The sequence below is a fragment of the Eurosta solidaginis genome, chromosome 1 (genome assembly GCF_040869045.1).
Source record: "Eurosta solidaginis isolate ZX-2024a chromosome 1, ASM4086904v1, whole genome shotgun sequence".
Lineage (NCBI taxonomy): Eukaryota > Metazoa > Arthropoda > Insecta > Diptera > Tephritidae > Eurosta > Eurosta solidaginis.
In genome coordinates this window covers 185652455-185724543 of record NC_090319.1, presented here as the reverse complement: position 1 = coordinate 185724543, position 72089 = coordinate 185652455, and the positions used below count along the sequence as shown (strand labels likewise).

Sequence of the window (72089 nt, the reverse complement as noted above, 5' to 3'; positions counted from 1 at the left end):
CTCCTTCCCTCTTTTCTCTTCTCTAAAATTCTTCTCATTCTTCCTCATCCCTTATTGCTAGACCCAGAGGGTGGTATCTATTTTGTTCCAGTCCCAGCCCGACTCCAAATCTCAGTCCCAGCCCTAGTTCTAATCTCAGTCCCAGTCCGTCTCTGGTCTACTAATATGGGCAAATTTATATACCAAATTTCAGGCAAATCGAATAGTACGTATATAAATAGGTATGTGGGTATTATTAATTTATGTATTTATGTCGGCTTCGCATGCATATTTATCAGTATTGCCAGGTTGATACGACTAAATCGAATATCACAATGAAAATTACTTTAAAACTCTCAGCAACAGCTTTCATTTCATATCCATATTACGCACATATTTTAGGGGTATCCGGGTCCACGTTTTGGCCTATATCTCGAGACCATAGTCACCAATAGGTATTGAAACTACCCTGTACTAAAGCACACATAAACAGCTTCAATTTGATACCCATAATGTAAAAACACATCCTAGTGTTACCCTGATCCACGTTTTGGCCCATATCCCGAGACCCTAGTCACCAATAGGTATGAAAACTACCCTGTACTAAAGCACTCATCAACAGCTTCAATTTGATGTTCATAATGAAAAAACACATCCTAGTGTTACCCTGATCCACGTTTTGGCATATATCTCGAACCATAGTCACAAATAGGTATGAAAACTAGCCTTTACTAAAGCAGTCATGAACAGCTTTCATTTGATATCCATATTGTACAAACTCTCTCTAGGGGTACACGGCCACGTTTTGGCGTATATCTCGAGACCCTAGTCACCCAGGGGTATGCAAATTATCCTCTACTAAAGCACTCATCAACAGCTTTCATTTGTTATCCATATTGTATAAGCACATTCTAGGGGTAACCGGATCCACGTTTTGGCCTATATCTCGAGACCCTAGTCACCAAGAGGTATGAAAACTACAATTTACTAAAGCACTCATCAACAGCTTTCATTTGATAACCATATTGTATACTCTCTGTCTTGGGGTACTCGGGCCCACGTTTTGGCCTATATCTCGAGGCCCTAGTAACCCAGTGGTATGCAACTTAGCCTCTACCAAAGCACTCCCCAACAGCTTTCATTATTTCAATATTAGCATATACATGCAAAAATACCAAAAAATAAAACTTTTGTTTAAGAATTTTAAGCAAATGTTCAATATTTTTCACGAAAGAGAGCATTAACTTCAGAACAACCATATATATAAACTTCTATATTAATACCTTCCTATCTTCCTAATGTGCAAATTTTCTGTCAATCATTATTTGCCTTAAATGTGCAAATGTATGTTCTGCGCATGCGCGGGCTTTGTTAGTGTGAGTGAATTGTAGTAGCATGGGTAAAAAAGTATTAAAGGGGTACAGCGGGTCACTATCCCCTTTACCCAACTTCTGCATACTAATTGTTATAAAATCTCACTTTAGTCGATTAAACAACGATAAGGCCAACAAATACAATACAAGGCTTGATGTGTTTATTATTTAAACATGGACTGCAGCCATACAAAGTACATTATTTACATAAATAGTAAAAAAAAAAAACGAGGCGAAGAATTCATATTTTTGAAATGAAAAAAATTTAAATATACATGTATAAAAATATACTTATACATACATCCCAACAAGCATATCTTTAAACGTTTTTAAAAATAATTTAAAATGAATTAGCTTGAATAAACGATATATAAACGTTTTCAAAATTTTACTTATTTTGAGTTTTTTAATGAAGTAAATTTTTGATGAAGTAAACAAAATATGAGTACTGGGCTGGCTGCTATTGGAGTTGAAATAATATCAATTTTGTAAATTTTTTTCTAACCTACTCTTTTTCGTCCGTGCTTTTTTCGTTTCAAAAAACAAACGAATATCCAAATAAAAAGTTATTACTTCCTTACACAGCTGTGTCCGGTGATTATTAAAAGTGTCATTGCTAAATAAATTTTCGATGGCTATGTGATCGTCCATAATACTACAGGAGAATGCATCACTTATATTTTGAAAAATTTTATTTATTAAACTTAATTTTGCATTTCCAATTGGTCATGCCTTGAGAACTTGTCTTAAAGCTTTCTCTGACACTATACAAATATTACATACGTCCACAAATGGTGCCGCACAAACGGACCTTTATTTTTGTGCGCTGAAAGTAAAGGCACTTCTTCACCTATCAATTGCCCTTGACATGTGGAACATTTTATTTTCTTTTGTACCTTCCAAGCAACATAGCCAGCAATATAACGAACAACATTGTCCACATATACTAGGATACTAGTAGGCGCTGATGATGCCTTAGAATGGATTCGCCGTCAAAATATAATATTCAGATATATTTTTGCTTTGTAAAAAAAGTGAAAATGTATGTTTTTTTTATTCGAAAACGTAAATTTTTTGTGGCTGAAAAACTTCACAAAAGTTGAAACTGTACATGTGGTCCCACTCTATAGTTTTTCCAATATTAAAAACTAAAACGTCAAATGACACTATAGCGGAGACAGTGCAGGTTAAAATATGAGATTTAATAAATCTTATCAGTTAAATCCCTATCTGGAGATATGCTATAAATATCGAAACGCAGAAGATTTAAGTTAAATCTTCAATAATTTGTTCAATCATTAGAACATTTCAGGTATGGAAACCTACAATTCATATGCCATATAGTTTTTGATACGAATATATTTCAAGGTAGGAGCAGTTTTAAATTTATGCATGAAATGTGTTTTTTCAAGATTTTCAAGTTTGGCTTTTTAGTATACATTTGTAGAAAATCAGTCATATATATAAATACATATATCTTATACAATCGATTTTTCGGATATTATAAAAGGCATACGATTATCACCAGCTCCATTCATGAAGGGTATGAGGTCTTCGGCACAGCCGCCCTTAGTTGTTGTCACCAATTTTAGTGAAGCCTATGGCAAATGCTTAGTGCACTAGAAGCTAATTGTATTACGCCCGGGCCAACTAGAGATCTGAAGAAAACATTTTAATGCCACAGTTAGAGTGCTGAGGGAAGAACCAGATAAACCGCTTCCACTTACTCTTTGATAAAGAAGGTACGATGAAGTTGATAAGGAGGAATAATATCGACAACTTCAAATGGTTAAAGGGATTTTATCCAAACTTCCAAAGAAAAGGCTTTTCAATTATCCGTACACAAAAAAGAGCCAGCATTGTATCCTCCAAATAAAAACTGAGGTGAAAGAAATGTTGTACTAATAGAAAAAAGAAGGGTAGACGTAAAAGAAAAGAAGAGGTAGATGTAAAATTTGGTTTTTTATAATATTTATATTTATTGAAGCAGTTTTAGTTGATTTCAACAAATTTTTATAATTTCAATTGATATTTCTAATATTTCACAATAAATTAAAAAATTTCAATAAATAAAACAATTTTTAGAAGGAATTGAAACCACTTGTCAAATGGTTGCTTAGAATGGGTCGCCGCATGTGAATATGATACGTAACTACAAAAGAGAAGTATATTTTTGTTACTCATTATCCACAATTTCTCTGTTGGTACTGCGCATTCCATTTACACATGGCAATTCTCTCCATGCAACTTTTTGACATATAATTAAAATTTGTACCTATAAATTTTTGTTATTCATTCCAATATTCACAATGAAGCATCAAATATTCATTTTTTTTAAATAAAGATCAAAAAGTTATAATTAAAATGCAATAAATAGTAGCAATTAAAAAAAATAGAAAAGAAAACAGTTTGTGAAAAGAAGATAGACGCATCTTTTGACACCCCTCCCGATATTTTTGGACGCGTATTAATAGCGTCTTGTTGTTATATAGAATAACCTGCAAGTTTTATCCGCTATTTACTAATATATTTCGATTACACTTGTAATTAAAATATGTATATTGGTTAAAAATGGATAAAACGTATGTTTATTTGTATAGAGGGTTCATTATTCTGGCAAAATTAGGAATAAAACGAGGATAATAATTTTCCATACCTACATATAAATGCTCGAAAATCATGAATGTTGATTGGATTTGGTGCGTTTAAAACCGATTAAGTTCTATCTTTGTTTTTATGTAAGCCTGTTTTATCTATGGTAAAACCAAGATATGAGATTTTCTCTTGAAAAAGACGCACTTGCTTTCATTTAATTTAAACCCTGTGCCATTTAGTGTTCTTAGAACTTTGTAAGATGATCCTTGAAATCTTTGCCTGTATGGTTATGTCGACCTGATAAACACAATCACCACTAACACCTCCTAGTACATTTTCTATGGTCATTTGAAAAATGGCCGGTGCTGTTTTTACACCAAATGGCAATCTTTTCATTTTAAAAGTACCAATATGTGTAGACCAAGTACATAGCAGCTTTGATGGTACATCTAAACACAATTGGTTATATGCAGAACTCATGTCTAATTTACTAAATAATTCGCTCCCTTGAAGCGATGCAAAGATATATTCGATTAATGGTAATGGGTATTTTACATCAACCAGAAATCTGTTAATTGTGACTTTGTAGTCACCACATGTGCGCAATTCACCATCAGGTTTAGGGACAGGAACTAATGGAGTGCCCCATTTTGAGCTTTCAACTGGTTCAAGAACACCTTTTTCTTTGAGCATGCGTAAATTTTTCTCAACTCTAGGCTTCCAGGCTAAAGGAATAGGTCGAGAACTGATTTGGCCTCGGAATCAATTGCTAATGAAATTTCTGACACATTGTACCTACCTAACTGTCCGTCAAATAGACTCGCAAACTCTTGTTTAATATTTTTAATAACCGTTGAACACATCTCTCTATTAATTAATTTTTGTGACTTAATTTGATTTACTTGATCAACTCGAGTTAACTGAAATCGGAAAGTACATAGAAAATGTCTACCTAACAAAGGCGGTGCTTCTGCACTGGTCACAACAACTAATATAGATCGACTGATTCCCCGAAACTTAATATTTGCTTCACACTCACCAATTACTTTGGCGTTCTTTCCTCCATAAGCTTTTTACGTAATCTCACAATTTTCGATCAAACAGTTCGACAAATGTTTTTGGTAGAATGCCTTCGAAACAAAAGTGCACGGTGCTTCCGTATCACATACGATTGTCAACTTGAAATCTTCAATTTCAATTTGTACCCCGTACGTATCCGACGAGTAATTCTTGGATATACTGTATAACGAAAAATCAAAAGGGTTGTCTTCATACATTGAATTTACATCTTGGCAAAGTTTATTAGAACTAACGAAATTAAAGTTCTTCTTATTTTTTTCCTTCATACGACAAGCGTAACTTAGGTGTCCCTTCTTAGAACACGTCTGGCAAATTGCTTCTTTATATTTACAGTTGGCTGCGTCATGAGTTTTCCACCCACACCTCGTACATGCGGTCCTCTTGCCATGAGGTTGCTTCTCTTTGGAGTAGTTGCCTGGTTTACGGGCTTTTCCATGGTGCGCCACGAAGATAATTTTTGCGTCGATGTGCTCATGTCTTGATGCCATTCATTCATTTTCCTCTCGCTTTGCATCAAGGAATTTTTTCTTTCATATTATACGATATTATGCGGTGCGTAATGATCGTTCAAAATTTTGCAAATTACTTCATATTTCTGCTTCACTGGCGTTATCTGGTCACATAAGGCTCTTAATAATTCATATGGTGTAGATCCAATCAGGCCCCCACGTTTCAAATTTTCTGTGCTAGTTTTCTATGAGAAAAACTGAAACATGTTAGTCTTTCAAGGGACAATATTATACTGAGTTTTGCTTTAAAAACATTTTTCTAAAATTGTGTTCATCATAGAATATAAAAGAAAAGAAATCTTAATAAATAGGTATAAAACATTTAGTTTGATTGGGGTCTTAGGGCCGTTTTCACCATCTCCGTTTAATGCTAATTGGCAGTTTATTTGACCGATAACCGGTCGATTTATGGTAAATAAACTGTCAGTCAACGCTAACCGGATATGTATACATATTACGAAAACTTAACTCTTCTTACTTTTATATTTGCAAAATCTTTTATAAATTTTCTTGTATCCAAGCTGTCTAAAATTTCGTGTTCAATTGAAACTATGGCAAAATTATTACCCTACAAGACAGGTACTCATTATCTCATCGATTGCTTTATCGTCACCGATAACTTGGCCACCAATTATCGTGTTAATCACTTTTACATAGATGTCGGGCAAAAATTAACGCACGCGCTATCTCAAAATAGTGTACGAGGGACTCGCTTTCTCGCTCTTACCTATTGTGTTTTCGACATTCCTTCTCGCTCGATGTTATTTACATTTTGAAGTTACTTCTACAGGTATGTTTTCGTTATCGCTAACCAAAACATATGCAACAACAACAACACGGGTAACTGGCTTGTGGGTTACCCTTACCGGTTACCTTCTGTCAAATCGCTTTTTCCATGAATGAAACGCGTCCTTTATGTTTAGATAATATTTAGTTATAAATAACTCATATTTACAATGTTTTTTTACAATTTAAATTATTCTCTTTTTATTCTAGTGAACTTTACATATGTGTGTATTGATATGTACAAGCTAATTAAGTACATTAACGTCTTTTATAGCTGTGCCCTTTCTGAAACTTTCGAAGGTCAGTGATGATGCCCAATTTTTCCTGCGCTGGTGGTGTTGTTCAACATTAGTTTGCAGAGCCGTATGAGTTTTGTATGCATAAAACCGGAAGCCCCAATTCGTGCTATCAAAGTCGATTTACAGGTAATATTGAGCCTTTGGTCTTGACCCTTTCCCATAATATCCTTGTTAGGGCCTTATATGTGGTACTAAATGGCGGAGGGATAGTTGTCGCAGTTTTATAATAATTTGAGAAAATGTATGTTCTTCCTTCAGCCACAGTTGGAATATTTGGAATATTGCTATGCGCACATCGTCAAAATCAAACTACCTACAATGAAAGAGAAACTAATATCAGTAAGGATAGATTAAAGTTTTTAATATATGTAACCCGAAAAGTGTTCTATAAATAGGGCTCCACAATTAGCTCATTTCTGAGTTAACGTGAGTAAAATAAAAAATGTATCAAAATATAATATTCAAATATATTTTTGCTTTGTAAAACAAGTGAAAATGTATGTATTTCATTCGAAAACGTAAATTTTTTTGTGGCTGAAAAACTTCAAAAAATTTTAAACTGAACATGTGTTCCCACTCTATAGTTTTTTCAATATTAAAAACTAAAATTTCAAATAAAACTATAGTGGAGACAGTGCAGGTTAAAATATGAGATTTAATAAATCTTATCAGTTAAATCCCTATGTGGAGATATGCTATAAATATCGAAACGCAGAAGCATGGTACAATTACCAGGTAGAAGCAGAAGTGAAAATGCAACCCTCCTGTGTATTTTGTTGTTGCCGGTCGTACATAAACTGTCAATCATTCTTTCAATTTCTTCTGTCAAAATTGATGGAAGCAGAAAAATGTCACATGTAATTTTCGTCAACAAAGCTAAAAAAAGAAAAAAGTTGGTTTGCTGATGAAGCTGGGGGAAGGAGGCATTTTTAGCGGAAATTTAAGGTAATTAGCTGATTTTTAAATGATATATATTTAATTTATTGTTATTATTTATTTACATATAGTAGCTGAATCATTTCTTCAACGTTTCCAGCGCAATAACCCTTGGTAATTATATACGACAGCATGACACCGATAATACGCGTCCACAAATATCGAGAGAGGTGTTAAAAGACGCGCATTAACCTCGACAACCAAAATTCGAAGGCGGAGGTAAAATATTTTGTGTTGGTCAAGAGATATTTGCAAAAGAAATTGAAAATTTTCAGTTAAAATTTTCATGGAGCGTTGTAATGTTGATGATATTGTACCCACAAAAAAAATTGTGGATATAAGTGTTTTGCGCAGATTTAGTTTTGGTCCCCAAACCGGTGTTGGGCCCACCCAGATTAATTTTGTATAAGCGCGGCCGAAGGCCGCCACCGCAAAAATACTATGGATTCCACCCCGGTTTCGAAGCACTCCGGGGTCACTTTTCGGTTTTTTGGGAATATCTTTTGAGCGAGCTAAAATTTTTCTTTTCCGCCTTCGGTTTATTGTTATTGTATTTGGTGCTGCATGTAATCTTGCACTCAAAGAAATAGAATATGATAAGAAATTTATAGATTTTCTTTCGAAACGTTTATCGCATTACTTCAAGATTATCACATGGTATATGTAATGGTGATCCAGAGCAAAGGTATAGTGGTTTTTTAAATTTATCATTACTGATGGCCTTAAAAGATGTGGCGTTGTCTAGTGCCTCAGCGTGTACTTCTGCATCACTGTAACCTTTGTACGTACTACGTGCGATTGGAACTGATGAGGATTTGGCACATATTTCAATAAGGTATACGAGTTTACCGTACTGAATTGTGTAGTTAAATTCAAAGTAATTTATTGTTAAATTTTTATAGGTTTGGTATTGGTCGTTTTACCACCCTTGAAGAGGTTGATTATGTTACAGATACATGCATCAAAAATGTCGAATTTTTACGTGAAATGTCTCCATTATAGGAGCTGGTGCTAGAACCAATTGATTTGAAAAATATCCAATGGTCGCAACATTAATTTTGTTTATGATATTGTTACGAATATTAGCAAAACTAAGGGGTGCTGCTATCTCTAAGTCGATGCTAAGCAGTGACGTGAATTTACATCAATAATTCAATCATTATGTATCTACATAAACGAAACAATAATTGCGTCTACACATATGTACCATGTAGCTATACGAGCGGCGGAGAGTCAATGCACAAACACATGCATATATCTGAGATACTCCTGAAAGTATGCAATGAGAAGCTATAAAATCGTGCAATTGTAGTTACAGCTGAGAAGTTTGAGAGCTGATGGATTAGAAGATCCTGGAAATGGAAGCGCCTAGAAGATGCAACGTTGAAATTAGAGAGTATAAAAGGCAGCAAATGTAGAGGCGCTGGAATTCAGTTTGAGTTGAGCTATCAAACAGTTATTGATTATTAAGCAATCTATTCGTTGCACAGTTTGAGTGTTATTGTAAAGTACTTTAATAAAGGCCATTTTGTATTATTACATATTGGAGTTATTTATTCAACAGTTTAGTGATTCGAACTTAGCATAGGGTTGCAAATTAGAAGATTTGCAAGTAAATTCGTTACAAATGGTGTCAGAAGAGGAATTGTTGAATAAATTCCAGAGGACAACAAGGACATGGCAAAGTTCAGTGAATTGAAGATCCAGCAACTGAAGAAGGAGTTGGAGAGCCGTGGATTGAATACAAGCGGCGTTAAACTTGAACTTCAGGAACGGCTACGAGAGGCAATGGAAGCAGAAGGAATTGATGTGGAAGAGTATTACTTTCATCTTGATGGCGAGGAAATAACAAAAATGGAAGAAACACCGCAGACAATGGCGAACACAGACCTGAACATGATATTGGCTGCAATATCGGCACAAATGTCCGAAATGTCATCACAAATATCTACGAACATGTCATCACAATTGGAATCGCAGGAGACACGCATAACATCGAAGATTGAAGCACACGAAACACATATCTCAGAAATGTCGTCAGAAATAACATCTAAAATTGAAGCACAAGAGGCACGTATATCAGAAATGTCGACACAAATTTCAGCACAGGTATCATCGCAGATCCCTGCACAACTAGAATCGCGTATGGAAGAGAAACTAACGCAGTTTCAGGAAGGGTTCAGTGGTCGACAAGATAAAATGGAGGCCGAGATAGATACTTTAAAAGATCGTATTCAGGAGTTACAATTGAACCGTCCAATAACGTCAACGTCTACTCTGAAGGTAAAATCCCCAACGTTTGTTGGTTCTGTTCCTTTCCAGGTATTTAAGCTCCAATTTGAGAAGACGTCGGCAGCGAACAACTGGAATACTGAAGATAAAGTTGCAGCTATGTTCATGGCATTGAAAGGACCAGCAGCCGAAATCCTACAGACGATTCCCGAAGGAGAGCGGAACAACTATGAAGCATTGATGGCCGCTGTCGAGAGACCTTATGGAAGCGAGCATAGGAAACAGATATTCCAAATTGAGTTGCAAAACCGTCACCAAAGAGCGAATGAGAGTTTGCCTCGGATGTTGAAAGGTTGTCTCATCTCGCAAATGCGGACGCACCCGTGGAATACACCGAGAGGGTAAAAATCCAGAGTTTTTTAAATGGCATACGGGACGTAGAAACGAAGCGAGCGACATACGCAAACCCAAAACCCACATTCGCAGAATTGGTATCCCATGCACTGACTCAAGAAACAGCATTGCTTCTGTGTAAGCCAGTTTTCCAAGCCCGCCGTGTAGAGGTAGAAAGGCCAGAGTGGGTAGACGCAATATTGGAGGCGCTGAAAGGATCGCAAAAGGGGAGTGAAAAAGTTATCAAATATTTCAAATGCGGGAAGCCCGGTCACATTGCACGTCATTGCGATCTTGGTCCTGGTAGTTCCAACTTGGGTAGCCGTAAACGCAAAGATGGAGGAGATGAGCAAGAGCGTGCCAGATGGAAAAATCGAGAGCTAGCTCCAGCTATTGAATGTCCTTTGATATCTGTGTCGCAAATTGGAAAGAAATCAAGCAGTCTCAGCGTCAGAGGGAATGTGGATGGCAAGGAGCGTGTACTGACTGTAGATACGGGCGCATCTCATTCCTTGATTCGATCTGATTTAGTCAACAGGAGAGTAAAACCGTGAGAAGTGATATGTGAAGTCCTAATTGGGAAGGTCATAGTTTTACACAAATTCGTTGTGGCGGAGATCGTTGATGAAGTCATATTGGGAGTGGACTTCTTGGTTGACCATGATATCAAGATCGATATGCAGAAAAGGGTGATGCGTTATAAGAACCAGGATATACCACTTAACTTCATTTTGCAGAAAGGATTCAGTAGTAATCGAGTACTGGTGGAGAAGACTCGACAAAAACCACGGAAGTCAAAGGCAAAGGTTAATAGGTCGAATGGACCAAATAAAGCAAAATCAAAAGTACCTGCGAGAGAAACACTGGCATTGACAAAACCTAAAAGACGCAGGAAAACGAAGCAACGAATTTCCGAGAAAGAATGCGAGGGTAGTTTTAAGCCGGATCGCACTACTGTGGTGAAACGTGGGAACGATACTGATTATTCGAAGCCAATCCGTAGTTCATTGGCCAAGCAACAGAGAGCGAGGGAACGTTCCAGGACAATGAGTAGTAAGATGAAACACAGGTACGACAAGGAAAATAATTTGGAAGGTTTCCGGGTGGGAAATTTATTAAAACGCAGTCTTTTGATGGAATAATAATAAGAGCAAAAGAGAGTATTTATTTATATACATGAAATGGTAATGAGATATTATATGTATGTACATAGAGTGTTACAAAAATATGTGTTGTCATGTTGCTAAGAAATGTATAAGAGACATTTGACAGAGATGTTGTACACTTGTTAACAAAATATACTCAACATTCCCACCTTTTGTTAACATCGAAAATTTTACATATTACATTGATTATTATATTAAGGAATGACAAAAAGTTAATAAAAATATGTTTACTACTTAATCAAGCTCTTTAGGAACCAAGCCTAATAAAGATCGTAAATATAGGAACCTTTCCTTGGGTAACGCTTTTGTACAAATGTCGGCAATCATTTCGTGTGTTGAGATGTACTCCAAAGCAAAGCAACCGGCTTCAAACTTTTCTCTTATGAAATGATACCGCACATCTATGTGTTTGGTGCGTTTATGAAACTTAGGATTTTTCACAAGACGTATAGCACTTTGGTTATCCATAAGGAATATAGCAGGACAGCTGCTTTTGTTTAGCAATTCCATGAATAATAGCTGCACCCATACCAACTCTTTCACTGCTTCTGAAGCCGCGATATATTCTGACTCTGTAGTTGACAAAGATACACATTTTTGTCGTGCGCTGAACCAACTTATAGTGCTGCCATTAAAAAAAAAACGGTTGTTCCCGAGGTAGACCTTCGAGTATCGACATCTCCCCCATAGTCAGCGTCGCTGTAGCATTTCAAACATTGTTTATCGCTATTCGTGTATAAAATTCCCAAATGCATTGTGCCTTTCAAATATTTTAGTATTCGTTTTAAAGCCTTCTCGTGGACTATTGTAGGTTTCTCAAGATATCTGCTAGCATTGCCAATCGCGAAAGATATGTCTGGTCTAGTTCCAACAGCAAGATACATTAAGCTGCTTACCACTTGCCGATATGGAAACAAACTCAGTTCCGATTCCTCAAACTTACTCATTACTTGGTTCGGATCACTTGGTGCTGCAACTGTATTACAATCTGCGCTGTCGGTTCTTTGCAAAACCTTTCGTAAGTATGCAGATTGATGAACGAAGATCGAGCCATTTTCAAGCTTTTCAATTTCAAACCCTAGGAAGCAGCCCACATCCATTGTTCTAATTTGAAATTGTTTTTGCAAATACGCGATAACTTCAGATATTTTTACCATATTATCGCCAACAACAATGCCATCATCAACATAGACCGCCTCCTTCATGGCTCACGAATACACAAGGATCTGCCTCACTTGCCTTAAATCCGAAGTTTTTAGCGAAGTTTTTAAACTTTTCACTCCAACATCTGGAAGCTTGCTTTAGTCCATACAGACTCTTCCGCAATTTACAAACACGACCGCTATTGTCGTCAAAACCGATAGGTTGTTGCATAAAGACATTTTCATTAAGCTCGCCGTTTAAAAAAGCTGACTTCACATCAAACTGCTTCATGCACATGCTTCTGCTAGCTGCAATGCTAAAAATCGCACGTAGTGATGTAAAGCGAACAACTGGACTAAATGTCTCTAAATAATTTTTCCATACTCTTGATTGAACCCACGTACAACTAATCTAGCTTTATAGCGTTCAATTGAATCATCTGGGTTGCGTTTAATTTTAAAAACCCATTTATTTTCAATTACCTTATGCGTCGTATTCATCTTTCATGGCGCGTAGCCAATTTTCTCTATCTGATGATTTTATTGCTTGCTCATATGTTGTAGGTTCCCCCGTAATCGTTAGCATAGCTATTGCCATTGAAACATTTTGTTCTTCTCGGTTACGCAAGCGGGAACTTACTATGTTGTTTGGATCAATATGACTTTGTGTTCTCTCCGTTGCGTTGCTTGAAATATTATTCGTCTCTTTATTTTGGCATTGGTCCGAAGTTGCTTCTAAATCGTCTTCGGTGAAAGTTACCGTTGCCGGTTGTTCAGTAAGAAATTGTACATCTCGCGCTACGGACACATTATTAGCTTCATCTAAAACGCGATAACTTTGTGATTGTTGTCATAACCCACAAAAATACATTTCTTCGATTTTGCCGAAAGCTTTGTGCGCTTTTGTTTTGGTATGTGCACATACACTTCAGACCCAAAAATACGAAGTTATCAACCTGTGACTGCTTACCAAACCAAAGCTCGTACGGAGGTTTTTTCACTTACTGTGCTAGTGGCCCGTACGATTTAGAATGAATAAAGCTGTCTGCACTGCTTCTGCCCATACCCGTAGATCCAGACCTTTAGCGTGTAACATCGATCGGGCCGACTCCGTTATTGTTCGATTCTCTCGTTCGACGGCTCCATTTTGCTCTGGTGTATAAGGCACTGACCGGCGATGATGAATACCATTGTCTTGAACCAACTTCTTCATCTCTTCATTGATGAACTCCGTTCCATTGTCGGTTTGCAAAATTTTAATTGGATGCCACAATTTTTTTCTGAAATTTTAGCACTATTTTAAATTTTTCAGTAGCTTCAGATTTTGTCTGAAGAAAGAATACAAATCGAAATTTCGAATGCTCATCTTTAAAATTATGAATGTCTTGAACCGCAAACATCGGCATGTATAATATCCACCACATTTGGTTGCCTTCTCTGTACTCAAGCCAAAACTTAAGCGATGCTGCTTACCAAATGCGCAGCCGTCACAATCAAAATTTTCGTCGGAAAATTCAATGTTGTTGTTTCTCAGAAATTCACGAACGTGCCTTAAATTTTGGTGACCTAGGCTCTCGTGCCATACACGCAATGACGTACGTTTGATTGCAATACTCGCTGATACCTTGGGCTCTATAACGTTAAAGAGCATGTGAAACATACCGCCCTTTCTCTCTGCTATTGCGACCACTTTGCCTTCATCAAGTAGTTTAAAAGTATTCTTATCGGACCAGCTCGTGTGACCATTGTCCATAGCCTTGGTGGTTGAAAATAAATTTGCGTACAAATCCGCCGAATATAGTACATCTTTCAAAACTTTCTATCCATTCAACACCATTGAAAGAACGAATTTTTATATTACCACGTCCAGTTGCATTCATTGTTTTTCCATTTCCAATTATAACTTGAATTGGTTTCTTTAAATCTGTGTAGGTGAAAAACCAGTTGCGTTGCTTACACATGTGACATGTGGCACCCGAGTCCAGAAGCCAGTTATCAGTTGACTGGAAAGAGTTAGGTAAGTTGTTGAGGAAAGCCTTATCGCCGCTTGACCTTTCGAATGAATGGTCTTGATTTTTAGACTTTCCCTTCATCTTGCATTCACGTTTCCAGTGACCAGTGCGCCCACATTTAAAACATCTGCCTTTGTGCTTTGTGTTGGGAGCAGTATTTCTTTGCTTAGCCAATAAAGCCTCACTCGTGCCTATTTCATTCAAACTCGCACTTTGAACACCCATTCGACTTTCCTCAATCATAAGACGATTAGTTAAATTTACAATTGTGCGATTCTCACTAGCTGTAGATTCCCAAGCTGTTGAAAAATGCTTATATTCAGCGGGTAAAGTCATCAAAATCTTTGTTATGAGCACGCTACTATCGACTGCAACTATCGCCAGCAACATTTAGCTTGCCCACCAGATTCTCCAGCGTGGAAATGTGTGTTGCTATATCATGACATGGATCCTTTTTATATGCATAGAATTGCTCCTGCAACAGATGTTTTGCAGATTCATCTGAGTGTTCGAAAACCGAATGCAATTTTTCCCACATTTGTTTGGCTGTAACGCAGTTACACAAATGCACAAGTACTTTGGCTCCATAGCAGATCACTATAATTCTCTGCGCCTTTGCATCTTTTACCGAAAATGATTTATCATCTGCACTTCGTCCGAGTTCCATCAACGTAGCCAAAGAGTTCACATGCCATCAAGTTAACTCGTACCTGGAACCTCCACATCATCCATTGCGATGCGTCCACGAATTTCTCGATAACAAATTCTTTGTCCATTCTGAACAGATGCAAATTGGTGTTAAAAAAAGTAAAACCGTACTCCGTTCTATTAAACGAACAAAAAAAACTGCCTACGTGACGAAAACTGCAAAAATAGTAACGGATATCGACCTTTTTTGTTTTTGCTTTTTTTTTTTGCTAAACTTTTCCGCTACGCTGGGCCCATAACCTATTACACGCAGTCTTTTGATGGAATAATAATAAGAGCAAAAGAGAGTATTTATTTATATACATGAAATGGTAATGAGATATTTTATGTATGTACATAGAGTGTTACAAAAATATGTGTTGTCATGTTGCTAAGAAATGTAGAAGAGACATTTGACAGAGATGTTGTACACTTGTTAACAAAATATACTCAACAAGATTTGATACTGCTATACAACCCTCACCGGCGGAAAGGTATTCCATCCAAATATCGGTGCAGTTGGGAAGGCCCGTACAGAGTTGTGAAGACGATCAGTGATGTCATCCACTGCATATAAGCAATTGGGAAATCACGAAATAGAAGAGTGGTACATTTGGCGATGCTAGCAGAGTTTAGATCGGGAGATTTGTCTGATCGGGACGATCAGACTAAGGTGGAGAGCAGTGTTACGAATATTAGCAAAATTAAGGGGTGTTGCTATCTCTAAGCCGATGCTAAGCAGTGACGTTATTCACATCAATAGTTCAATCATTATGTATCCACATAAACGAAACAACAATTGCGTCTACACATATGTACCATGTACCTATACGAGCAGCGGAGAGTCAAAGCACAAACACATGCATATATCTGAGATACTCCTGAAAGTATGCAATGAGAAGCTATAAAATCGTGCAATTGTAGTTACAGCTGAGAAGTTTGAGAGCTGATGGATTAGAAGATCCTGGAAATGCAAGCGCCTAGAAGATGCAACGTTGAAATCAGAGAGTATAAAAGGCAGCAAATGTAGAGGCGCTGGAATTCAGTTTGAGTTGAGCTATCAAGCAGTTTTTGATTATTAAGCAAGCTATTCGTTGCACAGTTTGAGTGTTATTGTGAAGTACTTTAATAAAGGCCATTTTGCATTATTATATATTGGAGTTATTTATTCAACAGTTTAGTGATTCGATCTTAGCAAAGGGTTGCAAATAAGAAGATTTGCAAGTAAATTCGTTACAGTATATATATAAGGGACCGTTTTGTATTTTATGCATCTTTTAATGTATGTATTTATGTATTTATATTACAAAGCAGTTTAATGTAAAGTGAGATACAACTATTTAGGAAGTATACAGTTCCTATTTTATCTGTCTAAGGTCGTTATTTTGTAGTATTAAAATTATATAGGGAAATGCTATTGCTATTGCTAAATGCTTTTTTTAGTGGACCTTATTTTCAATACATGTATGTATGAGAGCTAACGTTATTGTCTTCAAGAGATGTTGAAAATTTAGGATGAGATTGTATATAAAATGCTGAGTTAATAGTATGTTCATGAATAAGTACTGATTTATTTTAAAATTTCATATATTTTGTAAAATAAAAATTAAGTAACTTAGTAACCTAATAAATATCGAAGATACATATATACATTATAACGTTTAACGTTGGAAACTCGACGTGTCGGTATTTGAGGTGCAGATTTCTTTGAAGGATATGTACTCCATGTCTTGAGATGTAATCTTTTTTAGTTAAAAAAGCACGTGTGTTTTGAAAATTTCAAATTGAGTCGATATGCCACAGAACTTCCGGGTTCAGCGCCACTGCATGGTTGTTTTGATCCAATTTTTCTTTTGGCTCCTTTGTTCGGAACCGATATTGCTTTCGGTTTAATTTTTGGATACTAGTTCGGTTGTAGTACTGACTTCAATTACTGTTTCGGGGTTTCCTTCTGGCTTTAGCCAGAATGCTTTTGTAACAATTTCGGCTTTAGGCTGGATCTGGTATCGGTACCTGCCATGGCAAAAGTTCGGCTTGGAATATTTCCGTTTTCAACTCCAGTATCGGTTATACTCCAGTTTTTTTCTTGTCATCATATGGATGATATAAATAATCCAAAAGTAAATCTATAGTATGTAAAACATAATTGTCTAGCAATATTTTCTCCTCGTAAAGTGTTTGTGGCCCTGATAAGGGCCGCTTTTCGTAGGTATAATTGTTTAGCAATTTTTTCTCTTTGTTGACTAGTGGTGGCCCTGATAAAGGCAGTTTTGCGTATCTTTGTATACCATATTTTCGCTCTTTGTAAACTAATGGTGGCCCTGAAACTAGGGGAGATTACTGCGTTTGGGTTTTACAGCTTATCCGTGGGACATCATGCATATCCGTTTGTGTGCCGCAGCTGTTCCGTGCCAAGTATTGGCATTTCGCTCCAACGATGTCACTTAAAAAAAGCGAACATGAAGAAGAGACTTTATTATTTATCCTTCGTCTTTTTTTCACGTCGTAGCGGCAAAATTATTTTTTTTTTGGTAGATAACTGTAGGAATGACCGTTGGGGACGATGAGACAACTTCCGTTTTTTACAAACTCTTGATTAGCACTGCTAAGTCATACATAAAATTATATTACATTTTTTATCTTACAACGTTCGGAAAACTGAATATTTACATCAAAGACGGTAAATAAAGCGATAGAGTGGAGCTGGGCATAACATTTACTCTCTGAGCTCCCACAATAAGGTCACAGGCCTGAAAATGGAGCGAACAAATTAAGCCATTTAAGGGAAGCTAACGCCACAAGCTTTTTCCCAATATTTCCTCTTTGTTGCGGGGTAATTCTTTACTTTAGCTCACAACTCCAAAAACTCGTGCAACAATATCAGGAGAGGTGTCAAAAAATGCGTTTTGGACTCAGGGCGACGAATCCGAAAGCGAAAATTAAAAATTTTATTTCAAAATATATTCCCAAACAAATGAAAAATGGCACGGGAGCGCTCCGAAACCTTTCTGCGCTGGCGGCCTTCGACCGCGCTTATAAAAAATTACCATCTATATCCGCGCAAAACACTTGTACCCACAGTTTTTTTTTTTGTGGGTACACAACACCATCAAAATTAAAACAGCCACATGGAAATTTTCAACTTTGTTTGTAAATATATCTGGAAAGAAATACAATTTTTAATTTCCGTTTTCGGATTCATGGTCCTGGGTGCAAAGCGCGTCTTTTGACACCTCTCCCGATATTTTTGGACGAGTTTTAGTAGTTGTGAGCTAAAGTAAAGAATTACCTAATAATTTTCACATCAAAAATAAATAAACAAAAAATGTAAACATAAACAAAGTTTGACATTTTATGACCAGCTTCGAATGAAAAAACATGTAAAATGAAACTCTGATGCTTTTACCTGGTTATTGTACCATGCGCAGAAGATTTAAGTTAAATCTTCAATAATTTGTTCAATCATTAGAATATTTCAGGTATGGAAACCTACAATTCATATGTCATATAGTTTTTGATAGGAATATATTTCAAGGTAGGAGCAGTTTTAAATTTATGCATGAAATGTGTTTTTTCAAGATTTTCAAGTTTGGATTTTTAGTATACATCTGTAGAAAATCAGTCATATATATAAATATATATATCTTATACAGCCGATTATTCGGATATTATAAAAGGCATACGATTACCAGCTTTATTCATCTTCAGCACAGCCGTCCTTAGTTGTTGCCACCAAATTTTAGTGAAGCCTATGGCAAATGCTTAGTGCACTAGAAGCTAGGTGTCTTACGCCCGGGCAGACTAGAGATCTGAAGACAACATTTTAATGCCACAGTTAGAGTGCTGAGGGAAGAACCCGATAAACCGCTTCCAATTACTCTTTGATAAAGAAGGTACGATGAAGTTGATAAGGCGGAGTAATATCGACAACTTCAAATGGTTAAAGGGATTTTATCCAAACTTCCAAAGAAAAGGTTCTCATGTATCCGTACACAAAAAAGAGTCAGCATTATATCCTCCAAATAAAAGATGTGGTGAAGTAAATGTTGTGTATAGCAAAAGAAGAGGTAGACGCAAAAGAAAAGAAGAGGTAGTTGTAAAATTTTGGGTTTTATAATTTTTATTTTTATTGTGGATACTAGAGAAAAATTTTAAGATTTTTTATACAAAAATGCGTACCCTAATAAATTAGTAGACACATGGCTGGCAACAACAAAAACAATCAGCACTAACAATGTAACCAACAATGCAAATTTGAATAATGAAAACAATAAGAGACTATATACAGGTGTAACATACATACCAGGACTAACGGACAACAAATCAATGGAAAATTTTATGCGAAACAACAACATAACATTAGCACATAAACAAAACCAAACACTAAATAAAATATTTACACAAACAAAAGACAAAATTAACAAGGAACAACAACACGATGTAGTCTACGAAATAAAATGCAACGGAAAGGAAGGAGAAGGGTGCGAAAAAGTTTATATTGGTACAACGAAGAGATCATTGGGCATCCGAATTAGTGAGCACAAATCAGATGCGAAAAATATGAAAACGACTACTGCTATTGCTGAGCACCTAACCAACAAATGCCATACAGCGGACTTCGATAATGTTAAGATTTTAGATATAGAGAGGAGAGAGAGGACGCGACTAACACTCGAAGGGTTACGCATACAACAAAAAATAGAGAAGACGGTAAACTTCAAAGAAGACGTAAATAATATAAACGGCGCATACACAACTGCCATCAAATGCAATGGACGAGGCAATGGACGCAGTCGAAAATTTTAATTGTGCTAGTTTGTATATATATGTATGTTGTTGAATGAACGTTTTTGTTAATAAATGTTACATGTAAAAAGGAAACATTTTATGTTAAAGGTAAACGTTTTATGTTAAATGTTACGTGCAAAGACTAAATTGCAGTTCAAATGTTATTGTATTATGTTAAATTTAAGTGAACTGTAGGAAAATATGTTATTGCTTGATGTTAGTTATTAATAACTTTTTAATGTTTGTTTTTTTGTTTTATGTTTTATTAGAATAAACCAGACTCCCTGATGAAGATGTTATAAAAAACATCGAAACGCGTAGGAGAATAAGAAAAAACAAAAGTTTTTGTCTTTTTATTTATCGGCCGAAAAGCTCCTTTTGGAAAAATTAATAAAAACTATACTCTGGCCCAAAATCACTAATAATGAAAAATTTTAAGTTTACAAATGGCGATGGTTACTGGGACATGTTTCTGAATTTCACTTCTTCATCAGCGAGCTTTTCGGGAGCTGAACGTTAAACTCGAATCTCCAACATTCATATCAGTGCAAAGGCAGATGTCTTTCGCTACTAAGCCATATGAATGTCCCGTTGTTCGCTGTACAATTGGTCTCTAAAAGTTGCCTTTTTGTTTATATTCCTTTTGATCACCATGTAGGCACATACACTCTGTGTGTAGTTTATTCCTAATAGTGTGGATATGATATTTAGGCGCGCTTTTGAAAGCTTAGTAACATTTTTTCGGATTTTTAGAGTATTTGTTTTTAATACTTCCGCTGTTATTATTATATCAATATGATCATATGTATTTAATTAGCGACCTTTGCTCATACTTACAATTTTTCTCAAATATCAACAACAAAAACCATTGTATAAAGCAATATGGGCAAAGCTCGCTAATTAAATACATTTTTATTTTTATTGAAGAAATTTTAGTTGATTTCAACAAATTTTTATAATTTTAATTGATATTTCTACTATTTCAAAATAAATTAAAAATTTTCAATAAATAAAAAAAATTTTTTAGAAGGAATTGAAACCACTTGTCAAATGGTTGCTTAGAAAGAGTCACCGCATGTGAATATGATACGTAACTCCAAAAGAGAAGTATATTTTTGTTGCTCATTATCCGCAATTTCTCTGTTGGTACTGCGCAATCCATTTACACGTGGCAATTCTCTCCATGCAACTTTTTGACAGTTAATTAAAATTTTTATCTATAAATTTTTGTTATTCATTCCAAAATTCACAATGAAGCATCAAATATTCATTTTTTTAAATAAAAATCAAAAAGTTATAATTAAAATGCAAAAACAGTAGCATTTAAAAAAAAATATAAGAGAAAACAGTTTGTGAAAAAAAGATAGACGTCCTCTACCCTGGTAATGAGTTCCAGCAACAAAAACTTTTGTGTATAAACAGCGACTTGAAAAATTATGCTATTATACGTTCTTTGGCAATCTTTTTACTTATTTAAGTGTTTTTAGCTGGCTTGAGGTCCAGAACATGTGTAAATAAAACGCATGTTGGTAATACTATACGACAGCAGGGCACACTTCTAAAAATATCGGGAGGGATATAAAAACATATTTTCCCAGGATCGCGAGCCCGAAAACGGACAACATAATTTTGGAGTCGTTATGTTTTGAACGACTCCAAAATTATGTTGTCCGTTTTCGGGCTCGCGATCCTGGGAAAATATGTTTTTATACCCCTCCCGATATTTTTAGACGTGTGCCCTGCTGTCGTATAGTATTACCAACATGCGTTTTATTTACACATGTTCTGGACCTCAAGCCAGCTAAAAACGAAACCCGAAAAATGAACCCGGGTCCCTCCGAAAACGGGGGTAAAATACTTTGTACACATGAATATCTGCAAATATCTCTTCACAGACACAACAGTTTTTCTCTCTGTTTTCGGATTCGCGATTCTGTGTCCAAAACGCATCTTTTGACACCCCTCCCGATATTTTTGGCGCGTATTAATAGTGTCTTGCTGCTTTATAGAATAACCTGCAAGTTTTATCCGCTTTTTACTAATATATTTCGATTACACTGCAATTGTTTTTCGGGTAAATTCGTGTGCACGTCTGTAGCGCTTGACGTGGAACTTATTACACGAACTTACCCTGAAGACGATAACCGCTTGACGTGGAGCGCTACAGACGGGCTCACGAATTTACCCTGAAGACGATTACCGTGTGTAATTAAAATATGTATATTGGTTAAAAATGGATAAAACTTGTGTTTATTTATACACGTTCTGAACTCCAAGCCAGCTAAAAACACTAAATTAACAAATTATGTTTGAACGTGAATTTGCGCTCAGCATTGGGTCAAGATCATTGACACGAACACAGTTTATTTGAAATGACGCTAAAGTGAAATTCCCTTGTTTTATGGTATCTTAATAAAAAAAACTATTTCGTAAGTTTTCGGATTCAGGAATATGATATTAACATACGCCATATTTATAAATATATTATTACTTTCAATGGATAGCGCCATGGCTAAGATTTCTGTAAAAGCAAAGTCTGCTCCGATAATTAACGCCATTGTTCTTAAATCTGCTTTTTCGCTTAAGGAAAGCAATCGTGAACATACAGGAAAATCTATAGGCAATGAGTATCACTTGATGGTAAACATTCGAGTGAGCCCTAGCTTTGTAGCGGAATGGGAAAATATAATTATACTTGATGAAATATTTGACACACTCAACAGACGTAAAGCAAAAATATTGTCCCCTTTTTTAATTGAAATCTGCAGAGCTGAGCCGATCATGATCTATCCTCTGGCACTTTCCAAGGTTAGTCGAAATTATTTTACATTTGCTTGTAAATATTAAATAATAGTTGCAATATAGTCCTTGAAGCTGGTAAGGAAAAGCAGTCCTCGTTTTTTTAATAACAGCTGCGAACAAAATCTCCCATCAAGAAAGAAGAAAGTGTCTACAAAGTTCACACAGTGTCCACAAAGCAAGGTAGGTTTGGGCAATTTCGTTTAGTAGAATAAATGAATGCACTAATTATTATTTAAGAATTCACGAGCTTAATACCGGCTTATAATAATTGAATATTCAAATATTTTGTTTTCTAAGAGAAACTGTAATGAAAGAAACATAATAACTGAATATTCAATTATTATAAGCCGGCGCTAAGCTCATGAATTCTTAAATAATAAGTATAAATTGAACACACCATTAAACAAACAAGCAAACAATGCACTAATTTATTTTTCAAGAGAGAACTAGTTTATTCTCGTCGTTCAGCACCTCCCATTATACTTCCCTTATATTCTAATGAATCTAATTCTAATGAATTATATCGTTTACCATAGGATAAAGGCAACAACAGGCAGTGAAGGTGAGTGTATTATTTAGTATGCGATTAAGGAATTATATGTGTAATGTCTTTGCAGCAAAAATGAAACGATTCTTATAGCACAAAGGTAGAGAAAAGAATGAATCATCTTTATTTAGTATGTATATGGTAACATGAATGTATGTATGTATAAAGATGGTAATAGAAGACGATAATAGATTATTAAGGTGGTTTACATAGATAAAGGTTTGTGACATTATATTGTGCAATATTCTACACGCTCTTACTCAAGCTGAAATATTATGTCTAAAATTATTTACTTAATAGTTAAAAAGATGATATTAATTATACGGTTTGATAGCTTTGCCATCTTTACGAGGGCGAATATTTCTCATCCCTTCCCTTACACAATCTTGGTCTTTTGGATTTGCGTCCCAGTATCCAACTCAGATTGGTTGGACAAATCAGGTACATAATTCGGTTCTTTGATTTTTGAATCATTAATGTTTGGTAGTGATAGTTGAGAATCGGGGCTTGCACCTTCAACGGATGTGTCACTTTGTTTCTCGCCATTCTCTTGGTGTGAAGTACTATCTATTTCGTATGAAATGTCGTTCGGTGACTGATTTGATTGATTGATCACGAATCTGATCAATGTGTCGTTTGATTTCTTTTTGATTTTGATTGTAGACATGAATATAAAAACGGGGACCAATCTTTCGTTTGATAGTTGCTTGAGACCATGAAGGTTTATTATGGTTTTTATAATTTCTAATCATTACTTTTTGTCCTGGTTGAAAATTTACATTGCGTTTTCCTGCATAATGATTCTGTTGCTGTTTTTTTTTTTCATGAATGACTTCCTGTACGGTGGGTGGTTTTAAATTGCTAAAACGAGTTCGCAATGGGCGCCCAAAAAATAATTTGGATGGTGTTTCAGCCGTTGTATAGCGAGTAGTATTGCGGTAATCAAACAATATTATATTTATAACAGTGTCAATATCAAATTGTTTCAAACCATTCAAACTGGCATGAAGAGTCTTTTTAAATGACTTTATGAAATTTTCTGCTTGGCCATTGGTCGTAGGGTGACCTGGAGCTGTTAGAACATGTTTGATGTTATTTTTTGGACAAATTCCCTAAAGTCAGCCGACGTGAAATGTGTGCCATTGTCCGTTACTATAGTTTCAACTATGCCGTAACGACTAAATAGTTCACGCAGTTTATTTATAACAAATGCATAAGTAATTGTTTTCGTTTTGAAAACTTCAACCCACTTAGAGTATGAATCAATGACGAACATGTAGTAAAAATAATATTTTGGGCCTGCAAAATCAATGTGGATACAATTCAAATTGCCTCAGTTGGTTTCCACGAAATCAACTCAGCTTTAGGTGGAGAAGATTGTAACTGTTGACAAGGTAAAACATTTTTTATTAAATTTTCAATTTCCTGGTCAATTTTGGGCCACCAAACATATGAACGAGCTAGTGATTTTGTCTTAACGATCCCCATGTGCGGTGAGTGCAATTCATTGAACACATATTTACGAAATTTTAAAGGAATAATGGTTATATAGCCCAACATTACCCCCCGTATTGAACTGTTAGCTCAATAGCTTTCTGCTTGAACGCATCAAAGCTAGAATCTAGCTTTGCCACAGAATTGCTTTTCAACTGATTCGCGAAGTTTGCTTAAAATGAGATCTCGCCGAGTTTCAATGGAAATATCTCTGAAATTTATCCGCAAAGTGTTGTTTTTTGAATCAGGTTAACATAGTTTGCTTCCTGCGTATCGATGAGGAGGGCGCGTTGGGGTATGCGAGACAAAACATCAGCATCGTTGTTGATCCCTTTGACAAATTCAATTTTGTAGCTAAACCCACTCAAAATGAGTGCCCAACGTTGACCAAACAGAGTCAACAATGGCTTGTGGTCTGTTATAAGTGTAAAAAATTACCAACTAAATATTTTTTTAACTTTACAACTGAAAATATTATTGCTAATGCTTCTTTTTCAATGACTGGGTAATTTAATTCGCTTTTAGTTAACGACCTCGACACAAAAGCTATAGGCTTTAACTGACCATCAGGAAATCTGTGCGACAAAATACCAGCCACTGAAACTTTGCATGCATCCGTCGTGAGGATGATCGGCAATTGTGGATTAAAAAGAGTCATTACCTGATCAGAGGTAATTTCTCGCTTTATCGTGTTATAAGCATACTCTTTCTCCCATTTAAAATCATTATTTTTTTGCAGAAGCTTTTATAGAGGTTTCATTATTCTGGCAAAATTAGGAATAAAACCAGGATAATAATATTCCATACTTATAAATGCTCGTAATTCATGAATGTTGATTGGATTTGGTGCGTTTGATGTTTGTTTTTATATAAGCCTGTTTTATCTATGGTAAAACCAAGATATAAGATTTTCTCTTGAAAGAAGACGCACTTGCTTTCATTTAATTTAAACCCGGTGCAATATAATATTATTAGAACTAATTTTAAATTTGTAAGATGATCCTTGAAATCTTTGCCTGTCACGGTTATGTCGTCCTGATAAACACAAACACCATTAACACCTCTTAGTACATTTTCTATGGTCATTTGAAAAATGGACGGTGCTGTTTTTACACCAAATGGCAATCTTTTCATTTTAAAAGTACCAATATGTGTAGACCAAGTACATAGCAGCTTTGATGGTACATCTAAACACAATTGGTTATATGCCGAACTCATGTCTAATTTATTAAATAATTCGCTCCTTGAAGCGATGCAAAGATATCTTCCATTAATGGTAAGGGGTATTTTACATAAATCAGAAATCTGTTAATTGTGACTTTGTAGTCACCACATGTGCGCAATTCACCATCAGGTTTAGGGACAGGAACTAATGGAGTGCCCCATTTTGAGCTTTCAACTTGTTCAAAAACTCCTTTTTCTTCGAGGATGCGTAAATTTTTCTCAACTCTAGGCTTCCAGGCTAAAGAAATAGGTCGAGGCTTACACAAAATTGGTTTGGCCTCGGAATCAATTGGAAATGAAATTTCTGACACATTGTACCTACCTAACTGTCCATCAAATAGACTCGTAAACTCTTGTTTAATATTTCTAATAACCGTTGAATACATCTCTCTACTAATTAATTTTTCTGGCTTAATTTGATTCACTTGATCAACTTGAGTTAACTGAAAATCGAAAGTACGTAGAAAATGTTTACCTAACAAAGGCGGTGCATCTTCATTGGTCACAACAACTAATATAGATCGACTGATTCCCCGAAACTTAATATTTGCTTCACCCTCACCAATAACTTTGACGTTCTTTCCTCCATAAGCTTTGTACGTAACCTCACAATTTTCGATCAAACAGTTCGACAAATGTTTTTGGTAGAATGCCTTCGAAACAAAAGTGCACGGTGCTCCCGTATCACGTACGATTGTCAACTTGAAATCTTCAATTTCAATTTGTACCCTGTACGTATCCGGCGAATCATTGTTGGATAAACTGTATAACGAAAAATCAAAAGGGTTGTCTTCATACATTGAATTTACATCTTGGCAAAGTTTATTAGAACTAATGAAATTAAAGTTTTTCTTATTTTTTTCCTTCATACGACAAGCGGAACTTAGGTGTCCCTTATATAAGCCTGTTTTATCTATGGTAAAACCAAGATATGAGATTTTCTCTTGAAAGAAGACGCACTTGCTTTCATTTAATTTAAACCCGGTGCAATATAATATTATTAGAACTAATTTTAAATTTGTAAGATGATCCTTGAAATTTTTGCCTGTCACGGTTATGTCGTCCTGAAAAACACAAACACCATTAACACCTCTTAGTACATTTTCCATGGTCATTTGAAAAATGGACGGTGCTGTTTTTACACCAAATGGCAATCTTTTCATTTTAAAAGTACCAATATGTGTAGACCAAGTACATAGCAGCTTTGATGGTACATCTAAACACAATTGGTTATATGCAGAACTCATGTCTAATTTACTAAATAATTCGCTCCTTGAAGCGATGCAAAGATATCTTCGATTAATGGTAAGGGGAATTTGACATAAACCAGAAATCTGTTAATTGTGACTTTGTAGTCACCACATGTGCGCAATTCACCATCAGGTTTAGGGACACGAACTAATGGAGTGCCCCATTTTGAGCTTTCAACTTGTTCAAAAACTCCTTTTTCTTCGAGGATGCGTAAATTTTTCTCAACTCTAGGCTTCCAGGCTAAAGAAATAGGTCGAGGCTTACACAAAATTGGTTTGGCCTCGGAATCAATTGGTAATGAAATTTCTGACATATTGTACCTACTAACTGTCCGTCAAATAGACTCGCAAACGCTTGTTTAATATTTCTAATAAACGTTGAATACATCTCTCTATTAATTAATTTTTCTGGCTTAATTTGATTCACTTGATCAACTTGAGTTAACTGAAATTCGAAAGTACGTAGAAAATGTTTACCTAACAAAGGCGGTGCATCTTCATTGGTCACAACAACTAATATAGAATGACTGATTCCCGAAACTTAATATTTGCTTCACACTCACCAATAACTTTGACGTTCTTTCCTCCATAAGCTTTGTACGTAACATCACAATTTTCGATCAAACAGTTCGACAAATGTTTTTGGTAGAATGCCTTCGAAACAAAAGTGCACGGTGCTCCCGTATCACGTACGATCGTCAACTTGAAATCTTCAATTTCAATTTGTACCCTGTACGTATCCGACGAATCATTGTTGGATAAACTGTATAACGAAAAATCAAAAGGGTTGTCTTCATACATTGAATTTACATCTTGGCAAAGTTTATTAGAACTAATGAAATTAAAGTTTTTCTTATTTTTTTCCTTCATACGACAAGCGGAACTTAGGTGTCCCTTCTTGGGAAATTGACTGTTTATATTTACAGTTGGCTGCGTCATGAGTTTTCCACCCACACCTCGTACATGCGGTCTCTTGCCATGCGGTTGCTTCTCTTTGGAGTAGTTGCCTGGTTTACGGGCTTTTCCACGAAGTTAATTTTTGCGTCGATGTGCTCATGTCTTGATGCTATTCATTCATTTTCCTCTCGCTTTGCATCGTGGCATTTTTTTCTTTCATAATATACGATGGTATGCGGTGTGTAATGATCGTTCAAAATTTTTCAAATTTCTTCATATGTCTTCTTCACTGGCGTTACCTGGTCACATAAGGCTCTTAATAATTCATATGGTGTAGATCCAATCAGACCAGCCGCTGGCAGTTTTTTGACTGCGTGCAAATATCGATAATGGCGCCCTTTGATTACATATCGTCGCTCCCATGGAAGACTAACACGTTTCAGATTTTCAGTGCTAGTTTTCTATGAGAAAAACTGAAACATGTTAGTCTTTCAAGGGACAATATTATACTGACTTTGCTTTAAAAACATTTTTCTAAAATTTTGTTCATCATAGAATATAAAAGAAAAGAAACCTTAATAAATAGGTATACAACATTTATTATGATTGGGGTCTTAGGGCCGTTTTCACCATCGCCGTTTAATGCTAACTGGCAGTTTATTTGACCGATAACCGGACGATTTCTGGTAAATAAACTGTCAGTCGACGCTAACCTGAGTGGTTGAAAACGGTCTTTAATAATATTTGTTTACTAAAATTTAAAACTTAGACCAATACATACATACATATGTATACATATTACAAAAACTTAACTCTTTTTGCATTTATATTTGCAAAATCTTCTATAAACTTTCTTGTATCCAAGTTGTCTAAAATTTCGTGTTCAATTGAAACTATGGCTAAATTATTACGTTACAAGGCAGGTACTCGTTACTTAATCGTCTCCGATTACTTGGTCACCAGTTATCGTCTTAATCACTTTTACATTGATGTCGGGCAAAAAGTAACGCACACGCTCTCTGAAAATAGTGTACGTGTGATTCTCTTTCTCGCTCTTATCTATTGTGTTTTCGCCATTCTCGCTCGATGTTATTTACATTTTGAAGTTACTTCTACAGGTATGTTTTCGTTATCGCTAACCAAAACATATGCAACAACAACAACACGGGTAACTGGCTTGTGGGTTACCCTTACCGGTTACCTTCTGTCAAATCGCTTTTTCCATGAATGAAACGCGTCCTTTATGTTTAGATAATATTTAATTATAAATAATTCATATATACAATATTTTTTTACAATTTAAATTATTCCATTTTTACTCTAGTGAACTTTACATATGTGTATATTGATATGTGCAAGCTAATTAAGTACATTAACATCTATTTATAGCTGCGCCCTTTCTGAAACTTTCGAAGCTCAGTGATGATGCCCAATTTTTCTTGCGCTGGTGGTGCTGTTCAGTATCAGTTGCAGACCCATATGAGTTTAGTAGGCATAATACCGAAAGCCCCAACTCGTGCAATCAAAGTCGATTTACAGGTGATATTGAGCCTTTAATCTTGACCCTTTCCCATAATATGCTTGTTAGGGCATTATATGTGGTACTAAAAAGGCGGAGGGATAGATGTCGCAGTTTTCTAATAATTTGAGCAAATGTATGTTCTTCCTTCAGCCACAGCTGGAATATTTGGAATATTGCTATGCGCACATCGTCAAAATCAAGTTACCTAGAATGAGAAAGAAACTAATATCAGTAAGGATATATTACAGTTTTTAATATATGTAACACAAAAAGTGTTCTATAAATAAAAAAATAAAAAAATGTAAGGCGCGATAACCTCCGAAGAGATCTAAGGCCGAGCTTCTCTTCCAATTTGCGTCGTGCTCCTCTTGATTTTCACTACAAATTGGCCGGACGGGATCTACATGTTTTATGCCGACACCGAACGGCATCTGCAAGGCAGATGAGTTTTCACTGAGAGCTTTTCATGGCAGAAATACACTCGAAGCGCTTGCCAAACACTGCCGAGGAGCGATCCCGCTTAAATTTTCTTCTAATTGAAAAAGCTTATTTCTAAAATATTTGGTGTGGTAGGCGGAGCACGCTACCATCACACCACTGTGGCCGTGTTCTATAAATAGGGCACCACAATTGGCTCTTTTATGTGAGTTCAAAGGCAAAGGGACTCAAGGAGATTTCAGATAACCAGAATCAGGGGTACCCGAAGCTACTTCGTTGTTGCATTTATAGAGAACACAAAATTATAACAAAGAATAATTGATTGATGTTACGAAGTAAATTACACGTGATACAAAAATAAATAAATGCAGATGACTGTTTAATCCATTATTCGAAGTTCTTGTATGGATGTGCAATACGAAAAGGGCAAAGTACTGCTAAAACCGCTTTCCCCGAGTAACCCGGGAAGGAATTGATATGACTACGCCTATCCTTCTTTAGCAGCAGGGTCGAGCACCAGCTCCCTTTTGGACAGGAAAATAAACGTTTGGTTGTCTCCAAATTGATCATATGCTATTACAGAATATACTCGTTTGCTGCATCTGACCAGTACATCTAATTTTCCCAGATTTTCTGGGCTCAGCAAGGGTATCCTCCTCAATGGTGCATTTGTTGCACCCTGCTGCCTGGCCGCTCACCCAACAACACCAGGCACGACGGAACTTACCTTGGGACACCCAAGGCCACTCACGCTTCTCATGGCTCCAGCGGGTTAGAGGGCTTAGAGTATACCCGCGGTAGGTATGCCTGTCGTAAGAGGCGGCTAAAATACCAAATTGATTCAAGGAGTTGTGTAGCGCAACCCTTTCAATGGGATGCCAGCGCAATATATAGCTTCTGCAACCCAATTTTCAACCTCATCTAACCGCAGCGAATCCTGTTTATTTAACAGCCGAGGCTCTGGCGACCCCATGTTCCTTATGGATCTGCATTTGAAGGCGCTTAATTAGCTCAAATCGCTTACTTAACCGGTTGATTCTAAAGTAAAAAACAAAATATATGTTAGGTTGAACTGGCCGGTTCAGGAGGACCTCATATAGACTAAATAAGTCCATCGTGTTACCAGAAGTTTGTTTTAACGGCCAAGCTGAAAACCCTATCAACAACCAAAACCTATGTTATAAAATAACTGTGTCCTCTTGACAAATACTAGAAGCTTCCTAGGATTTAAGACACTTGCTGCTTCAGGATCTGACAGCTTTATCACACCTAACAGCTGGAGTCTTAGCCTGGCAAGCGCAGGCCACGAGCACAGAACGTGCTCGATCGTTTCCTCCTCCAACCCGCACTTCCTACATCTGCTATCACTGACCAAGCCTAATTTAAAGGCATGTGACGCCAGAAGGCAGTGTCCAGTCAGAATACCCGTCATAAGTCTACAGTCCTCTCTTTTTAATGATATTGAAAATATAAGAATCAGTATTTAAGAATAACATATTTAAACTAATCTCTTACAACAACCTGATCGGTGGCTACATCCCCATGTAGGTAGTGTGGTGTTCCACCTTGTATAAACGTAAGCACTGTATGTGCTCAACCGTGCAAAATTGACATTAGCAGTCACATTATTTATATAAACATTGCTTGGTATTTGTGCAGGCATCAATATGGCATACAATGGTCCAGTTCGGTGTTCACCAGCCAATGGTAAAAACACTTTTGAATGCATAGATTTAATATAGATTGGATGTCCAGCAGTGCTCCGGTTGTGTCAATATGTAATGGGCTGCTCCGTCTCTTGGTACGGCTGTATAAGTATATGCGGGTGCAATGTATTACTAGTCTGCTCAAGATCTTATGGTACATAGATGACTCGAAGACGTCAGGGGGCATTGGAGCCAGAGTCTTCGGACCCAGAGCCAAAATATCAGTATCTCTAAAAGCACAACAGAGCATTTTTGAAGGGGAAGTATTCGCCATAAGTTAGTGCGCTAAGCTGAACTTTCAGCGCTGATACTACAATGAAACAATTGCCATACTCAGTCAGACAGTCAGGCCCCACTAAAGGCAATTGCGGCCAGCGGCGGATTTAAGTTTAGGTGGGCTCCTGGGCACCAATGCTGCGGAGGCCCCCTTGTAAAGGATTTAAAAGAGAACTAATAATTACGATTTATAGGATGGAAAAAAGGACCTTGATTTATGATTTTATACTGGCAGTGGCAGATTATTAGGGGGTTACATGATGGTGCTATAGGTTCGAGACCCACCGTCAGCAGGGGGCCTCCTGTGACCTGACACTCTCTAAATTATACTTTGTTAAATCGCGAACAGGCGACGGAGAAATACTATACAATTAAAAAAAATACTTTGTTAAACCACGAAAGAGTGAGAGAGAAATATTATGTTTTGTTTTTTAATAATTTTAAAATATTTCTTCATCTTTTATTTGTTGAAGTATTGTTTTATTATTATAATTTTATAGTATTGCAGATTTCTCCCCTGCCTGTTACAGGTTTAAGGGTTAAGAGTTAGGGTTTATTTATTATAATTTATTAGTATTTCTCCCCCGCCTGTCTAAGCCCGGAAGGGCCCCTTCTGAATTTCAGTCTCGGACCTCACGCGGTTTTAATCCGCCACTGTTCTGTGGGGGCCCCTACCTTGTGGGGCCCCTTTCGCACGTGCCCCAAGTGCCCTTATGTAAGTCCGCCGCTTATTGCGGCGTTCGAAACAAAGTCAGCACTGGTCTTTGAGTGCGTAGAAAAGCTGAATCAATTAGGAGCACACAAAGTAGTACTGTTGCCCTGGGTCCAAGTCCACGGGGGAGTAGAGGGTAATGAGCAGGTGGACTCAGTGTTTAATTTGTTGCGTCCCTCCCACAAATTATCATCCTCCCAGCAGATCCTTGCAGCGAGTGTGCGCCATACTCTCCTCCTCCGCGAAGGTATCGAACCCAATCCGGGTCCTTCTCCTGACCCCGGTTCTGAGAAATGGTGTTGCTGCGTTTGCCGGAAAAGAATCTTTTTGGACGGTCATACTCTTGTCAGTTTGTCTTTTGTGGCTCCTTGTTGTTCACGCCCTCATTACATTATGAGTAAATACGACACCTGAGAACACAGCCGTATGAAGCTAAAAAACATAAGCAGGCCCTCAGTGAACTCCGCAAACAGGCGTCGAGCCTCTATGCCAGGAATTTTCCGGTAAATCCTGTACTCAAAGAACAAAACTAGCAGAGGAGGAACGCACTCTCCCTAGGGAACGTCAGTCACTCTAGCTCAACTCCGATCTGGATACTGTAACAGGTTAAACTCTTACCTATCCAGAATCAACCCCGTCATACAAAACATATGTCCTGCTTGTAATGTGTCCCCACATGACACCAACCATCTCTTTAGCTGTATTGTGGAACCAACGCCTCTAACACTCCACTCATTAAGTTCCACCCCTGTTGAAACAGAAAGTTTCTTTGGACTCCGGTTAGAGGACATTGATGACAATTTGTGATCGGTCGCACCTATTGGATGGGGCGAAGCAATGCTACAACATCAACAGCAGCGGACAACCCGGAAAGAGAGGCAGCAACTGCATGACCCATCAATCCGGAGCCATTCCGGCCAGTTGGCTCACAGGGGCATTTATTAGTAGAAGGGAGGGAAAAGAGAGAACACTGGGCACTGCTACAACAACAACAACAACAACAACAACATAGAACACTGGAGCAATACGCCAGGTTTGAGAAAATCTAAGATACTGTTAGGAGGTTTTAGCACAAGTCGCTACAGGGCAATAATAGACCTCTCGAAAGATAACCTCAGGATCTCAAGAGCTATTCTTACAGGGCATTATAGACTGAACAGCCGTATGCAGAAACTGGGCATACTATCAAATAATACATGCCGATTTTGTGATCGATCAGCAGACGGCCATATCCTCCCAGAATGCGACGCAATCTCAAGACGTAGGGCTAAGTTTATGGGCTCACCATGGCCAGAGCATTCCCACATTGATTCTCTCAAGCCAAGAACACTGCTAGGGTTCATCAAGGAAGTCGGCTAGGATGTGGTGCTGTGAAGGAGATGTGCAATCCTCAATAATTTATCTATCTATATACGTTCCTGTAACAAGCACCATTGAGGTACTAGCCCGACCATCTCGGGAACTATTGATAAGAGTAAATGAAACCCTCTAGGGATTGAATACTAATAATGATCGCAATGCGAAAGTCTGCTAAAATTTACCATTCTGCATGGAATGCTCGATATATAACTTTGCACGTTTTGAATCAGTAATGAGAAGAGCAAAATTTACTAAATTTTAACTGGCTGTGGGTAATAAGGTGTTGATGTCCTCCTCTCTTAACGCAATATAATGACAACGGTGACGCAGGGAAAATGACAAAATCTTGTAAATCTACTGATTATAATTAATTAATTCCTCCCTTTCTATGCAGTTCTATGCATACATACACATGTATTTTGCTCTCTAAACGCTAATTAAAGAAATCAATTGGTATATACACGAACTTCGAACTCTTTGGTATTTGCATTCATTATTTGATTATCAACAAAAGCATGAAACATTTCCCTAACAAATGCATACATGTTGTTTATATGTTTAATCTGGTAGGAAATTTAGTTACCCTTTCTGGTGCGATGATTCCTGTACAATCGGGTCTGACTAGACGCGATTTATTTTGCCTTAAGAGAGCGTGGTTAACGCGAACCATATCATGTTAGGACACAGCTTTGGTGATGCAAACAATCAAAGAAATTTCTGCTTCTAATGCTTCTAGGATAGCAGCAGCAGCACCCGGTGCCGGCACATAAATAACAGTTGCATCCGGATCAGTTGCCTTTCAATACAAATATAAATTACCGAAGCAAATACTGGCAAACCAAGATACGTGGTTCCACCCTTTTTTGGGGAAGTACATCCAACCAGGTTTGTATCGTATTCCAAAGCATGTTGGTTGTAGAAAGTGCCTTGTTTACCGGTAAATCCTTGGCAAATGACACGTGAATCTGCATTTAATTGTATGTTTCCTCTTGTTTTGGCATATTCTGAGCTGAATCGCAGCCCGGCAGAAATGCTATCTTTAGAATAATACATTTTTTTTTTATTTAAAAATGCACATACGTATGAATGAAAAGCGAAAGTAAATAATGTTGTTGTTGTTGTAGCGATAGGGACACTCCCCGTTATCGACTTTGTTGGTCCTTTGCCAGATGCAGATCGAGTACGTTCCGGGAACAAGCACCATTAAGGTACTAGCCCTACCATCTCGGGAGCGATTTAGCATGACCACATGAAACCTTCTAGGCCAACCCGTCGATTTTATACAACTTAATATTATTTTGGGCGAAAGCCGCCAACGCAGAAAGGTGTTCTGTGCCACACAATTTTTAATTTCCGCTTTCGGATTTTAAAAACAGACACCGACTTGATGAAACGTCGATGTGTTAGTGGAGAGCGAAAAAGCTTTGAATGTGTGGGTGAACTAGTCACCTCCGTCTTGAAGGGTAACTCTCTGTTGGAGCATTGTTGATCTTAAATAATTTTTTATAATTTTTAATTTTGAAAAGGATCTTTCACCAGATGTAACTGAAACCGCCAGTGTAAGTAATATTCTTAGCGCTATTGCTGTGTTCTGAAATGTTGAAATTTGGTTATTCGAAAAAAGATATTGCAATATGGTTTGTGGATCATTAGACTGATTTTCTGCATAATGTATCTTTAATGCAACAATTTCCTTAAAGAGATCAACACCGCCAATATCTGAATCACCACTTGTGTCATTCTTTAGCTTGAGATTTAAATCTTTACAATATTTCATTAGCTCATCATTAATTACTCGTTAAAAAAGTCAAATACGTCAGTAAACATTTGTAACTGCTCGAATCTTTCCTTTACAGAAGCTATTACTTGATCTAAGATTCTAAAAAAAAACTCTACTTTATATTTAATTTGGGGTCCATGATTACTTCATCATTCTGCTCATATTGAAATTGAGTTGGTTTTTTTTCTTGGGCGACCATTTAGTTCTTGAGCCACTTTGGAAGCTTCTGCTAGAACAATTTGAAAGTGTTCATCCGTGCGATATTCTGTGAACTTAGCAATCAATTTTATTATAAGATTTGAGCAGATTTGAGTATTCATTGTGGGACTCTGCATCATTTTACTCAAAGCATTAAAATTTCGAACAAAATTACTACCAAGCAAATAAATCTATAATTTTGAATATTAAGAGCAAGCGAATAAGCTTTATGAGAAATATTGCAAACCCATTCCGAAGAATTACCAGATATTTCCAGCAAGGCGTCAAACATTTTTTCGAGGTGCTACCTTAAACGCTTAGCTGCATCGATTCGGCTAGACCATCGCGTAGCACTTGAAGCTTCTAATGTTAAATCTGGCAAATGTTTGCAAATTATCGACCACCTTTTTGTTGATGATGAAAAGGAAACGTTAATTTCTTGAATTATATTAAAGAAATTAACAGTTCCGTGTGTTATATTTGCTGCATCCTTCACTACCACATTAAGCCTATGAACCGAGCATTGGACATAAAATGCGCGGTTATTGATTTGCAAAATTTTTTTTGTAGCTCATTGTTTTTTCCACGTATATTAGAACCGTTATCATAACCTTAACCGCGTAGGTTTTGAATGTTGAGATTGAATCGTGAAACTAAGTCCAAACCAAAATGGAATAAACCTTCACCTGTGGAGCTGGTGATCGGACAGAAACCAACGAAATTTCCACATATCTCAACATTATTGGTTTTGCGATTTAACAGAACATGCCTCAGTACAAATGTAATTTTTTTCGTGTTACTTGTATCTGGTGTGCAGTCCAATATAATGGAGAATTATTTTTATTCTCTCACGTTGTTCAGTACATATTTTTTATAGTCGTGCCGAGCATATCAATTACTTCATTCTGAATTTGGCCTCCTAAATAGTGAGTCATATGACCTGAACCTAATTTTGAAGATTGAATTCTGTGAATATGTTCCCGTATTACTGTATCAAAGGATGATATCATTTCGATTGCTTTTAGGAAATTACCATTATCAGGTTCATATAATATTTTTGACGACACCCGGAAAGCGAGGCACTGTCTAGATAAAAACTTGATAACAGCTTTGATTCTTTCTAGCACGTCGCACCATTGTTTTTTTTTCGATTCTAATAGTCGCAGTTGGATTTGATTTACAGTAGCCTTATTTTTTAATATATTGTAACGAATTTAGTGCAATTCCTGTTTTTTGCAACCTTCTGCTAACGTTCGAATCACTAAGCTGTTGAATAAATAACTCCAATTTCAATAATGAAAAATGACCTTCTCAATAACACTACTATCGCTCGCCAGATAGCGTCTTAAATCAAACTGATTGTCGTGCCTCTACTGTTGCTGCATTTTATACTGTCTGGTTTCTTCGTTGCATATTTCTAGGCTTTTCTATTTCCAGAACTTACTAGTTATCAGCTATAAAATTACTCAGCTGTAACTACAGATGCATGATTTTATAGCTTCTCTCAAACCCCATGCGCTTGCATGTGTGAGCGACACTTGCACAACCATTGCATACTTTCGGGAGTATCTCAGATATTTGCATGTGGTTGTGCGTTGCTTCTCTGCTGCGTGTACGTACATATGTGTAGCATAACGATTGATCTATTGATGTGCACACAAGTCACTGCTTAGCATCGGCTTAGAGATGATAGTATCCCTTAGTGCTGCTAATATTTGTCACACTGCCCTCCACCTAAGTCTGATCGTCCCGATCAGACAAATCTCTCGATTTAAACGCCGCTAGCATCTCCAAATGTACAACTCTTCTGCGGTAGATGGTGTCACTGATTTTCTTCACAACTTTGTACGGGCCTCCTCAGCTGCACCGAAATTTGGATGGAACACCTTTCTGCCGGTGAGGGTTGTATAACAGTACCAAATCTCCCTCCAAGAAACCTTCCGAATTATTGTTCTCATCGTACCTGCGTTTCATCTTACTACTCATTATCCTAGGTCGTTCCCTCGCACTCTGTTGTTTGGCCAATGAAGAACCACTTCGCAGGTCTTGATTTGGACGGATTGACTTTGCATCATCAGTATCGTCTTGACATTTCACAACAGTAGTGCGCGCTGGCTTGAAACCACCCTTGCATTCTTTCTGGAAAATTCCTTCAGTCGTTTTAGTGCGTCCATTAGGTTTGTTAACTCATCCACTCCGCTTTTGCGATTCTTTCAGCGCCTCCAAGATTAAGCCCACCCTCTCTGGTCTTTCTACTTCCACACGGCGTGCTTTGAAAACTGGCTTACACAGAAGCGACGCTGATTCCTGAACCAGATACCGTTTCTGCGAATTTTGGCTTTGGGTTTTCGTATGTAGCTCGCTTTGTTTCGACGTCCCGTATGCCATTTATAAAGCTCTGAATCTTTACATTTTCAGTGTATTCCACGGGTACGTCCGCATTCGCTAAATGTGCCAGCCTTTCAACATCCGGCGCAAACTCTTGCAATGTCTCACCAGGCTTCTGGAAGCGGTTCAGTAACTCCCTTTGGTATATTTGTCTCCTATTCTCAGTTCCGTATCGTCTCTCTAGAGCTCGCATCAATGCTTCATAACAGTTCCGTTCGCCCTCTGGAATGGTTTGTAAAATCTCAGCTGCAGGCCCTTTCAACGTCATGAACAGTGCGCAACTTTATCTTCAACATTCCAGTTGTTCACTGCTGCGGTTTTTTCAAACTGTAGCTTAAAGACCTGGAAAGGAACAAAACTGTCAAAGGATGGCGTCTTAACCTTTGGATTGCTTGCTGAAACAGCTGGGCGATTTAATTGCAACTCCTGTATACGACCTCTCCAAGCATCCACCTCGGCTTCGATATTTTCCTCAAACCGCGTTATTTTCTCGTCCATACGCGCTTCGAGTTTTGATTATATACGCGCCTCTTGCGCTTCAAGTTGTACTGTTATGCGTGCCTCTTGTTCTTTCAGTTGAGTTTCCATCGTGGATGTAATCTGTGTCTACATTTCTGAAATACGCGTTTCTTGTGCTTCAATCTTCGATGTTATTTCTGACGACATTTCTGCAATATGTGTCTTCTGTTCTGCCAGTTGAGACGATGTTTGTGCAGATATTGCAGCCAAAATCATGTTCAAGTCTGTGTTCGCAATTGTCTGCGGTGTTTCGTTTTTCTCCTCAATTTTTGTTGTTGTCTCGCCGCCATACTCTTCCACGTTAACTCCTTCTGCTTCCATTGCCTCTCCTAGTCTTGCCTGAAGTTGGAGTTTATTGCCGGTTGTATTTAATCCAACTCTCTCTGTATTTAATCAAGCTCTCCAACTTCTTCTTCAATTGCTGGATCTTCAATTCACTCCACTTTGCCATGTCCAAGTTGTGTTCGCAATCTTCAGAACTTACTAGTTAATTATCAGCTTTAAAATTACTCAGCTGTAACTACAGTTGCATGGATTTATAGCTTCTCTCAAACCCCATGCGCTTGTATGTGTGAGCGACACTTGCACAACCATTGCATACTTTCGGGAGTATCTCATATATATGCATGTGGTTGTGCATTGCTTCTCCGCTGCGTGTACGTTCATATGTGTAGCATAACGATTGATCTATTGATGTGCATTTAAGTCACTGCTTAGCATCGGCTTAGAGATGATAGTATCCCTTAGTGCTGTTAATATTCGTCACAATATTATTAAATTTTATCCACGATTTTACATTTCACTGTGGTAAGCGCTTACTAAATGTCTTTACAAGGTTAATGGTAAATGCTGCCAATCAGAAAAACCGTTCAAAGAAGATAAACTACTAATAGAGTTACCAAATATTTTACAACAAAAACAATAGACAGAATCTTTTGAAGTGGAGTAAACAAGCCATTCTCGTCTAACTTTTTCTCCATTGGCAAGATTTCTATAAGATTAATTGTCTGTGAATTTCCTTCCATCGTCATTTAGAGGAAGGTTGTAGTTTGACACCTGTATGGACACAAGACTAACTAAAATATTTAAAAGATCATTAGAAATAGTGGCAGGCCACAAGCCGGGATCATCCCCACAATCAAAATTGCTACAAATTACAGAAATTACAGGAAATTGCCTACAGGTTCCTCAAAAGTACCTTTTCCGGTTTCACTGTACTCTCGTTCTGAAGAACATACATCTATTTGAACAGATACGTCCATAGCTTCTTGATTTAAAGCTGCGTCTGTTAAGGCTTCGTCAACATTTTATTGACATTCTATTTCTTTATTTTCTGGCTTATTTAAAAGTTTCTTTAAGGAGGCCGCCAATTGCTCCTTCTGCCCCTCTTTTTCTCGTTTTCGCTGTCGTGATTGCGCTCCGGAAAGTTTTTTTATTTTTCTGCTCTCCCTAAAATTATTTGTACCCATTAAATATTTATTTTAAATTAATCTAAGTACCTACAAAGGAAACTGTAATCAAAATAATACATGGGTATTTACTATAATCCACCCTGCAGCGAAAAGGGGAGACAGTCCCGCATAGAAACAGTTTGGCACTACAGGTTTAATGATTACCTATGAACTGGTGCTAGTAGGATGTATAGAGGGACAGTTGGTAGCCACCGCTGTACTAACAGCGCTAAAGTTTGAGCTATTTGTATTTAAATTGATAAATCGAAGGCTACGATTATTTTAGAGCCACCTAGGAGTGAACTGGTTAAGAACGCGTTCAAAAGGTCTGCAGAAGGAGCCAATTGTCATTTTGTAGGGCATCACAATATTAAAAGTACTAGTACTGTCTTTTAATGAGATAGTTCGGGGATGAGTTTGGGGTTTCTTTTATAAATTTATTATAGAATAGTCTTCTATAATTTGTGGAAAAGGTATCGATTCTTAATTGAAAAGTTATCGATTTTTTATATTGTTATTTTATAGAGAAAGAGATTTTTTATATTGTTATTTAAAAAGTGTGCACTTACTGGCATATGCTGATGACATTGATATCATCGGCCCAAACACCCGCGCTGTTAGCTCTGCTTACTCCAAACTGGAAAAAGAAGCGGTAAAGGTGGGTTTGATGGTGAATGAGGACAAACCGAAGTACCTGCTGTCATCGAGCAAAGAGTCAGCGCATATGCGCTTTGGCAGCCACGCTACTGTTGGCAGCCATAATTTCGAAATAGTAAAAGAATTCGTTTATTTGGGAACCAGCATCAACACTAGCAACAACATCAGCACTGAAATCCAGCCAATAAATGCTACTTTGGACTAGGTAGGCAATTGAAATTAAAGTCCTCTCTCGGCGAACGAAAATCATAATCTACAAGTCACTTATCGTACCCGTCCTGCTATATGGGGCAGAAGCATGGACCATGATAACAGCAGATGAAGCGGCTTTGGGAGTGTTCGGGAGAAAAGTTCTTCGAAATATCTATGGATCTTTACGCGTTGGCGATGGCGAGTACCGAAGAAGATTTAATGATGAGCTGTACGAGCTATACGCAGACATCAACGTAGTCCAGCGAATTAAAACGCAGCGGCTGCGCTGGCTAGGCCATGTTATGCGAATGAAAGTTGATTCTCCGGCCAAGAAAGTGTTTCTATCGGAACCCGCCTATGGAAGCAGAGGTAGAGGGCGGCCCCCACTCCGTTGGAAGGACCAGGTGGAAAACGATTTAAACTCCCTTGGTGTGACCAAGTGGCACCGGTTGGCGGAGCGAAGGAGCGACTGGCGCGCCTTGTTGGACGGCCATAACCGTTTAGATGGTTAAGCGCCAATTAAATATGTAAGTAAGTATTTAAAGATTCCTTATCAAACCGATAACTCGACGATTCGTATTTGTTAATAAGCCAATAAAATAATATAATCTCAGTATCAGTTGTTTCCGATGAGAACGACGAAGCTCTTCTCAAAAAGCCCAAAATTATTTCTTTTTGATAACATTTCCTTTGTCGGAGTCTAACTTGAACCCCCGGGTGAGTTCTATTTAATTTAAAAACATAACGTTTTTGGACGTACTGTAATATGTTTACAAATCGAACTTCACGAGTACTTGGTATTCACTCCTTTTTTATACTCAGTTGAACAAAGCTCACAGAGTATATTATTTTGTTCGCGTAACTGTACATTGTAACCGCATAAACTAATCGAGATAACTTCCATATATCAAAATGATCAGGGTGAAAAAAATATCATTTAGCCATGTATGGCATGGTCTTTGGTTTTGACCAAGCGTTTGCCAGTTTGCCAAAATTTTCTGGAGCCAGAACCCGAAGTGCAATAGACCTATCCTGATAAAATGTAACACATACTTTCCTTATAACAACACATATTTCTGCCAAAAATAACCACGTCAGTAAAAAACCCCGCCCCTTTTATATAAACGATACTGAAAACTACCCTGGGCGAATATAAAGCCAAAATCGTTGCGAAAAACTTTATGTCGATGGTATTTTAGTTCTAGAGAGTATTTGTAAGAAGAAAACAAATAAATAAACAATATCTTAAAATGGGGGTGGCACCTAAGCTTTTTAGAATACTTCGTCTACGTTTTCGGAGCCACAACTGAAAAAAAGATTGACATTTATGAATTCGGTACACTTAATTCCTCTACAAAGGGGAATATTTCTAATAAAAGTAGGCAAAAACCATTAATAAACATGCCCAGTTTTGATTATACTTAGTGTTAAAATACTAAAACTAATTGGCGATAGAAGCTGTCAACTGAGTATATAATATTCGGTTCTACCCGAACTTAACTTCCTTACTTGTTTTAAATTCCCCTATTGTAAAACATGAAATACTGAGTTACGCCCCTAGCTGATTTGACCGACGAAATATTATTAATATATTTACATAAGTACATACTTTACGGCAAATTCTTTGCGAAGTAGATAAGTAGGTACTTACCGTAATCACGATTTGATTATGATCCCTCTAATATAGTTTGACTCTCAATAAATATATCTAGATCCACCTCTGAAGAACTTTTAACAACGTAATTGCAATTTAATGTGTAATAGTTACGGTTCATCAACTATGCGCTTCACGACAAGAACTATTTATGTATGTACTAGCAGACCCGGCAGACATTGTTCTGCCCTACATTTAGTCTATCTGCATACATTTTAACAAGCTTTTTCCGCCCTTCCCCCTCTTCACTTTTTCTTAATCCTTTCATTCACTCCTCCCTCCGTTTTTTCGCTTCATCTATCTCTATCTTCGTCTCATTCTCTTTCTCAGTCTCCTTCTCCTTCCCTCTTTTCTCTTCTCTCAAGTTCTTCTCATTCTTCTTCATCCTTATTGCCAGTCCCAGAGGGTGGTATCTATTTTTCCAGTCCCATTCCGAGTCCCAGTCCCACTCCAAATCTCAGTCCCAGTCCTAGTCCTAATCCCAGTCCCAGTCCGTCTCTGTTCTACTAATATAGGCAAATTTATATACCAAATTTCAGGCAAATCGAATAGTACGTATGTAAATAGGTATGTGGGTATTGTTAATTCATGTATTTATTTCGGCTTCGCATGCATATTTATCAGTATTGCCAGGTTGATACGACTAAAATCGAATATCACTATGAAAATTACTTTAAAACTCTCAGCTACAGCTTTCATTTCATATCCATATTACACACAAATTCTAGGGGTATCCGGGTCTACGTTTTGGCTTATATCTCGAGACCATAGTCACCAATAGGTATTGAAACTACCCTGTACTAAAGCACACATAAACAGCTTCACTTTGATACCCATAATGTAAAAACACATCCTAGTGTTACCCTGACCCACATTTTGGCCTATATCCCTAGACCCTTGTCACCAATAGGTATGAAAACTACCCTGTACTAAAGCACTCATCAACAGCTTCAATTTGATGTTCATAATGAAAAAAACATCCCAGTGTTACCCTGATCGACGTTTTGGCATACATCTCGGACCCTAGTCACAAATAGGTATGAAAACTAGCCTTTACTAAAGCAGTCATCAACAGCTTTCATTTGATATCCATATTGTATAAACTCTGTCTAGGGGTACACGGGCCCACGTTTTGGCCTATATGTCGAGACCCCAGTCACCCAGGGTTATGCAAATTATCCTCTACTAAAGCACTCATCAACAGCTTTCATTTGATATCCATATTGTATAAACACATTATAGGGGTACCCGTGTCCACGTTTTGGCCTATATCTCAAGATCCTTGTCACCCCGCGGTACGAAAAATTCCCCGTATCAAAGTACTCATAAACAGCTTCCATTTGATAGCCATATAGTACCAACACGTCCCAGGATTACCTTAGCATAAAAAATATATTGAAGAATTAAATTTCCTTAGTGCGCAAATATTAGCATATACATGCAAAAATACCAAAAAATAAAACTTTTGTTTAAGAATTTTAAGGAAATGTTCAATAGTTTTAACGAAAGAGTATTTTTAAAGAGATGCTTGCATTAACGATTTATGTTGCATCTTCCTAATGTGCAAATTTTCTGTCAATCATTATTTGCTGAAACTGTGCAAATGTATGTTCTGCGCATGCGCGGGCTTTGTTAGTGGGAGTGAATTGTAGTAGCGTGTGTAAAAAAAGTATTAAAGGGGTACAGCGGGTCACTATCCCCTTTACCCAACTTCTGCATACTAATTGTTATAAAATCTCACTTTAGTCGATTGAACAAGGAAAAGGCTAACAAATACAATACAAGGCTTGATGTGTTTATTATTTAAACATGGGCTGCAGCCATACAAAGTACATTATTTACATAAATAGTAAAAAAAAACGAGGCGAAGAATTCATATTTTTGAAATGAAAAAAATTTAAATATACATGTATAAAAATATACTTATACATTCTTTAAACGTTTTTAAAAATAATTTAAAATAAATTAGCTTGAATAAACGATATATAAACGTTTTCAAAATTTTACTTATTTTGAGTTTTTTAATGAAGTAATTTTTTGCTGAAGTAAACAAAATATGAGTACTGGGCTGGCTGCTATTGGTGTTGAAATAATATCAATTTTGTAAATTTTTTTCTAACATACCCTTTTTCGTCCGTGCTTTTTTTCGTTTCAAAAAACAAACGAATATCCAAATAAAAAATTATTACTTCCTTACACAGCTATGTCCGATGATTATTAAAAGTGTAATTGCTAAATAAATTTTCGATGGCTATGTGATCGTCCATGATACTATAGTAGAATGCATCACTTGTATTTTGAAAAATTTTATTTATTAAACTTAATTTTGCATTTCCAATTGGGCATGCCTTGAGAACTTGTCTTAAAGCTTTCTCTGACACTATACAAATATTACATACGTCCACAAGCCTCATTCTCTGATAATAGCAAACAAAGTGAAACATTAGGTTTGCCCTCAAATAAGCAACAATCAATGCTGCAATCTATCTTAAAGGAACTTTCTTATCTAAGAGCTGATAATGCTTCTATGCTCTCGTTGATCAAAAATTATCGAGATGACAAACAACTTGTGTGCAAAAGACGGAAGAATTTTGTGCCGAAATTCGATCATTGCGGGCCGAAATAAGTGATAAAAATGAGGATATATCGAAACTAACTCTCGAGCTAAAAAACCTTCAAAGGATTGTTGTTAGCTTAGCTAAAGAAAAAAAGAGTAAAAATGGTGCAATGGGCAAAAGCAAAATTGTTGTATCTACTGCAATTCAGCCTGAGCAAAGCTCTCCTTCAATATCATCCGTCATATGCACGACATCTAATGAAATTAATAATAAATCTGTCGCCGTAACTACTGCTTATCAGTCTCGTCAATGCTCTTCTCTTGTATCATCAGCTAATAATAATAATACTATACCAGTCTCTCGTGCTGCGGCGTCAGCTATGTTATATTCTACTGTTGTCATAAATACATTAAATGCGAAAGCTACGTCGAATACTGATGCTGCTGGTACTTTGTGTGCTTCTTCGCTCCAGATGGTACTCTACCACATGCTAAACCTGTTTTTAGTTCTGCTGTTACTCTCTCTACTACATTAACTGAGAATCAAAATTCTTTAGCTAAAACATTTGCTGTACTTATGCAAGCATCCCAGCAGTCTACTACTACTAAGCTTATTAGTGATACTACCCCATCTTCATTCATTAATGGTCCTAGTACTGAGCCTATGACTCTAAATTCAAATTTGTCCTCCAATGGATTGGACCACTCACTTGATTTGTCGTCTACTAGTCGTACTATTCCAAATGCTCCAACACATACTGTGTCTCATGTTTCCGAATGGAAAACTAATAATAAATCTAACCGAAAGCCTCGTAAACAGCCTTTACTTGTTGGATCCAGCCACAGTCAGGAACTTGGTGTCGTACGATCGATGAAGTGGCTCCACATATCCTCGTTCTTACCTAGCTTAACTTCCGACAATATTATATTTTATGTCATGTTTAGACCTCAATTGAGAAGCGGTTTCTGGTGTGCATTAAGCTTGTGAAGAAGGATGTTATTGAAGGTGATCTAAGGAAAGTCAACTTTAAATTGGGTGTTGAAGGTTGGTGCATTGAGAAGGTGTTAAATGCCGATATTTGGCCTGCGAATGTTAAACTTCGTCCCTTCCAGTTTTTTCGAAAGGACGTGGTTCACCACCCAAACCATAAAGGCCCAGTCTCCGGTCATAATGCATAATAAGCCCTTGAAAATATATTTTCATAACGTGTCTGGTTTAGGAACAAAATCTAAAGTACTCTTCGACTTGAGCTCTCACTCGGACTATGATATTGTGATACTTATTGAGAGCTGGCTCAATGAAAATTTTTTTAGCAACGAATTCTTCCATCCTAAGCTATATAATGTTTTTAGGAAGGACAGAGACTGCGCGAAAACCAAGACTTCAAGAGGTGGAGGTGTACTCATTGCAGTTTCCACGAAATATCGCTGTTCATTGGTTCTCTTGGCAAATGGGGACTCGCTCTTAGATCAACTTTGTGTATCAATTTGCGGCAGCTCTAAACTTCTAATCTGTGCATCTTATATTCCGCCGTCTAGTGCTGATGGACTTTATAAAGCACATATTGATAATATTTTAGCTTTATTTACTAAGCATTCTAACAGTAATTACTGTATTCTTGGTGATATTAACCTGTGCAATATAAGCTGGAATAGAATAGATGATAGTTTTTCTTTGTTTCCTAATAATGTTACTAGTTTCGCTGAGTCTTATGTAATTGATAATTTGTTAAGTCTTAATCTTGTCCAGGTTAATAGTTTCATTAACAGACTCTTAAAAATTTTGGATCTTATATTTATTAGCGATAATATGAATTTTGCATCAAATGAGTGTCTGGATCCTTTGTCGGCTGCAAATCAACATCATGTTCCACTATTGTTAAACTTGGAATTTTATAATTTTAACTCTATTTGTGAAGATAACCATCCTACTAGTTTTTGTTTTAGAAATTGCGATTTTGATTCTGTCAACTCTGAAATGTCCTCTTTAGACTGAGATTGTCTTTTCTATGGTCTATCTTTACATCACTGCTTTGACATTTTTAAATTTAAAGTTAACAGCATCTGCAAGAGCATTATTCCTATTAATAAAAAAAGATCTTATAAAATTCCATGGTATACTAAAGACTTAAAGAAACTAAAAATTTTAAGAAACAAATTTTATAAAAAATTTAAGTCTTCAGGCTCTTCTTCCCATAGAGATCTATATCTGCGTTACTCGAAGGAGTTTAAATCCATGAGTAGAGTGCTACATAAAAAATATGAAATATGAAACTGAAATCAAAACGAACCCTAAAGCGTTTTGGCTTTATGTTAAGTCTAAAAAATCGTGTTCCATTATTCCGTCTGAGGTATTCTATAAAGAAACCATTGCTTCGACCTCCTATGAGGATTTTTAGTTCCAACTTTGAGTCTGACATTGAAGAAACTGAAAACCAGGGCCCAGGCGTTGACTCTCCTATCAATTTTGGTTCTCTCAACCTAATAATTGATGATGTAATAGATGGCATTAGGAATATTAGTTACACAACACAGACTGATGTCGATGGTTTATTGGCCTGGCTATTTAAAAATTGTGCAGCTTTTGCTTACCCTCTTTTAATTTTACTCAATAAATCGCTTGATAGTGGCGAATTTATCAATGCTTGGAATATTACTTCTATTACCCCTATTTTTAAAAGCGGTAACAAGAATGATATTGCCAATTACAGACCCATCTCTAAATTGTCTACGGTTTCTAAATTATTCGAGTACATCGTTAAACAGAAAATATTGTTTGCCGTTACGAGCTTGATATCACCTAATCAGCATGGCTTCCTGCCAGGAAGATCTACCACAACAGATCTAGCCATATTTTCAGAATCCTGTATATCAGTTTTGGTAACCGTTGTAAAGTTGACACCATCTATACGGACTTTTCGAAAGCTTTTGATAAAGTTAGCCACTCGATTTTATTACCCAAACTAGCTAGTTTGGGATTTCACTCCATGTTTTTATTGTGAATAAGGTCGTATCTTTCATCTAGAAGCTGTGTAGTAAAAGTTGACAATACGTCATCACGTTCTTTTATTGCCTCCTCTGGTGTTTCCCAGGGTAGTATTTTGGGTCCGGTGCTCTTTATTATCTTTATAAATGACATTCAAGCTGCTTTCAACACTCACAATTTCTGTTATATGCTGATGACCTGAAAATATTTTCGGCTGTCACCAGTCACCTGGACTCTGTTAAGTTACAAGAGGATCTTAATAACGTTGTAGCCTGGTGTAATAGTAATCGATTACATTTGAACATAAAAAAGTGTTTTCATATTTCGTTCTCAAAGTCTCGTTCTCGATACAATATGAGGTGGGAATGCCTCATATTGTATCGAGGACTCTCAACTTTGCTCCCTTAGAGAAATTTCGGATCTCGGTGTTGTCTTTGACTCCAACTTCTTATTTCTTGGTCATATAAATTACCTAATTGCTAAATCCTACTCAATGCTTGCATTTATTCGCCGGTTTGGCTCAGATTTTAAGGACCCTTATACACTGAAATTATTGTATACGAGTTTGGTACGTTCAAAGTTAGAGTATGCTGTCTTTATCTGGAGACCTTATTATGATTGTCATATCAATAGGATTGAACGAATTCAAAAATCTTTTATTCGATTCGCTCTTCGGTCGATTGGGTTCATGGATCCGTTACCCTCGTACACTGCTAGATGCCAGGTAATTAACTTAAAATTGTTATACTCCAGAAGAATCATTCTGTCACTTTCTTTTGTTTATGACATAGTTAGTGGAACTATTGATGCCTCTGCCTTGCTAGAATGCATTTCATTTCATATCCCAGCCCGAAGCCTGAGGAGTAATGACATCTTTTTTATTGATCGAGTTAGAACAATGTATGTTTTTAATTCTCCTATTCTAAGAGCATTAAGAGAATTTAATTTGTACTCAAGTGTACATGATGTTGATTTCTCTCTACCAAAAACTAAATTTAAATTGTTATTAAATAGGATCGTTAATTAATTTGTAATTTAATGTTTTTATTCTACTTCGCCTGTATGAAAATGTAAATTTTCTAGATGTCTTAAATAAATAAATAAATAAATGGTGCGACAAACGGACATTTATTGTTGTGCGCTGAAAATAAAGGCACTTCTTCACCTATCAATTGCCCTTGACATGTGGAACATTTTATTTTCTTTTGTACCTTCCAAGCAACATAGCCAGCAATATAACGAACAACATTGTCCACATATACTAGGATACTAGTAGACGCTGATGATGCCTCTGGAATGGATTCGCCGTCGAAGGTACAATTCCCACTTTCAGTCGCACTTAACTCGTGCCTTACTAAGAGTCGTCTATATGCACTTTTAAATTGAACTGCGTTGGGATTGTTGTTGAAACCCCCTCTTGCCCTAAATGTACCAAAAAAGGTTTCCGGAAGTCTTGAGAAAGCTTTTAAGTTAAAAGGTATGTCATACTAAACTTTTTAACTTCTCAAATAGTGGAAAAATATTTCTTCAAGCAACGATCATACCAACAAATCCTGTTTTCCGGCTAGATTTAACCAGAAGGGTGCCATTAGCATCTCGCAATGAATTCCTCGAATCCCTTCGCGTGCGCTTTAATTGCAATATGATTTGAAAATTTTGTAATAATAATAGAAAACAAAAGCTTCCTTTTTCATTTGGAGAACGAAATAGCCTAATATACAATATTGATAGAAGCAAGATGGCTTATTGAAATATACATATGTTTAAGCCCCCTTTTTACAAAAATTTAACGACAGCCTTGAGATTTTGTCTCCTTCTCTCATTATATATCTGTACTGTAATTTTTGACAGGCTGCACAGTTCAGTAGTATTGATATAGAAGTATTACATATATGACAACAACACATAAATATGTATGTACATTGTTTAGGCCACCAGCCTAAATATTCGCTACCACCCTAATGCACATTTTTTGGCAATATTATTATTTACCGGTAACGGCCCACCCCTGCCGAGCGCTAACTTCAAAGGGGAAAAACTCGACGAAAGTTAGCTATCGGCAGGTGGTGTGGACCTTTTTCGTTTTTAAATCTTTCTTTCTATTTTGGAACGTCAAAGAGCCAGCAGCTAGCCCAAGGTGAGTTATCCAAACCAACCATTTTTCATTGTTTTTCTCAGTTGCGATTCTCATTATAAATAATATTTGAGATAACTAATTTTCCTACATGTGAATTTTCCAAGTGCATAGTAAAGTGTGCTGTAATTAATTATCCGCTTTGTGGGGTTATATATTTTTACAATTTAATATTTGCGATTGTTATTGAATCTAGATTTCCAATTAATCACTTGCCTAAATTTAAATGTGCACATGCCCTGTGGATTTGAATTAATTTGAATTTGTTAAACCCCTTGCAATAAACAAAGCAAAGAGTGTCCCTTTTAATATAGTGAATAAAATTGTTATTGTTTTGATACTAATTCGGTATTTTATTTCTTTTATTTGCAACGCACACGCCCGACTTCCCCGGGTCCACTGCCCCGCAAAACATTGGTCCTTACGCGCCGAGGAAAGTAATATACAGACGCATACGTCAAAATCCCAAGCAAAAACAGCACCTTTTTTTTTTAAAAATTCTTATTGGAAATATTCGCATTTTGGAGAAAACATAACAGTTTGAAGGAGGTTATTACAATATTAAAATCATCGAAAACCACCGAGAAAACAAACTAATACAAATACCAACTCGTCATCTCACAAAACATTCACACACACATACAGTCCATTAAATCATCACAATATAGCATCACATCTTACAGTCCAGTAACATACAGCCACAAATCATCACATCAGACAGCAACAACGAATAAAAGCATCTTCGATATCACATACATTAAAATAATCACATCAAACCAGCATCACAGACAAGCCATTATATCATACAGTCCATTAGCTTCATCACACAACATCACAATCAAATTACTATAATATATCGCATTCATTAGAATCACATCATCTACATCACATACAGTCCATTCGCATCACATCGAAAACACATTATCATCACTTCACATCACACATAAAAACTTAAGGTACGTACGTGGTTGCTTGGTTTCACAAACCTTTTTTATGTACGTGATTCACGTAAAAAAGTGCACTCTGTGATTGATGCAAGGCAAAGCAAGTGAAATTGCTAAATTTCGTGTTTTTTAAGCACACAACGCCTTTTGACGATCGGGTAATTCCCCCCACCAGTGGTAAGGGTTACTCGACACCGCTCAAGGCAGACAGTCAGTGAATTTTTTTTTAGTTTTTTTTTTCACACTCATCACTGCACTGTGTTGTACCCCCTCATCGTCACATACATTGACAAACTTCCCAGTCAGGAACCATAATTTCACTTGGTTGATAGCCTTAGCTTGTCTATCACAGAATTCGCTTTGGTAATCAGTTTGCGAGCTGAAATATTACCAAAAGCCAAAAAGTATCACTACGTTGGGTGGCTAGTGGCTCATCACAATTGGTCACAAACACAATTTTATACTGATCGTTTTTATATTATATAGCTGTATGTTTTCAGCGTTTTTATAATAAATAATTAAAAGTGCAGTTGTCCACATTAAGTTGGATACACACATTTATTTTCTTATTTATATTGGGAAAGATACCCTGGTTGGCTACTCGGCGATACTCATCAACGTTCACATAACACCCTTTTGTATACACATTTAATCCTCGTCAGGATTTCTATCTGTGTTTCACATTAAATCCTCATTGGGATTTTTTATCTGTGGTTCACATTTTACACTATATCCACATTGGGATTACCATCTGCGTTTTTAATTTTTTTTAAACACGCTAAGTTTCAAAATATTTCTATCTGTGTCCAACACACCTGTTAAGACACATTAAATATTTGCAGACGATTCTCTTCTCTGCATTGCATATCACTGTAGACACATTAAATCCTTTCAGGACTTCTATCCGTGCTTAATATCACTTTGCACCGACTAGAACCTCAGGATTTCTATCTGTGCTGCATATCACTACATTTATATCACTTTATACACACTAAATCCTCGTCAGGATTTCTATCTGTGTTTATTTCCATATCACTGCATACACATTAAATCCTCGTCAGGATTTCTATCTGTGGCTTGCACAATCCTCGTGAGGACTTCTATAAGTGGTTCATATCACCGGCCACATTACATACACGGCATAATTTACATTTGATTAAATTTTTGCTTAGCACTATTCACATAAGATTGCTATCTGTGTTAACACATTCAATCAGAATTCGTGTGTTCCTAAAGCTTTTACTTATACAGCGCAATCACAGCAAAAACGAAAACACTCTTATAATTTTTTGTTGTGGTTGCATTTACACCAAAGCCACTAAGTCGTTTACCTCCGAGCTCGACACCTTCAAAGAGACAAAATATTCAAATTAATAAAATCAATGGAGACTTATATTAGATTGGCTGATTCCATAGTGGAGTTTGAACAAGAGTTCAACTCCACCCCGGCCGAATCCCGGAACAAGCACACCCTTGCACTACTGCAAGAGGAGCTAAGGGCACTATGGAAGAAGACCAAGTCCACATATGAAAGTCTTCTCAGCAATTCTGAACTGTCCAAAGACGAGCTCAGCTCATTAAGAAAGAAAAATAAAAGTTGCTTTGCATGCTACCTGCAATGCATGTCTGCTGTGGCAGCTGAAGCCGAAGCTATCACCCCACAGCCGGCGAAAGATGAAGCAAAGGAGGAAGACTCCTCGCGCCGTGGGCATAAAATGCGGCTGCCGCCGTGTGACACGGATGTATTTAAAGGCGACTACCTCTCCTGGCCAGCTTTTCGAGATATGTTCACGGCGATATACATCCACAATACCGATCTGAAAGATGTCGAGAAATTATACTACTTGAAGCAAAAAACGCAAGGGGAGGCAAAAGAAATAGTGGGCAGGTGCTCATTAACAAACGAGGGTTTTGCAACCGCCTGGAAGAATCTAAGCGACAGGTACGAAAATAAACGTATCCTCGTCAACACACAATTAAAACTTTTATTTAATCTGACGGCAGTCGAGCAGGAGTGTGGAACATCAATTAAAAAATTGCAACGTGAGATCAACAATTGCATTTCTGCGCTACAATGTCATAATATTGACATCACAAATTGGGACGCAATCATAACTTACTTATGCTCCACGAAACTCCCTGAATCTACATTGGCTCTTTGGGAACAGACCGTAGAACGGAAGACAGATATCCCGAAATGGGAGGATATGGACAAATTCCTGTCCAATCGCTTCCAGACATTGGAGACGGTTTCCGATCTGAGGGGTAATAAAACAACAAAAACACCCAAAAGTCAGAGTTCGAATTCTAGGGAAAATTCTACGAAACTTGGGGTTTACCAAGCAAGCGTACCAAAGTCGGCATGTAAGATGTGCAACACATGTTTTAAGACACAGATGTGTTACGGAGCACAAATTACGAAATTGCCAAAAATTCCGTAGGTTGTCCACGTCAGGCAAAATCGAATTTATCAAAAACAATAGTTATTGTCTGAATTGTCTGTCGGGTGGACACACCGTGACACGATGCACTAGCCAATTCAATTGCAGCACGTGCCACGCAAGGCACAACACCTTGCTCCATCTTCCGACAGCACAACCAAAGACAACTCCTCAAAGGTGGACTCAAAACGCCACCGACAATTCACCTTCAACCTCACAGCAGGCTAGGGCAAGGATGGAGTCTGAAAAAAGACAAGATAATACTAATAACGTCTCTTCGTGTCATGCTAACACCACTAAAGGGGTGTTATTAGGAACAGCGCGGGTTCATATAAGGTACAACGGGGTGAAATTTTCCGCCAGAGCGCTGATAGACTCTGGGTCCGAATGCTCTTTCATAACTGAAAGACTAAAGAAGCGAATAAACCTTCCGTCCAAACGTTTGCATGTGCAGGTGTCAGGAATAAATAATACACCATCTGCACAGGTAAAGGAATCATGCTCAATTAACTTAGGTTCGCTTACAGACCCCTTAGTAAGCATCCATACAGTGGCCCTAGTCCTGCCTCAATTAACAGGGGACCTTCCGACTTGCCAAGTGAGCGCAACGACTCGGCAAGCATTCCCTGATCTGATTCTGGCGGATAAGAGGTTCTTCATTAATGAACCAGTCGACCTCATACTTGGAGGCGATATTTATCCCCAGATCATACTAAACGGTATACGGAAGAACGTCCTAAATACGCTTCTCGCCCAAGAAACCGTCTTCGGTTGGATTTTAACCGGTCGTGCAGATGCACCTCACCCAATCAATACACGAGTATCCTTTTTCAATGAAATTAGCCTAGACAAGCAGCTAGCCGCTTTCTGGGAACTTGAAAACGTACCTACAAAAAAGGCCCTGACCGAAGATAATGCCTATTGCGAGGCACTATATAAAAACACAACGGAAAGGAACTCAGATGGAAGATATACTGTCGCCCTTCCATTCAAACAAAGCTTCCCAAAAACCGTCTGTTTGGGCCCATCTCTCAAGAGCGTCTGCTCTCAGTTCTATCGGAACGAGACGCGCCTAGCCAAGACCCCGGCTCTACAGATGGAATACAATAGGGTACTGACAGAATATGTCACGTTAGGGCACATGACTAAGGTGCACACCGTAGTACCACCACAATCAACTGATTGCTATTTCTTACCGCATCATGCGGTGATCAAAGAAGAAAGCACAACGACTAAAGTAAGGGTCGTATTCAAAGCGTCGTGCCCGACATCCAATGGCATAAGCCTGAACGATGTTCTACACACCGGCCCAGTACTTCAATCCGACTTAACAATACTGCTCCTCCGATGGAGATTCTACAAGTATGTCTTCAATAGCGACATTGAGAAGATGTACAGGCAAATTTGGGTAAAGGAAAATCAAACCCAATACCAAAGAATAGTTTTTCGACTCAAAGCAGAGGACCCTGTCAGCGTGTTTGAGCTCAACACGGTAACCTTTGGGGTAAACTGTGCCCCCTATCTAGCGATCAGAACCCTACATCAACTTGCTGATGACGTCGAGGCGTCTCTGCCAACCGCAGCGCATATCTTGCGAAACAGTATGTACGTCGATGACGTCCTTGCAGGGGGGCATAGCATCGAGGCAGCAATCGCGGCCCGCGATGAAATCACAGCTGCATTAAAGTCAGCAGGATTCCCTCTGCGAAAGTGGACATCTAACTGCAGTAGGATACTACAGGGCATACCCAAACCTCACAGGCTTACGGAAGACTTTCTGGAATTCGAGGACGCGAGCATGGTAAAAACCCTAGGAATCCGTTGGAGCGCGCATTCCGACCATTTTTATTTCACAGCGAAACCAATCGAAAACCAGTATATCTTAACAAAGAGGGCGATTCTATCTGCCATCGCCAAACTCTTCGACCCGTTAGGCTGGCTTGCTCCAGTTATCATCGTAGCTAAGATACTAATGCAGAACATCTGGCTGGAGGGGACAGATTGGGATGAACCGGTATCCGCAATTACTTTAGATCGGTGGCAAACCTTTATGCAGGAGTACCCCGCCATTAACCAGATTCGTATACCTCGGTGGGTGCACTTCACACCAACCAACGACATCGAAATTCACGGCTTCTGTGACGCGTCCGAAAAAGCCTACGCGGCTACGGTTTACGCGCGAGCTAAGATCCACGATAGGATCTACGCTAGTCTACTCATGGCAAAAACGAGGGTGGCACCAGTAAAAACAATTTCATTACCACGATTGGAGTTATGCGGTGCCGTCTTGCTGGCAGAAACTTTGGAAGCTGTGATGGAGAACCTGAACTTAGGCACATTCAACATGCACCTATGGACAGACTCGACCATCGTCCTAGCATGGATTCGAAAACCCCCGTGTTCCTGGTCAACATTTGTAGCTCACAGGGTGACAAAAATCGTGGAGAAGGTAGGAACGAAAGCATGGCATCATGTCGAGTCCGCATCAAATCCAGCGGACTTAGCCAGCAGAGGACTTCCAGCAACGGACCTAGTCGACAACTGTTTGTGGTGGCAGGGACCCTCGTGGCTGCAAGAAGGCAAAGCGAGATGGCCATCTCAAGGCGAACAGGAGTACCACACAGACATCGAAGAAAAACGAGTACAAGTGCATGTAGCAACGAACATCAACAATAGCGAGGATATTCTTGATCGGTTTTCCGATCTATCAAGAGCGTTGCGGGTAATCTCCTACATTATACGATTCTCGAATAGAACACGTCCAAAAACTAAAATGTCCTTTAAAGCAGAGTCTCACCAGATCTCGCCCGACGAAATCAAGGCTACGACTAGCCGCCTCATAAGGATATCCCAAACCAACCACTATGCCGAAGAAATAAGCTCTCTGATAACTAGGAAACCCATCGCGACCAAAAGCGAGATTCTCTCTCTAAACCCCTTTATCGACGAAGATAATGTCCTTCGGGTGGGGGGTCGCCTCAACGCATCCAGGGACGTTCCCGTCGACGAGCGTCACCCGATAATCCTCCCTTACGCCTGCCGACTCACCCGTCTCCTGGTCCAGTTTGTCCACACCATTTCCATACATGGCGGAAACCAACTAATGCTGCGGCTCCTACGCACGCAGTATTGGATACCTCGGGTCAAAAACATGATCCGATCCATCATACACAACTGCAAGGCCTGTACGCTATTCCGCAAACGTTCCCCGACGCAACTCATGGGAACCCTCCCTGCGGAACGCACTACCTTTAGCAGGGCATTTACCAACACCGGGGTGGATTTCGCAGGACCGTTTGACATAAAGTCTTACAGCGGACGAGGATGCCGCATGTCTAAGGGTTACGTCTGCCTATTCGTCTGCTTTGCGACTAAGGCGATCCACTTAGAGGCGACTAGCGACCTCAGCACCGCCGCGTTTCTAGCAGCATTCAGTCGGTTTGTCTCCAGACGAGGATGCCCGAAAAACCTCTATTCCGACAACGGAACGAACTTTGTCGGTGCTTCGAGGGCTCTCCGCTCAGAGGTCAAGGCATTCCTCGTTGATGCGCGCAACCAAACCCTCTCTAAATATGCCCACCAAACCCTTACATGGCATTTCATACCAGCAGCTGCTCCTCATATGGGCGGACTGTGGGAAGCGGGAGTCAAGAGTTTCAAAACCCATTTCAAAAAGATCGCATTGGATCATAAATTTACTCTAGAGGAGTTTAGCACCCTCCTGTGTGGGATTGAATCCTGTCTCAACTCCCGACCCCTAAGCCCATCTTCCAATGACCCGTCCAACCTGGAGCCACTCACCCCCGGGCACTTCCTAGTCGGGGGCCACCTACTAGCGCCACCCGAGATTGACGTCAGCGAGAATCGCGCTTCACTCGTCAATCGATGGGAAAAACTTAAGGCGCTGCATCAAACCTTTTGCAAGCGGTGGAAAACAGAGTACCTCACCGAACTGCAGAAGCGCGTTAAGTGGAAGCATCCACAATCGAATCTCAAACAGGGGGACTTAGTCGTCATTAAAGAGGACAATCTGCCCCCCAACGAATGGAGACTAGGTCGGATAGTCAACCTCCATTATGGCCCCGATAACCGAGTTCGAGTCGTCGAACTTGATACGGCAAGAGGACAAACCACCCGACCAATAACGAAATTGGTCCTACTACCACCCTCCAGTGAGGGTGAGGGAGACTTGTAACTCCCAACCGTTATAACCAACAACCCGTATAACCCAGCTCTCGTTCACCCGAAACGAGGCCAACAAATCCCATAACCCAGCTCTCGTTCACCACGAACGAGGCCAACAGAACCCTAGCGCAGATCCGCTATCTGCCACAGCATACCAGTGAATCAATAATCATGATTTTGTCTTAAAACATCTACATACCAATTCTACATATTCCCGCCGAAAAATTCCTCCAATTCTTTTCTCCTAGGGAGAAGAAAAATTGGGGAATAGGAATTTCGAATTTTCGAAGTCAGCTGTTTTGTCAATTGAAATCTCATTGCACATTTCTTATTTTTGTTTAAAAAAAAAAAAAAAAAAAAAAAAAAAAATTTGTAAGGTCTAATGATTGTTGCTAATTTGTTTAAAATTAAGAAATAAGGTGTAAACCACGCACATTATTGCATTTCATGTGAAATGAGTAATGAATTGGTGCCACAGCAACATCCACTGAGGAGCATAAGAAGAAGACGGCGGGATAACACAAATCCGCCGGAGAGGCCTGCTCTCATTCTGCAAAGCAAATTTTTGGCGGCCATGTTGAGTTGAGTTCGCCCTTCGCCATATACAAAAATCTAATTAAGCCTTCTTAAAATCCTTGCGCAATTTCTGGATGGCTACATCAAGTATACAAAGAGCTCTTCCGTTGCTTATGATACTTTTCGACTTAAAATAAAGAATATTGTGGTTGTTGATGCGGTTGTATTAACAGTGAGAATATTGTGGTACAATGCAAATACATATTTTTGCACACATTTGTAAAATCAAGTGTTCTTTCTTAAAAGAACCAATTTCCTTTAACTATTTTGATGCATTCCCTTTAACTAGTGGAAAAACTCCTATGATGGCAAGGAAATATCCCTCTCCCTCACAGTCATAATACCTACTCTTCTCCCATAACTGGTTTCCTCCTTTTCGAACAGTGTTCAGAATAGGAGGAAAAGGAGACGTGAAAGAAAACTCACAAGGAATTTCTATTTAGAATACGAGGAATGGGAGAAGGGAATTGGGCTGCTAATATTTTATTACCTTAACGTAATATAGTTTACCATCATACCTTTAAATCCGTTTGGCGTATCGATCTCCGTCATGTGGTGCGCAGGTTCTGCACGTTCCTGTGGTTTGACTGTAGTAGCATTGGAGGTAGTTGTTTTGTCAACGTTGTTCCACCTGTTAAATTAACTGCTTTTGAAATTAAGGTGATTTTAGCTATCATTACTACCTACTTACCTCAGCGGTAGGTGGACCTTGCAATATCTGGCCATTCAACATCTCATTTTCGAGTTGCTCAATTGTTTTGCCGGTTTTCACGAAAGCTTCTGCAACGCGGCGATTGCGGCCACCATAGCAAGTTGTGATTAAATCAGCAACACCGCAACTTTCAAAGAATGTTGACAATTTGCTGCCGGGATAGAAGACATCAACAAATCGTACCATTTCCATCAATCCTAAACGTATGACTGCCGCTTTGGTATTATCACCCAAACCTAACCCATCAACGAATCCAGCGCCGGTGGCAACAATGTTCTTGAGCGCACCACAAACGTCAACGACATCAGCATCGTCCACTACAACAACACGGAAATTTTGTGCTTGCCGCCCCGGCGCCCACTGGCACTGTGCTTGGAAGAGATCACGTAAAGTTTTGGCATATTTAATATCACGACAACCAATAGTGGTTTCACAGAAATTGCCTTGTGCCACTTCATTGGCCAAGTTAGCGCCCATGAGTACAGAGCAGGGAATCTTCAAATGGCGGGTAATGATGTGAGAAATAAGATCAATACCACCTCCTTCGGCTTTATCGAACCCTTTGATGAGTGATATGGCAATTGCGTTGGGCTTGATTTTTCCCAAAAGTGTTTTACAGAAGTTCGGAATGAACTGATGTGGCACAACGAAAATAAGAATATCGGCATTTTTGGCCGCTTCAACGAGATCTGGCACAGCAACCACATTTTCTGGCAACTTATGTCCTGGCAGATATTTCACATTCTCATGGGTGGTGTTAATGATTTCTGTCAATTTTTTACCATCAATATCCTCCTCATATACATACATAGTCACACATTTCTCAAATGGCGGCAGAGTCGCACAATTAGCGCCCACTATTTTAGCTATGGCCGAGCCCCAGTCCTGAGCCCACAATGCAAACGCTGAATTTATCGGACATGTTTAGTGATGTTATTTTACAAATGTGCAAATATTAAATAAGTTTATGTATTAACTGCGTGAATCGCCGTTGAACGTATGCCCACTAAATATCGTTTTTTTTTTCTTATTAATACAGATCAAGCTATCTTTATACCAATTTTGTGTAATACGTTTAACGCGATCGAAGTGGTCACCTCTCAGTTGAAAAGGTTGGTCACATCCCTTCATTGTGGCAAACCTTATACTATGAAAGGGTGTATTCGATAATATCACAGAATTATCTGGTGGTTTCGTTTTAGACTGCGGCTTATGTACATTGGCTAATGCATACAATTCCGAAATTACTGTTTCAAAATACCATTCATCCTGAAGCTGATAACTACGTTTGCGCATAGTAACCAGTTCCGAATAGAATGCACGTAAAATAAGCCATGTTATTTCGCACTGACCCGGCGTGACGCCACCCCCCTTGGTAAATGCAACATCGGCCCACGTTTTCGTATATGCTACATCCACCTTTGTGCGATTCTCCATTGAAAATGATTTGCACACTTTCAGGGAGCCTAATTACAGCTGGATACTTTTTCATAGCAACCAGTAGACTAAATATATGGTTGAAACCATCGATTGGGTTACACCAATCATTATTTGGAGGTAGGGTGAAGACTTGCTCTAATTAGCCGTATGGTTTCGTTAACGCCGCTGGACCGCTCATATTACGTTGTATGACTTCCCATTCGCAACGTGTTGGTATTTGTACCCAACTTTTCATTAATTTGTAGCGGTGTACCTGAAATGAAATAAAAAGAGTACCTGAAATGAAATAAAAGAATAAGAAATTAGAAAATTTATACGATTATAAAAAAAGGAACGATACTAGTATACTTACCCATCATACGTTCATCCTTCGTAGTGAAAATTCATTCAAAATGCCTGTATACTCATTTCCATGAATGAATGACACTTTGAATGAACGAAACAAGGGTGCCACTCGATGACATTAGCCTTTGTCTTTTCTTACGCCGTAAACACATTGCGCGCGACCCCATGCATTACAAGTCGGATCCGCGGGATCCAAAATAAAAACTTTATTTTGGTTCCGATAAATGAAAGGTTTGTTTTAGTTTGACAAATTGGTGCATAAAGACACACTCAAAACCAACTTTCTTGTGAAAAAAAAGGGGTGAACCACTCGAGACCGAAATAATTCTCCCGGTTATTTGCATTGATTTCATTGTTAAAAAGGTTAGTGCAAAATTAAAATGTAAAACATAAACAGAAACATGTCACACTCCAGAGTGGTCTCGCTTTCATAATAGAAATTGCCTTTGTGTACTGAGGTTCGGATAAAGTTTCGTCAGTCCTGTCAGCTTGAAATCCCAGCAGGAAGAAAGTAGTGTCATCTATGCTTTCGATGCTACAAACAAGGAAGAAATTAAGCTTTTAGAAAAGCCTATACATTTAGTGTCGCGTCAGGGCTCAGTCGCGAGCTGTCTCTAAATAAAATCACGACATGACCATTATGTATCATTACCCTGCAATGGGCAGCACCGCACAGCTGTCTCCTTCCAACGATTGGAAGAATGAACAACTGACAGCTCTACAAATTGCCACACTCGTTAGTGTAGGCTATTCCCGCAGAGTTGTGTTGAAATCAACAAACACACCACAATTTGTGATTCTCACACAACACAGCTGTCTCCTTCCAACGATTGGAAGAATGAACAACTGATAGCTCTACAAATTGCCACACTCTTTAGTGTAGGCTATTCCCGCAGAGTTGTGTTGAAATCAACAAACACACCACAATTTGTGATTGTCACACAACATGGCCGAAATCAACACAAAGAGTGTTCCCAGACAGCGAGTAAAGGCCTCTTTACATTTGTTGCACATTTATATGCAAGACGTCATTTGACTAGTCATTTTACAGGGATTCATAGGTTATATTCACAGCCACATTTGTATCGGCGTGGGTGAGTTTTGTGACGAAATTTTTGTAGGTCAACTACAAGGAGCCGTGAAAATACACGGGTAACTCGTGATACCATCTGCCACACAAATGTAGCGTATATTACCGCATATGGCCTGCATTAGGCAAACACCAAAAAATGACTGCTTTCAATATCAGAATTTCATTATGATGAGGATATTTACCAAAATTAAAGATACCTTTAGGCGTATCTCAATAAAATTATATTAAATATAACAGTGGTTTCAACCACTACAAACCCATCATTACATCGACAGAACAGCTTAATAAGATTATTCGTTCCACACAACCCTTTATCCCGAGTACGCCAACCACAAGCTCGACCAATTAAGCCTCTACTCTCCGCCCATACGCCACCCAACTCCCTTAAAATGCAAAACAAATAATAACAAGTTCCCGTTCCAGAATGACGGGTTTCTCGGTCAAACGCACCAAGACGGAGCAACGCGTTGACTCCTTCACCGTCTCCTGCCGGTTGTGCCAGAAGAACCACGGCATACGACTATGCCCGCGATACAGGGGAATGTCGGCAGAAGAACGCCTCCGGGCCGTCCTTATACACCGGCACTGCCCCAATTGCCTATCGCCGTTCCATCGGTTAGAGATATGCCCTAGCAACGACCGTTGCCACCGCTGCCGTGAACCACACCACACTACGCTTCACATGGAGGACGAGCAAGCACGGACACGCCCGATCCCTTGCGAAGAGCGCGACGACGACGAAAGCGACGAGGTGCTATCGATCAACATCACCGAGGACACACGATCGTGGGCCCAACAGGTGGAAGAGGAGGAGAAGGAGATGGAAGAGTTCACGAGAGGTGCAGCCGCCTTAGCCATCGCCCCAACGGCCAGTGGAGAAGCACGATCCTTCCGACCGCGGCTTCAGCATGAGAAGCAGAAAAGCAATCAGCGACACATGGAACACGGGGATGGCGCGGAGACCCGTCCTTTCCGCCCATCGCACCGCAATGCCAGTGGGCGCCGGGGCGGCGCGGAGCCGCGTCCGTTCCGCTCGACCCGACTCTCTACTGGCAGAGCGGCCCCGTATCAACCACGCAAGGAGGGTACCACAACCACCCTCGCGCGCCAAACAACAACCCCAGCCGGCTTCAGAAGTGGTCGACTCCGGGATAATTTAGCGGCACCGACTATAACTCGAGCATTGATCGCCATCGCGCCGACAGCCATAGTCCGAATTGAGGCAGGAGGCCGTTTACACCTGGTCCGCGCCCTGTTAGATGCCTGCGCTCCCACCAGCATCATCGATGCCAATTTGTGCAAGGATCTACACCTGGAGCGTAACAATACCGTACGTCTGTCGAGGTGCACCATCGTTCTTCGAGGAAAGTATGGGGTCGCGGGAAAGATCACGACCCAAGCCACCGTAATAGCAAACTATGCCAGGTTAAACCCCACGGCAAATCTGGACCCGTCGGTAGCGGCCCCATTCCAGTTCATGAAGCTGGCCGATCCGGCGTTTTACCGATCGTCGCCAGTGTTGCTCACTTTGGGCGCCGACGTCTACGCCAATATTATGGTCGGCGGCACACCCGCGTCGACTGTCGGCGGGCTCCTCACCCAAGCCACAATATTCGGCCTCGTCGTGTCCGGAGCCCACCCACTATAAAACCTTAAACTATACCACAAGGTGCATTTTAAACCAAGCAACCCCACGTACTTGAATACTAACGCTTTTCTTTTTCATCCACAGTTCAGCGAGGCTGCATTACTGCGAGTACGGATGTCCGCCGGAGATCGTACTTACGATCCAACGATACATACACATCATAGTTTTAATTTATTTATTTTATCCTGCCTCGGGAAGGTTGCTGGCGTACTCACCAGTTTTTTTCTTTTGCTCTTTCGAGTTGCTCGCCGCAAGGGGGCCGGCATGTTTAGGCCACCAGCCTAAATATTCGCTACCACCCTAATGCACATTTTTTGGCAATATTATTATTTACCGGTAACGGCCCACCCCTGCCGAGCGCTAACTTCAAAGGGGAAAAACTCGACGAAAGTTAGCTATCGGCAGGTGGTGCGGACCTTTTTCGTTTTTAAATCTTTCTTTCTATTTTGGAACGTCAAAGAGCCAGCAGCTAGCCCAAGGTGAGTTATCCAAACCAACCATTTTTCATTGTTTTTCTCAGTTGCGATTCTCATTATAAATAATATTTGAGATAACTAATTTTCCTACATGTGAATTTGCCAAGTGCATAGTAAAGTGTGCTGTAATTAATTCTCCGCTTTGTGGGGTTATATATTTTTACAATTTAATATTTGCGATTGTTATTGAATCTAGATTTCCAATTAATCACTTGCCTAAATTTAAATGCGCACATGCCCTGTGGATTTGAATTAATTTGAATTTGTTAAACCCCTTGCAATAAACAAAGCAAAGAGTGTCCCTTTTAATATAGTGAATAAAATTGTTATTGTTTTGATACTAATTCGGTGTTTTATTTCTTTTATTTGCAACGCACACGCCCGACTTCCCCGGGTCCACTGCCCCGCAAAACATACATACATATGTCAAGCTGATATGGTATGAAAATACATACATCTATACATATAAATTTACTCCCGAAGTAGTAACGCAGCATATGCTACATATGTGTCGCCTGCCTCGCTCAAAAGCAATTCGCGCGCACAGTTGACAGCGAACAGCCACACAAACACATTTTTTGGTAAAAATGTTACTTTTGTTTAAACAATTTGGCTGATATAAGAAATGAATCAAGTATTTTTTTTGATGCAGATCGAAGGTAAATATTTCAAAGTTTTACTGAAAAGTAGAATTTTTTAAATCCATCCATCTGTTTATGGGTTATAGCTGTGTAAACAAAAATTTTATGATTTTTTACTACATTTTGGCAATTTGCCACGCCCCTATAATATATACCTTCAAATTATATTAACTGTACCATCTTAAGTAGCTAAGCTTTCAGATGCGAAAAACCGTTTTAAAATCGGAGCATTCTGTGTGAAGTTATGTGCATACATGGCATTTAGCGACTTTATTTTATAAGATTTATAGATAATAATAATAATAATATAATAATTATTATTATTATATGATATTATATAGATATAGATGTAAAACTACTTAACCAACCGACCATCTGCAAAATAAGCTTGACAGCTTAACTTTGCCAGTCGTGCCTTTCATAGGAAAGTGTCCGACGTTCGGTAAATACTGACATTACTTTTGGATCACAATAAAATATCTGGAAATTTTGCAATCCATCAATGTGGATGGCAATAGTGTCAATATATATTGACGTGTAGCACCTCCGTAACCCATCAATATGTAATTTGTCAGTGTTTGGTGAAATAAAAACAAAATATTTCAAATTAAAAGACTTAACCTAGTTGTATGTCAGTAATACAATCAAAGATATTTTTGAAAGCGAAAATCTAAGCCATAATTTTAAAGAATTGTAAATTTTTTTAATTGCAAATTAAACGGATTTAATACAAATATTTTTTTTAAGGGCTTATAACAATGAAAGTACCTGGGCGACCGAGCTTTGCTCGGCAATCTTCGAGTAGACCGCATAACATACTTTGTTCTATATGTCATCATTTATCAAACTCAACTTTTTTTATATGTACATATATTACATACTTTTACTTACCAATATTTGATTTCCCTAAATATAGATTTCAAAAAGATATCAAACACTAACTGGGTAATTCCAGCCTATAGTATAAGGGATTGTTATGACAATTAGTGAAATCGAGAACTAAGTTATTTAGGTGGAGTATCTTCATGCGCCGAATTATTAATTTCAAAATTTTTTTTAGTTATACACTATGAATGTCTCACAATTTTATTACATTCCAAAAACTTGTAAATTTCACGAATGACAACTATCGGTTAGTTTATTTAAATGTCAACTTACTTCCCTAAGCACCATCTGTTGGTAAGTAGTTAAATGTTTAGATGTCGTTTTCAAATTGAACATATGCCTCTAGTGTTTAACGGTAGCTAATTACCATGGTGAGATATATTTTTGCTATGGTGAGAAATCTTTCTAATAATAATCTGTGAGCAATTGCAATTATTCATGTCATATTTGCCACACATATGCATTTAAATATAGTTTGCTAGAATTTGTCACGGTGCCTTGATATTGCATTTCAATTTTATTAGCGTGTGTGAAATTAAGAAAATTAAGTCGAATCATGTGTAAGATTTTTTTACGAAGATTTTTAACTTTAATGTTCTCCTTCAAAGCTTTAATAGAATATGAGTAAGTAGAGTACTATTTCGTCTAACTACCCGACCCCAAAATAGCAACCCTACTCAAAAATGTTCCTATTGTAAGGCGGAGTGAAATACCTTTCGTTTGATACCCATATCGTCATATCTCATACAATTTTATTTAACTTTCGAAAAGGTGGCAACCCTAAATGGAAACCCTACTCAAAAATGTCCCTATTGTAATGCGGAGTGAAATACGTTTCGTTTGATACCCATATCGGCATATCTCATAAAATTTTATTTGACTTTCGAATAGGTGGCAACCCTAAATGGCAACCCTACTCAAAAATGTCCCTATTCTAATGCGAAGTGAAATACCTTTCATTTAATACCCACATCGGCATATCTCATGTAATTTTATTATACTCAGGGTGCTTTGCACCATTGGATAACGGTTGGTTGTACAGGTATAAAGGAATCGATATAGATATAGACTTCCATATATAAAAATTATCAGTATCGAAAAAAATTTGATGGAGCCATATCCGTCCGTCTGTCCGCCCGTTAGCACGATAACTTGAGTAAATATTGAGATATCTTCACCAAATTTGGTACACTATCTTATCTAGACCCAGAATAGATTGGTATTGAAAATGAGCGAAATCGGAAAATAACCGCGCCAACTTTTTATATATATCAAATTTTGGAAAACACAAAGACCCTGATAGTTTAGTAAATAATACACCTAGAATGTTGAAATTTGACATGTGGAGTGATATTGAGGCTCTTGATAAAAATTTCGAAGAAATTTTTAAAATGGGCGTGGCACCGCCCACTTGTGATAAAATCAATTTTAAAAATATTATTAATCATAAATCAAAAGCCGTTAAACCTATCGTAACAAAATTCGGCAGAGAGGTTGCCTTTCCTATAAGGAATGCTTTGAAGAAAAATTACGAAATCGGTTAAGGACCACGCCCACTTTTATATAAAAGGGTCGTGGACGAATAAAATAAGCTATATCTTTGAAGAAATGGACAAGATCGGTTAAAGACCATGCCCACTTTTATATAAAAGATTTTTAAAAGGGTCGTAGACGAAAATAATAAGCTACATCTTAGCCAAAAAGAGCTTTGTATCAATAGAATTTTACTTTCTAAATTGAATTATATCATTAAATTGGAAAACACTAAAATCTTTGAAAATGGGTGTGGCACCGCCCCTTTTACGACTAGGCAATTTTCTATCTTTCGGGAGCCATAACTCGAAGAAAAATTAACATATCGTAATGAAATTGTGTACACATATTTTCCTTATAGCAGAAAATATTTCTATTAAAAATGGACGGGATCGGTTAAAAACCACGGAGACTTAGATACAAAACAAGTTTAAAAGGGTCGTAGGCTAGAATAATAAGCTATAACTTAGCAAAAAATAGTTTTGAAACAATGATATTTCATTTATATAGTTTTATTGTAAGAAGAAATTTGGAGAAATTTTTTTTAGACGGGGGTGCCACGTGTTATGTAGAAAAGTAATTTATCTGAAATTAAATGTACAATTGAAGCTCACGCTAAGTATATAAAGTTCGGTTACACCCGAACTTAGACACCTTTACTTGTTTAATTTCGAATAGGTGGCAACCCTAAATTGCAACCCTACTCAAAAATGTCCCTATTGTAATGCGGAGTGAAATACTTTTCGTTTGATACCCATATCGGCATACCTCATGCAATTTTTTTTAATTTCGAATAGATGGCAGCCTTGTGCAACATTCTGATTGGCAGCACCTAGGTAGACAGCCTTTGAAGGTGATGTATTATCTCTGTGCCAAATTTCATTTAAATCGGTTGAGCCGTTTCCGAGATCATTCGGCTATACAAACATACAAATATACGAATATACAAGAATTGCTCGTTTAAAGTTATAAGATATAGTAGCCAGTCATGGACGCCGGCAGCACGGTGCTAGGGGTGCACTTGCGCAGCAAATTATATTTTATTATTTTTTTTATTAAATTATTGTTTGAATAATAACTGAAGGCGTCGAGGTTGCTGTCCTAATGTATATATCACTTTCTCAATAAATTCAGTGTCTTCTTCTACTCTTTTCCTGTGAACACTGAGCATGCACAAGCTACTTAGCCTCGCGTCTCCCATCGTTGAGCGATTCCACGTCTTGACACGTCTTAACGTGCTAAATGTAGGTTCAATGCTACATGTTGTTGATGTAATAGTTAAACCAGTTGATTGCCTCACGTACTGCTGGGTAAAACGGAGTGGCTTGAGCAATTACATCTGCGTATTCAACAACAGATTCATTTAAGCCTGCATCATTAGTTTCATTTATGCTTATCATATCGTACCATTTGGTAGCTTCAGCAACAAAATTATGTAAAAAACCTCCATAAAAATTCTGAATATCTTCTACTATTGCTGAAAATTCGGATTTATTTAACTTTTTCATATTTTCTGGGTGAAGCTGCATAAGCGAAAATGCTTGCTTGTGGGTTGAAGAAAATCGATCCTTTAGTGAAGAAATAATAGAATCTAAGTATGGGATGAATATAGATTCTCTGAAAAATTCTTCCGCATTTTCAGATGGTTGATTTGATCTGTACGTTTGTTTTGCCACTGATCGAGGGCGCTTGAATTCAACATCGAATTTTTCACAAATCTTTTGAGCTCGGTCGAAAATGACCGCAATCTATGTAGAGGCATTATCGCGGTGAGATTGAAGCACATCAATTAATTTATTTACGTGATCGTAAACTGCCTTTATATTCATACTTCTTGTAATTGATTGTACAGGGGTTCAAGTTTGGCTGAATATGCAGCAATTACTAAAAGTGTCATAAGGTATGTTGGAGCATTTACAGTTGTGTAGACCATGCAGCGAAAGTTCTTTTAAGACTTGTACAATAGTCAGAAAGTTTTCAGAAAATTTTCTGATACTTTTGTATTTTGCTGTCCAACGCGTTTCACAAAATAGAGGTATATTTGGAATTTTTCTTCGCCGCAACGTACTCTTTCTAAAAAAAATAATGACAAGATTTAGTACATGGCTTGCACAGTGGAAAAAATAGAGGTGAAGGATATTTATCATTAATAATTTTCTGAACACCACTATGTGACCTGCCATTGCAGCACATCCGTCGTATCCCTGACCAACAAGTTTATTTAAATCAAAATTGCAATCTTGCAGAAAGTGAATAATAGTTTCCGAAATTGCCTTTGCAGTCAGTTCTTGTAGTGGTACATATCCGAGAAATTCTTCACAAATTATTGGTTTTTTATCATCTTTACTATAACGTAGATAACGAACACCAATAGATAACTGCTCGGTGCCACTAATATCAGCAGTCTCATCAGCCAAAACCGAAAAAGCCGAGGCTTGTTTTACCTCCTCAATTATTTTGCTTTTTAAAACGTCGGAACAAATTTCAATTAATTCATTTTGAATTTGATGTGATATGTATAAGGAATTTTTTGCTCCTGATTCTAAGTGATTCTTCAGAATCTCGTCTCCCGAGTCAACTCGAAAATGTAGCAGATCTGTAAAAACAGAACCCTTGTCATCTTTTCCACGAAGTGGAATGTCATGCTGCCTGCAAAAAAAAATTGTCGATACAATAGATCGAAGTTTTAAACGATTTGCTTCAATTTCATTGTGATATGTCGTATTTAAAGATTCATGAACGCTTAATTCTTTTCTATCCATGATTTTTTCAAATTTATTTGCTGATGCCAGTGCATCACAATGCCACTTACTTGCCGCATGAGACTGTGCAGCTTCATGAAACTTTTGATATTTAAGACAAGGAGAAACTATAAACTGTCCTTGTAGACCACGCTGTACTGGAGGTCGAAATAATACACATATTCTACACAGATGCCCCTTTGCTATAGCTGAATAGTCTAACCACGGATATGTTATAAGCCATTCATGTCGAAAAGCTCGCTTAGCATAAAGTTTAACATCATATTTAAAGTTGTAAGTTTTACTAGGATTCCAAGGATATCTTAGTAATTTCAAACGTAGATCTTCATTGACTTGATAACCAGAATCCAACTGATGAAAATCCACTGATGAATTACTTGTGCTTCTGCTAGAAATATTGAATGATGCATCTGCTTGAAAATCTGTAAGCACAGAGCTAGTACCTTTAAGCAAAAATAATTATTTTGAATAAACTAAAGTAAATGCCGAACTGTACACTCAAGAAGTTTTTTTTTACTTTTAATTATTATTAATGAACTAATAATTATAAAGCAAAAAAAATTAAATTTTTTATTTTGTTAAAAAATATTTTTAGATTCTTTAAATGTACTATAGATTTTACTATAATTACTTAGTTGATTACCATTAAATTTTTTATAAAAGTTATAAAAGTTAAAAAATGCGTAAATTACCAATAACTGAACTGCTGTCTCTGATTATTGAACATCAAAATCACCAATTACTATACGCTTACAATGAATATAATTATAATTAGTTGGTTATAATTATCGTAGTTGTTAAAATAATAAAACATATTTTATTTTAACACTATAAAACAATTATAGTGACTGATATTAAACAATTTTAAACAATTAAAAAAAAATATATAATAAACATATTTATACTGAGTTGTACATCTATTCGTGCCTATGCAGTAATTGGTAACTTTACCCTAATTCATTAACACAAAAAAAATTTAAAAATATTTCATGAAGTAATTATAATGTATCTATACTTCAACCAATTTTTGTAGTAACAAATCAATTAAAATGCAAGTAGTGAGTCTTATAGTTTTTATCAATTAACAAAACTTAATATTTTTATATCTTTCATACATAATAATTCTAGAGAATTTAATATACGAGTTTAATTAGTGAAAGAATTTAATTAATGATTGATAAATTGCAAATTCAGATGAGACTTATTTTTACTGTATTTTAAGGGTACACTATTTTGTTTCAGTTTTCTTTAGCGTAGTATAACAAAAATGTGAAGCAGTATATTTCATTATTATTTCGCTGTTTTTGGGTATTATTGTCTTCTGTATATTATGATAAATAATACAATAAATAATTTGGGTAGAAACAGCATCACAACATAACTGGGCAGTCTGGTCTGTCTGTATTCAATCTGGATGTCTTAATATGAAATAAATTATCTTCATCGGAATGATTTCGATTTTGACACCAAAAACGTCTTATGTCACTCATAACTTGAATAAAAAGTAATAAGTTAACCAATAAATTGCCTAAAAACGAAGATGTGTCACTGTTTATACAGATTTATTACAAACAATTGATTTGCTCCTTATCGACAAAGAACTGCAATTATTAATAGATACAACTAAAATATCATGAAACATGAACTGACGCAATCGCAAGTAGGGAAACTCGCACATCAATTGCGTG

General features: G+C 37.8%; 1 pseudogene; it reads right to left on the bottom strand.

Moving 5' to 3' along the window:
• Window positions 1-47620: 47620 nt before the first annotated feature.
• On the bottom strand, window positions 47621-60654 carry LOC137238727 (glycerol-3-phosphate dehydrogenase [NAD(+)], cytoplasmic-like; annotated as a pseudogene).
• Between the last annotated feature and the right edge of the window lie 11435 nt (window positions 60655-72089).